This window comes from Myotis myotis, unplaced genomic scaffold, assembly GCF_014108235.1.
Source record: "Myotis myotis isolate mMyoMyo1 unplaced genomic scaffold, mMyoMyo1.p scaffold_m19_p_9, whole genome shotgun sequence".
NCBI classification, from domain to species: domain Eukaryota; kingdom Metazoa; phylum Chordata; class Mammalia; order Chiroptera; family Vespertilionidae; genus Myotis; species Myotis myotis.
The window spans coordinates 82,605,131-82,676,353 of record NW_023416401.1 but is presented as its reverse complement, the minus strand read 5'-3'; the positions used below and the strand labels follow the sequence as shown (position 1 = coordinate 82,676,353).

Sequence of the window (71,223 nt, the reverse complement as noted above, 5' to 3'; positions counted from 1 at the left end):
CTTGTAAGCATATATGCATAACCCATGGACACAGACAATAGGGTGGTGGAGGCCTGGGGTAGAGGGTGGGGGTGGGTTAGAAGGGGGCAGTGGGTGGTGGTGGGGGATATAAGTAATACTTTCAACAATAAAGATTTAATTTAAAAAAGAACTCATACAACTCAATAGCAAAAAAATCAAACATGCGATAAAGAAATGGGCAGAGGATCTGAATATTCTTCCAAAAAAGACACACATGACCAACAAGCACATGAAAAGATGCTCAACATCCCTAATCTACAGAGAAATGCAAATTAAAACCACAATGAGATATCGCCTCATACCTGTTAGAATGGCTACTATCAAAAAGTCAGCAAACAACAAACACTGGTGAGGATGTGGAGAAAAGGGACCCCTCCCTGTACTGTATATTCGTGCAGCCACTATGAAAAACAGGACGGAGGTTTCTCAAAATAGGAAAAGTAGAACTATCAGATGACCCAGCAATTCCACTTCTGGGTATTCATCTGAAGAAATCCAAAACTAATTTGAAAAGAAGGATTATTCACCCGTATGTTCACTGCAGCATTATTTACAATAGCCAAGACATGGAAACAACCTAAGTGCCCACGTAGGGAAGAATGGATCAAGGAAATGAGATACACGCATGCACACACACACACACACACACACACACACACACACACACACAATGGAGTATTACTCAACCTTTAAAGAAATAAATCTTGCCCAGACAGTATGGCTCAGTGGTTGAGGGACGACCTATGAACCATGGGGTCACAGTTCAATTCCCAGTCAGGGCACATGCCTGGGTGCCCGGGTTGTGGGTTCGATTTCCAGTGGGGGTTGTATAGGAGGCAGCCAATCAATGATTCTCTCAGTATTGATGTTTCTGTCTCTCTCCCTCTCCCTTCTTCTCTGAAATCAATAAAAATATTTTTAAATTAAATTAAAATTAAAAAATGAAGTCTTGCTATTTGCAACAATTTGGATAGAGCTTGAAAGCATCATGAAATAAGTCAGACAGAGAAAGACAAATACCATATAATCTCACTTACATGTAGAATCTAAAAAAAACACACACCAAAATAACGGAGCTCATAGATATAGAGAACATATTGGTGGTCCCCAGAGGTGAGGGTTGGGGATGGGCAAAATGGGTGAAGGGGATCAAAAAGTACAATTTTTCAGTTATAAAATATGTAAGTTATGGGGGTGTAATCTACAGTGTAGTGTTTATAGTTAATAACACTGTATTACATATTGGAAAGAGTAGATCTTAAAAGTTCTCAGACGCCCTAACTGGTTTGGCTCAGTGGATAGAGCGTCGGCCTGAGGATTGGGGGGTCCTGGGTTTGATTCTGGTCAAGGGCATGTACCTTGGTTGCAGGCACATCCCCAGTGGGAGGTGTGCAGGAGGCGGCTGATCGATGTTTCTCTCTCATCAATGTTTCTGACTCTCTATCCCTCTCCCTTCCTCTCTGTATAAAGTCAATAAAATATATTTTTTTAAAAAAATAAAAAAGTTCTCAGACAAGGAAAAAATGTTTGTCACTATGTATGATGAGGGATGTTAATATGACTGTGCTGACCATGTCACAATATGTGCAAATCATTGTGCTGTACACTTGAAAATAATATGTTATATGTCAATTATACCTCAATAAAAATGAAATGAAATGAGAAGTCTTTTATAATTGGTTTGTTCCCCTGCAGAGTTCTGGTGTGACCTCTGGGATCTACCTCTGAGCATTTGCATATGCTGTTTCCTCTGCCTGCATAGCCCTTCCAGCCCTTTCGGCCAGTTAATAACCCATTCCCATTCAAATCTCAGCTCCAATGTCACCGCCTCAGGGAAGTCTTCCCTGATTTTCCAGACAAGATTTGGTGCCCTGTCACACATCCTTACATCATTCATTCATTTATTGTTTCTTTCCATCACTTAAACATTCAACCACTTATCCAACTCTGCTCTAGCCTTTGTTTCAGGCCCTGGGACACACCCTTGCCCTCGTGGAGTTCACCTTTGAGGATCATTCAATGAACAAGTAAACAGACAAAATAAATTTAGATTGGTATGAAGTAAACCACCAGGTTTAAGTGGAAAGAGAGTGACTGGTGGGAGGCGGTGGGGGGCCTCCCTGAGTAGGTGATGTTTGAATCCAGATTTACGTCATGAAGGAGCTGGCTGTGGGAAGGTCTGGGGAAAGCACACCAAAGAGAGGGACTGGAAAGTACAAAGGCCCTGAGGCAGGAACATGCCCAGCACAATTTAGAAACAGCCAGGAGGCCACTGTGTCTGGAGCATGGTGGGAAGAGGAGCTCAAGACAGGTAAGGTGGTGGCAGGTCGTGCAGGGCCTTTAGGCCACAACAAGGACGCTGCATTTGTCCTCTGGGAGCAGAGGACAGCCATTGGAGGGTTTTAACAAGCTCTTGTGTTTCTTCAGGGACCCAGTGTTCATCAGCACTTGTAAGCCTGCTTTTGCATGACTATGAATTAGAGTGGTGTCTGGTTTTCCACCCGATTGTGAGTTCCTAGGGGGGCAGGCATGTCCCTTCTGGCCCCTGATGTGTGTGTGTGTGTGTGTGTGTGTGTGTGTGTGTGTGTGTGAGACTTACAGAATGTGTAGGCCTCAGGTTGGATGTCCCCAAAAGCCAAACAAGGATTTAAGTCATTTGTTTGGGAGTTGGTCCCAGGAAGTAAGGGAGTGAGGACCGGAGACAGGGAAGGGAAGGCAGCCATCCAGGGTACATTATGAGCAGGTTACGGGCGCATCCCACTGGGAAATTCTGGGGCTCGTGTTGAACATGCCCCCGAGAGGCAAGGAACTGGGTTTTCATCCACCACCTCCCACCAGCCACTGGCGAGGGCTCCTGCCAGGGGATGAACTCTGGGGCACCTCCGGCTTGCCTTGCATGGGCTCAATGGGCTTTGATGGCCAGAGAGAGCCCTCAGCAAAGAGATGCAGGCACTGCCAACTGGGAGCCATTGGGTTGGCGAACAGAAGGGCGCAGTCTATACTTAAGTAAATGAATGACTGCTTACCGGTAGAGAGAAATGCCTCTGAACACGTTAGCGTGGGCGCCACTTCCTCTTGAATTTTCAGCGAATCCCCAGAATTGCTCAGGGGGGTGGCTTTTGCTCCAGTCTGCTGGTTTTTGTGTGGCCAGGATGGAAAGTTCTGGAAGCCTGCCCTGCCATCCCAGGAGGCTAGGGTTCACCACATCCTAGGAATTTGGGGAACAGAAATTTGGATTTTTCTCTAGGAAGCAGTTTCCTCAACAGTCTACAAGCCTTTATCAGCGTTCAGCCATCTCTTATTCGGGCAGGCAGCTCTGGTGGTGCGGGCCCTGCATTCCAGGAGCAAAGCCCTGCTCTCCTTCCCCCGCCTGGGAAAACTGGACCACATTCGGATGGCACCATGCCCTCCGCCCACCACCCGGAAACTGGTCTGGCTGGCCACAGGGTGGGTGGGGAGGAACGCAGAGCTGTTTGAACATGCCCCTGGCCACCTCAGGAGACGCGGGAGACGGTAGGGACTTCGCTGCAGAAACGGGATGAGATTATAGTTTCCCCTGGTGCAAATCCCTCGCCCCATGAATGGGCCTGTGTAGCCAGAGAGGGTGCGTGATATAAGACACAGTGGGGCAGAGGGACGCCTTTTAGTTGAAGAAATCAAAGAATCCTGCCCATTAGCTGGAGCCCATGAGGCCTCCCACCGCTGCTGGGCACTAGGTCAGTGGTGGGCATCGCTCCTGTAGAGCAGGTTCCTTAACCGTGGCACTGTTGATATTTGGGGCTGATTATTTAATTCTCTGCGCTGTGAGGCTGTCCTGGGCAGTGTAGGGTGTTTGACAGCATCCCTGGCCTCTACCCTCTATGTGCCAGGAGCAGGTCCCCTTCCCCAGCCATGACAATAAAAAATGTCTCCAGACATTACTTAATGTCCCGTAGGCTGCAAAATCACCCCTGATCGGGAACCACTGCATTGGACCCACAAATACTTACATAAGAGCTTACTTAGTTCCAAGCCCTGTGTTCAGTGATTTACATGCATTGAGTCTTCACAGCAAACTTATCAGGTTGGGGCTGGTGTGGCAGCTCCATATTGTCACGGCCCAGCTGCTACTGTTGTTCTCCCCTCCTTAGGGTGTTGCCTGGTCTCATGGTGCAAGATGCCGTGACCTCACATCCACATTCCAGCCAGTGGGAATAGGAAAGGGGAAAGGCTTAGCCCTTCCCTTAAGGTACAACCTGGAAGTTGTCCATATTGCTTGATCACATCCTATTGGTCAACACGTGGTCACATGGCCATACCTAACTACAAGGAAAGCTGGGAAATGTAGTCTTTATCCATAGAGCCCCATACTCAGTTATGGGTCCTTTACTATGGAATAGGGCAGGATACTAATTGACAATGCAGAGTCTCAACCACATCCTGTTTTATAGATGGGGAAACTAAGGTACAGGGTGGCTAAGTACTCCTCCGAGGACACACAGAAAATAAGGAAGTAAAGTAAGAAAATGTATATAAAGTGCTAGGCACCCCATAGGAGTGTAACGTGGTCCTTCTTGCCACACACCCTTTTAGTATCACCCATTGCAATTTATCGAGTCTCCTTTCATGGAAGATGCTGGAATTTTTCCTGCACCTCCAGAACTCACGAATCTCCTTTGGCCCCTGAAACCCATTACCTGTAGGTCATCAAAAGTCACCCAAAGTCACCCAAAGGTTTTCTGGATCATTGCTCAAGCAGAGCAAAGGACCTATGGTCCCTACTTCCATCCATGCCAAGATCCCCCTGAACTGTAAGGGAACAGGCCCAGAGAGGGGAAGGGACTTTCCCAAGGCCACACAGCAGATTCCAGGCAGAGCCAGGACTAGGACCTCAGAGGAGGAGCCCGGGAGAAACGCTGTCTTCTAGCTTCTGAAACCCAGGCCATGCATCACTCCTCCACCTTCTCATTGCTTATTACGGGCCCTTGTTTTAATCCCTTTACTGCTGCAGTTTACACTATGAAGACATTCGTTGTCTACCTGAAAGCCAGACTCTCTCGTTCTTAAAAGCAGAGCCCTGTTTTGTTTAGGAGTGGAAGGCAGTAGGGAGAGATGGGGAATGTAGGGAACTGGAGCGTCCCCTTGATTGCTGTTCAGGCAGAATATGGACTCAGCACAGTCAAATCTTCCAGTGTTTTAAGGGAGGTAGAAACCTGGGTTTTTATATAAAATCTTTTGATTTGTGAACATTGGCTCAAATTTTATTAAAATGCCATGCACGCCAAAGAAAACATATCTGCAGGCTTGTGGGCAGCCAGGAAAAACCCTCAATTGTTTACCTTCGAAAGAGGAGACTGCCATAGCTACAAGAAGGGAAACGGAGGGGAGGCTGGGCTGGGGGCATCCTTGGCAACTGCAGAGTGCTTGGGGCTAGCAATCGCAGCCAGTCCCAGGTTCAAATCTCTTCTTGTCCAGGTAACTGCTGTGTGACTGTAGGTGGGTTAGATTGCTTCTCTGTTTCCCAAGCCATGTAGTGGATGTGAAGAGAGCACATGCTAATTCCTTTCCCTCACCTGGGAAGGGCTCACACTTAGAAGTTCAATTTGAATTAGACTTTCTCAAGTTCTTCCTTCTTTCCTCCTTGCTTCCTTCTCCTTCTTTTTAAATTAAACAGAGGGCCCTAACTGGTTTGGCGCAGTGGCTAGAGCATCGGCCTGCAGACTTGAAGGGTCACGGGTTCGATTCTGGTCGGGGGCATGTACCTTGGTTGTGGGCACATCCCCAGTGGGAGGTGTGCAGGAGGCGGCTGATCGATGTTTCTCTCTCATTGATGTTTCTGACTCTCTATCCCTCTTCCTTCCTCTCTGTAAAATAAATAAATAAATAAATAAATAAATAAATAAATAAATAAATAAAATATATTTAAATTAAACAGAGGGAAATTTTAGGGCAGGATTAGGAGAATTGGCACCAGGCCTTGACTCTATTCCAACTTGGAGTGAAACTTCTGGGAAGGGTCTCTTTTTCATGGGACCTCAGTTTCTCCCTCTGTGAAATGGGAAGGTCTGATTGGAGATTTAGATGCTCTTTTGAGCACCAAGGTCATGCAATTCTGTTCAGCCTTGGAGAGGGGGGATGGGGTGGGGCTAGTGGCCTTAGTGGTGATGGGAGGGGGTCACTGGGGCAGAAGGCTGAGTCAGAGGGCGCTCTTGGCTGGGAGCAAGAGAGGAGCATAGCTGCACACAGAGCCCAGTGACTAGCAAGCCACAGGAAGGCAGCAGCGGTGTCATCACTGAGCCTGTAAACACCCTCCCAGTAGAGCTAGGTCCCTGCTTGTCTTGGATCCGGCCACAGGCCCATCCCAGGGATTTGGGGTCAAGGCTTTACTAAGTCATCCTGCCCAGAGCATGGAAACCCTGAGTCCCTCCTTCCGGTTTTCTGAGATCTGACCTCTGCTCACTTCCCCCTCACCGTCCTCCCTCTTTCCAGGCCACAGTCTGGAGGTTTCTCACACATGCAGTTCTCTGCCTGCCTCCAGGCCTTTGCACAAGCTGTTCCCTCTACCTGAATGTTCTCTCCCTCTTCTCTAGGCCTCACCAAGGTAATGCTTCCTTATGGTTCAGATTTCAGCTTAAATATCACTTCCATGGAAAGGTCTGTCTGCCAGATGAACTCAGGCCCTTTTGTGGCCCTTGTCTTCTCAAAGAGCTCCAACCGCCTGTGAGCTGTGTTGATATGTGTGTGTTTGCTCAGTCTGTCTGCCTCTCTCTTGAGGGTCATATCTGTTACCAGAACCCATTCATTGAATGAATGAACAAATGAATGAAGCTCTCTGAAGGACTTCAGCTAAATTTTGCAAACCAGAGAGCTCAGTGTCCTCTCAAAGGGATATCAGATCAAGTCAAGCCATTCCTCAGTTCAGTCCTCTAGTATCTCCCCATTATACGTCAGAAAAAATCCCTAACTCCACTCTGGGCATCACAGTGTCCCCCAGGATCTAGCCAGGCCGACTTCTCTGACCTTGCCTCCGCCAGGCTGTGCATTCCAGCTCTAGCCACAGTGGCCTCCTTTCTGTTTCTTCACCACACCAGGCTTGTTCCTGCCTCATGGGGTGCACTTTCTGTTCTCCTTGCCTAGAATGCTTGCCCCAGGCCTTCCCATCATTTATGTCTCAGCCATTCTCCCTCAGGTTACCCTGTATTATTCCTTCACAGCACATGTCGTTATCTGAATTTATCTAGTTTATTTACAAATGTTTGATTGACTTTCAGCTGAGTTCATGGCTGTGCAGAATAAAGACAGCTTTTACCAGCTTCCCTTGCAGCTAGATGCGGACATGTAACCGAGTTCTGGCCAATGAGTTATAATTGGGAGTGTGTGTGGCAGTTTCTGAAGATTCAGCTGTTGCCTGCCCTTTACTCATCCTCTTTTGTTGTTTATTTTCTGCTACCTGGTAGGCAGAGGTGGAGTCTGTGCTGTGACCTCTGTCTTGGATCATGAGGAGGAGGGCTGCAGTCTAGGAATGGCAAGGTGGGAACAGGAAGGAGCTGGGGACACTGGGAGCTTTCTGGAGTCTCCAAACCAGCCCAGAACTGCCTACATCTGGACTTCATTCACAAGAGAAAATAAACTCCTCTTTTGTTTATTGCTGATTTCTTAAAATTAAGTTCACTATATTTTATTATGACTACATTTATATGCCCTAAGCAGTACAAGCTACTATAAAATATCAACTAGAATATACGCTGGGCCTTTTATTTTAAAATGTGCTAGAACCCTAGCCAGTTTGACTCAGTGGACAGAGCATCGGACTGTGGACCATAGAGTTCTGGGCTCAATTCTGGTCAAGGGCACATATCTCAGTTGCAGGATCCTCCCAGGCCTGGGCCCTGGTCGGGATGTGTGCAGGAAGCAACCAATCAATGCCTATCTTTCCCTCTAATCAATATTTCTCTCGTCTTTCCCTCTCTAAAAATCAATGAAATAATATCCACAGGTGAGGAAATATCCTATCTAATAACAGACAAACATGGTAATTAACCATACCTCCGCTACGCTTCCCATTGGCTAATCAGCAGGATATGCAAATTAACTGCTAACCAATATGGCGGCCGACAGCCACATAGCTGAAGCAAACAGGAGGCTTGCTTGCTCCAGTGATGGAGGAAGCCAGGTTCCCCGCCTGCCTCGGCCTGCTCTAAGCTACACTCTAAGCAACAAAGTTGCAATTATAGGAGCTAAACAAGCTCCAGATACCTGCTTTCAGCCAGCTTTGGCCTCAGAGCTTAGAGCAGCAGTGATGACAACAATGTTTCAATTATAGAAGCTAAACAAACCCAGATACCTGCTTTCAGCCAGCAACGGCCTCAGAGCTGGAGCCGGGCCTCAGGGCTGGAGCCAGCTCTCAGCTCCAGTGACAGCAATAGAAGGTAAATAAATCCCAGAAGAAAAAAAGAAAAAAAGAAAGAAAAAAAGGAGAGGTTGGGAGCTTCAGTCACCCGCCAGCCTGAAAACGGCCCTCAGCCCCTCACCCAGACTGGATAGGCACCACAGCAGGACCCCCACTTTGATCCGGGACACCCTTCAGGGCAAACCAGCCAGCCCCCACCCATGCACCAGACCTCTATCCTATATAGTAAAAGGGTAATATGAAAACTGACCCTAACAGCAGAAAGACTGGGAATGACTGGTCACTATGACACACACTGACCACCAGGGGGCAGACACTCAATGCAGGAGCTGCCCCCTGGTGGTCAATGCGCTCTCACAGTGGGGAGCTCTGCTCAACCACAAGCCAGGCTGATGGTTGCCAGTACAGTGGTGGTGGTGGGAGCCCCTCCTGCCTCCTCAGCAGTGCTAAGGTCTGCTCCCCGCTAGCACGTGGGCATCCCCCAAGGGCTGCCGGGCTGCCAGAGGGATGTCTGATTGCCATCTTAGACCAAATCCCCCGGGAAGCAGGCCTAAGCCAGCAAGTGGTCATCCCCCAAGGGGTCCCAGACTGCGAGAGGGCACAGGCTGGGCTGAGGGACCCCTAGCCCCGAGTGCACAAATTTTTGTGCACTGGGCCTCTAGTTTATATATAAAAGCCTAAGAGACTGTTACGACTGAATGCGCACTGACCACCAGGGGGCAGACGCTCAACAAAGGAGCTGCCCCCTGGTGGTCAGTGCGCTCCCACAGCCAACCTCCTGCAGCTGGCCAACCTCCCGTGGTCACCCTCCCTCTGTCCCCTCCCCCCTCCCCCCTTCCGCAGGCCAATCTCCTGTGGTCTCTCCCAATCAGCCCCTATCAGGACTGGGCGCAGATCGTCGGCCAGGCCGAAGAACCCCACCTGTGCACGAATTTGTGCACCGGGCTTCTAGTAAATAAATAAAATGTGCTCTATAGGCCTTTATCTATTCTGTCCAGAATTTTTATTGCAGTGACCAAAAGAGCCCTGGGCCAGAGAGGGGAGGCTACTTGCTTGAGGTCACACAGCAGAAGAGAGACAGAGCTGGAGTTTGACCCTGTAGCACCCATCCTAACCCCCAACCTTAATTTCTCCCAAGTTCCTGGCTTAAGGTGTTTGCTGACTCCTCCAGTTCAGGCAGGACAATAGGCTGTGTGATCTACAGCGATTCTGCCTTTAAAGCCGAGAAGCCCTTCTTATATCTCAGGGCCCAGAGCATGCTGTACATGTGAGAGAAGACCCCAAATGTGGAATCCAGAGGGGCCTGCATCCCGGGTCTGCCACCAGCAGGCTGTGCACCTCAGGGAAGACCTCAGCCTCCATTTCCTTGTCTAGTAAGAGCAGCAGGAGGGCAGGTGCTCTGCAGGTGGCAGGGTGCTGTGTTTAGAGTGTCTGACATCTCAGAAAGCACAGAGTGCTCCACCCCACAAAGTGGAAATTTCTGGAGCACAGGCAGTGTCATTGGTGCTAAGAGGAAATGGGCTACTTAGTGCAAACTTTGGAATCAGTTTGGATTCAAATCCTGGCCCCACACTCAGCAACTGCGTGACCCTAAGTGAGTCAATTCCCTGGCTGTTACTTTCCTTAGTGTCCTCATTGGGAAATGGGGATTCATTCATTCATTCATTCATTCATTCATTCATTCATTCCACACACATGTGCTGAGCCCCTCTCATGCCAGACTGAATGCTCCTAGGTGCTGCAGATTTGGAAGTGAAGAAATTGAACCAAGTCCTTCTTCTCATGGGGCTGACAGAGTGGGGGAGCCAGACAGCAGAGAAACAGACACACATGTAGCATGTAGGACAGTGATGGTGAACCTTTTGGGCTCAGTGTGTCAGCATTTTGAAAAACCCTAACTTAACTCTGGTGCTGTGTCACATATAGAAATTTTTGATATTTGCAACCATAGTAAAACAAAGATTTATATTTTTGATATTTATTTTATATATTTAAATGCCATTTAACAAAGAAAAATTAACCAAAAAAAATGAGTTCGCGTGTCACCTCTGACACATGTGTCATAGGTTTGCCATCACTGATGTAGGATAAGGATGAGACCCACAAAGCCAACTAAAGCCGCGGAAGGACGGGAAATGGGAGGAGCTCTCTGAGACAGGGTGGTCAGGGAGGCCTTCCTGAGGAGGTGACATAAGGAGAGAGTCTTGGATGGTGTGAGAAGTGAGGTTCTGGGTCAGCTAAGCCTGGTTGCTCTCCCATTACCCTATAACTATTTCTGGGCCTCCTCCAGCTGAAATCTTTCTCAGAGCAGGAACACATGATGGCCAGCTCTATGTCCTGGGCATCAGACACCCTGGCTATCTTCTCCCCCTCCCCCCAGTGTCCAGGCCAGCAGCAAGGCTGCCTGTTCTGGCTCCGAAAGCTCTCTTGAATCCATTATTTCTCTCCATCCACCCCCAGTTCCTGCCTGGACTATTACAGTAGCTCTGTCTAGTCCCCTGTTCCTGCCTCACTCTGCTACCGCCTTTCTTTCCCACAGCATCTGCATTAGTTCACTCTGGCTGCTGTAACAAATTATGACAAACTTAGCAGCTTAAAATAACAAATTTATGTTCTTTTTAAAAATACATTTTTATTGCTTTCCGAGAAGAAGGGAGAGGGAGAGAGAGATTGAAACATCAATGATGAGAGAGAATCAATAATCAGCCTCCTACACATCCCCTATTGAGGATCAAGCCTGCAACCTGGGCATGTGCCCTGGCCAGGAATCAAACTGGAACCTCCTAGTTCATAGGTCAACTCTCAACCACTGACCCAAATGGGTCGGGCATACATTTATTTTATTATTAGAGTCCCTGTGCATGAAATTCGTGCACTTGGCGGGGGAGGGGGGGGGAAAGGAAGAGGGGAGAGGGAGGAAGGGAGGGGGGGAGGTGGTCTCTCAGCCAGGCCTGTGCCCTCTCACAGTCTGGGAGCCCTCGGGGGATGTTGGACTGATGGCTTAGGCCCGCTCCCCAGCAGTCAGACATCCTTAGTGCTGCCGTGGAGGCAGGAGAGGCTCCCACCACCACCGCTGCACTGCCCGGCTTCTGTCTGAGCGGAGCTCCCCCTGTGCGAGCACACTGACCACCAGGGGGCAGCTCCTGCATTGAGCATCTGTCCCCTGGTGGTCAGTGGGCATCATAGCGACCGATCATTCTGTGGTTCAGTCAATTTGCATATTAGCCTTTTATTATATAGGACTAGAGGCCCGGTGCACAAAAATTTGTGCACTCGGGGGGGAAGGGGGGTCCCTCAGCCCGGCCTGTGTCCTCTCGCAGTCTGGGACCCCTCGGGAGATAACGACCTGCTGGCTTAGGCCCGCTCCCAGGTGGCAGAGGGCAGGCCCAATCCCTAGGTGCAGCCCCTGGTCAGGTTCAGAGCAGGGCCGATTGGGGAGTTGGGGCACCACCCCCTGTCATGCACAGAGCAGGGTGGATCAGGAGGTTGCGATGCCAGCCTCAGTCACGCTCAGGGTAGGGCCCATTGGGGGGTTGGGGCACCGCCCCCTGTCATACTCAAGGCAGGGTCGATGGGGAGGTGGCGGTGCCACCCCCTGTCATGCACAGAGCAGGGCCAATCAGGGGGTTGGGGCGCTGCCCCGTCACTCACAGAGCAGGGCCCATCAGGGGGCTGGGGAGCTCCCCCCTGTCACGCACAGAGCAGGGTGGATCAGGGGGTTGGGGCACAGCCACTCTCATACTCAGGGCAGGGCCAATGGGGAGGTTATGGCTCTACCCCGTCACACACAGAGCAGGGCCCGTGGGGGTGGGGGGGTTGGGGCGCCGCACCCTGTCACACACAGAGCAGGGCCAATCAGGGGGCTGGGGCGCCACACCCTGTCATACACAGAGCTGCAGGGTGATCAGGGGGTTGGGGTGCCTTCTCCTGTCACGAACAGAGCAGGGCGGATAGGGAGGTTGTGGCCCCGCCCTCTGTCACACACAGAGCCACAGGGCGATCAAGGGGTTTGGGCACTGCCCCCTGTCACACTGATCCCTGTGCCGGGAGGCCTCTCAGCTTCGCTGATCCCAGTGCTGGGAGGCATATTACCCTTTTACTATATAGGATAGGGGCCTGGTGCACGGGTGGGGGCCGGCTGGTTTGCCCTGAAGAGTGTCCTGGATCAGGGTGGGGGTCCCCACTGGGGTGCCTGGCCAGCCTGGGTCAGGGGATGATGGCTGTTTGCAGCTGGTCACACACCCTTCAGGGTGGGGGTCCCCACTGGGGTGCCTGGCCAGCCTGGGTGAGGGGATGATGGCTGTTTGCAGCTGGTCACACACCCTTCAGGGTGGGGGTCCCCACTGGGGTGCCTGGCCAGTCTGGGTGAGGGGCTGAGGGCTGTTTTCAGGCTGGGACTGAAGCTCCCAACTGCTTCTTTTTTTCTTTTCTTTTTTTTTATTCTGGGCCAGCTTTAGCTCTGGCTCCAGCTCTGAGGCCTCTGCTGCTGAAAGCAGGTATCTGGTTTGTTTGGGTTCTATAATCGAAACAATGTATAACTCCAGCTCTGAGATCCCAGCCGGCCGGTGAAAGCAGGTTTCTGGGGTTTTGTTTAGCTTCTATATTTGTAACAATGTTTCAAACTGCAAGCTCAGAGACCGGCAAGGCAGGCAGGGAACGTTGGTTTCCTCCGTCACTGAAGCAAGCAAGCCTCATGTTAGTTTCAAGCTGCCTGGCTTCCGGCAGCCATCTTGGCTGGCAGTTAATTTGCATATTGCCCTGATTAGCCAATGGGAAGGGTAGCGGTTGTACGCTAATTACCATGTTTCTCTTTTATTAGATAGGATAGTTCTGGAAGTCAGAAGTCTGATTCTCAAAATCAGTCTCACTTGGTTAAAGTCAAGGTGTTGCCCTTTTCAGCTTCCAGGGCTCCCCTGCATTCCTTGGCTTGTGGCCCCTTCCTCGATCCCTCTGGTCTGTTTCTGTCTGTCTCTTTCTTGTCTCTGCCTTCCCTTTTTTTGTAATCAACTCTCCCTCTGCCAGCATCTTAGTAGGACTCACGTGATTACATTGAGCCCACTCAGAGAACCCAAGATAATTTTCCCACCTCAAGATCCTTAAGTAAAGTCACAGGTGCAGAGTTCCGTCTGCCATCTAAAGTAACACCGATAGGTTTGGGGAGTAAGATGTGGACATTTTGGGGGGGCATTATTCAACTGACCATAATATCCAAAGAGACCCTGTTTGAATCTAAGTCAGATCCTGTGCCTCTTGTGCTCAAAATCCTCCCATGATTCCCACTTTCCTCAGAGTACATGCAAAACCCTTGCAGTGGCCACACGGCCCTGCACATTGGTGAGTTATTACTTCTCCAATCTCCTTTCCTTCTCCTCTCCTCCTCCCTCACTTTACTCCAGCCACAGACCTTCTTGCTGTACCTCAACACTGCATGGAAGCTCCTGCCTCAGGGCCTTTGCACACACTGTTCCCTCTGCCTTGAATCTTTCACCCTGCCTCTTCCCAGGGCTGGTTCTTTCAGGTCTCCCCTCCTCAGAAAGGCCCTCTTGGACACCACCCTCTCTGTAATGGCCCTCCCCTCTCTCTACAGTCACATTTAGCACACTCTGAAATTATCTCGATCTTCTATTTGTTTTCTTGTGTATTGTCCACAGTTCAAAGGCTGTCATTACTAACGTTCCAGCAGGTCTTTGATGTATCTCCTGCACCAAGGACAGGGCCTGGCACATAGTAGGTACTTAATGAATTCATGTATGGCCAATTTCAAATGTCCCTCAATACTGCTTTGAACAAAACACAAATTCTTTAAAGGCATTCTGATCTTCCTAGTGACTCTTTTGCCTGATCTATTTTCTCAGTTAATGATTAAAACACTATCTTCATATGTGAAAAGGTGTTGAGGCGTCATTTATACCAGGCAAACAAGGACTTAGAAGGGCCTGGAATAGAGTTAGTGTCTCCTAAGAACTGAAACCATCAGAAGTCACAGTGGGGTCTTCTGGTGAAGAACAGGGGCAATGAGTGGGCCACTGGGGGAGTGGTTCTCTCTCTCTCTCTCTCTCTCTCTCTCTCTCTCTCTCTCTCTCTCTCTCTCTCCCTCTCCCTCTCCAAAGCTTCTGGCTCAAGCTTGGCATTAGGCAGCTGCTCAGAAAGTGGGAGCTGCTATCTGGTTAAGAGGGTGGCCAGGTTAGGGTCCTGGCTCTGCCACCTGTTAGCAGGTGGCCTTGGGCAAGTGACTGCAGCTCTCTGAGCCTCAGTTTCTTCATCTGTAAAATGGAATAATAATAATGCTCATTCTCTTGGGGGTGTCAGGAGGATTGAGACCATGCCCTGTACACACTAAGTGCTCAATAAATGGGAACTTGGAAGTTGAGGATGATGAAGACTCCTGGAAGAAAGTGGGAGCAAAAGAAAGGATGCTTTGCAAGTGCTACCTGGCGTCTCCAGAATGTGTGTCCCTGCATTAATGGGGGACACGCTGGCACAACTGTCCACACCCGAAGGGCAGCTGGCTCAGCCCCTCAGTCCTGAGGGGTCATTTAATAATTAAGCTGGATAAGGGATGATGAGGTTGGAAGGCCCGCAGTGACCAGGACCTGGCCTTGTTTGGCTTTGGTGACGCGATGGCCCTGGGATCACGGCCTTCTTAAGCCCATAAACTGGGGGTTGGGCCCTGAGACAGGCAAGGCCAGGCCAAGGTCTGTGCTGGTGACCTCATGCTGAGTCCTGCAGGGGCGGCTGCATGAAAGAGAGTGGAATGAGGGCTGTTTTGCACAGTCACTGCCCACTTGCACCGTTTCTTTCCTTCCCTACCCAACACCCTCTTGTGTTCACTTCCAGTTTACTGAGCACTTACTATGTGAAGGCTCTGCGAAAGCTCAGCATATAGATCAACTCCAACCAACCCATTATGAAGGGGGTGCTCTGTCTTCTCCCCACGTGAGTGAGGCTGCCATTGCCCAGGTAAGGAGTCGAAGGACCTGAGCGTGAGTCACCAGACCGTGAGGGCAGAGCCACGTCCCGGCCCAGGCCTGGGGTCTCCCAAGCTTGCACCTAATCCCCTGCCCCACCCATGGTCTTGCCGCCTCTCCCTTTGTTGTTCCTCCTCTCTCTCTCCTCTCTGGCTTTGTCTCTCCTCCTAGTTTTCTCTGAACAACTTTTTATTTGTCTTCTCTATCTCTGTGTCTCTCAATTTCTGCCTCAATTTCTCTTTTTCACTGTTTCATCCCCTCTTCCTAGTTTTCTGTTTCCTTGTCTGTTTCTGTATTTCTCTTTTTTGCCTCTCTCTCTCTCTCTCTCTCTCTCTCTCTCTCTCTCTCTCTCTCTCTCTCTCTGTTTTCCTCTCCTCTCCTCCCCCCTTGCCCGTCTCCCTCTGGCCGCCCCGCCTCGCGGCCCTGTCTCCCTGCAGCCAGCCCTGTCCTGACGCCAGCACATTATGTCCCTGGTCAGACCCTGACGTCAGGCAGGGCCTGGCAGGCGGCCACGGGCAGCTGCCGGGCAGGCGGAGGGAGGGCACGCCTTCCCGGTCCCCATTGTGGTGGCCGCCTGCCCAGCCTCGCAGCTCACAGCTCAGGCTTCAATCCCCCAGGCCTGGCCTCAGCTGGCTGGAGCGTGGTGGTGACTTGGTGGCTGCCTGGCCTGTGAGCCTAGGGCTGCAGGTCACTCACCTCTCCCTCCCACCATCCTGATCCCACAAGAGAGCTCCTAGTTGGTCCCAGAGCGGGAACAGTACAGAGAGGGGACAAGGCCTGGAGCCAAGTTCTGGCTGTGTGACCGTGGGCAAGTCATCCAGCCTCTCTGAGCCTCATCTCTCCATAAAACGAGGCCATCGAGGCACCTGCCTCTCAGGTCCACAGGGAGGGACCCTAGCAGGGGTGGCCAGCCCACAGCGGAGCTCAGTGTCCTCGCAGGGGCCCATGCAGCAGCCCGCATGGGGAAGGCTCAGAGAGGTGCGCGAGTCCGGGTGACGCACGACTGGGGGCCACAGCTGGTGTGGAGAGGGCAAGAACGTGCCATGCGGAGGGGCAAGAACAATAAAAGAGCGCCTCACCCAAAATGCAAACAGCGTCCCCGCCAGGAAACCCTCCCCAAGCCCAGTTGGTCTCAGGCCCCATGAGGGCTTGAAGAAGTGGTTAAAAAAATGTAATATTTCTTGTTTGGTCTGTTTGCTTTTCTCCCCCCCACCCCACCCCCCACCATTTTCAAAGCAATGCAATTTTCTTGAAAGCCATTTTGAAGGGCACCTGAGCATCCTGGTTTAAAGACAGGCTGTGGGGCTACAAACCTGGGTCAAATGCAGCTGTGTGACCTCGGGCCAGTGGCTTCACCTGCTGAGCCTCGGTTTCCTCATCTGTCAAAGGGGATAATGAACATATCTGTCATCTGTCTTAGAGGATTAAGCAAAACAATGTCTGTAAAGCACAGTAGCCTTTTTCTCATATTTTTTATTCTTCTAATTTATGTATGTATGTATGTATGTATGTTGTTAGTTCTCACTCGAGGATATTTTTCCATTGATTTTTAGAGAGAGGGAAAGACAGAGAAAAACATCGATGTGAGAGAAACACATCGATTGGTTGCCTCCTGCATGAACCCTGACCAGGGCCCCCAGCCGGGGAGGAGCCTGCATCCAAGTTGCGTGCCCTTGACCGGAATTGAACCCAGGACCCTTTGGTTTGCAGGCCGACACTCTATCCACTGAGCCAAACCAGCTAGGGCTGTTCTTCTAACTTTAAATACAGGAGATACAGAAAAATACAAAGAAGAAAACAAGGTCACCCAGAGAGAAGCATCCTAACATTTTCGTGGAAATTCGGCTCAGTTAATGTATTTAGATTGCGATCCTCCCATTGCCTGCTTTTTCATTTTTCATAGAAATAAAACCCAACTTGAAGTTTCATTAAAAAAATACCTTTGCTAATTTTATTTTTATTGTTTTTTGAATGCACACACGTCGGAAAGGTTCGAAGGGTGTCCAGTGAGAAGAGAAGCTCTTTCCCTCCCCAGCCTCTGGCTCCTCTGCCCGGAAGCCAACACAGTGAGCAGTTTCTTGCGTGTCTTTCCTTTCTTTCCTGGCGTTAAATCATCTTTGGACACATGATTTCCAACCCCTCTATTCATTGTGGGTTTGTTTGTGTTTTTAATTCACTCAATTATGAAGCATGACATTCAAAAAAAAAAAAAAGAAAAGAAAAGAGAAATTAGAACGGACAGACAAGCAAAAGAAAAGGAAACAGGCAGAATCACCTGCAATGCTACTACCCCTTTAACATTGTGGAGTAAATCCTCGCGGCCTATTTCCATAGCTTCGTGTAGGTGCGCATTCTTGAAGCACAAGTATCTTTTCTTCTCAGTGTTGATCAAAGTCTGTGATGATGTTTGTGCACTGATCTCTGATCATTATCTGTCTTCCCCGTTGTGCTCGGAGTTCCAGGAGGCTGGGGCGGTCCTGCGAGCGTCCCTACCCCCAGCAGTGTCAGCACACAGTAGGCCTGTAAGGAATGAATGAATGAGTGAATTGCCAAAAGGGATCGCACAATATGTCACACTGTCCCGTGACCTATTTTTTTTCAGTCAACGTATCGGCAACACCCCTCCACACTTCTAGCTCGACAGCCAATCCTCATTTTCCATGTCTGCACGGAGGCACCACAATAAACGTCTTTTTGATGCTGGCCAGAAGCTTCTGCCCCTAACTGGGAAATTCGTTTTCAAACCAGATCTGTTAACAAATTCCACATGATCTGCCCGTGCCCCAGCCCTTTGGCCATTTGCTTTCAGCCCGACACTTCACTGGTTTCGTGGGCCCATTGTTTTCTGGGACAAGTCAAGATTTACTGCCCGTCCCTGACATCATGTTTTTCCAGAGAAGCTTGAGAGTGAAGAACTCATCCCACCCCCACCCCCACCCCCGTTTCCGCCTGTTAAGGGTTCTGTATATTTGCTGAAGTTGGGAAACTTGGTGTAACCCTTGCCTCCCTGGCTGCCTTGTCACAAATAGCTCACACCAAGCTCATTCCTACCTCAGGGCCTTTGCACTGGTTGCCTCCTGTGCCTGGAATATACTTCTCTCGTGCATTCTTCAGGCCTCTGCTCAAATGTCACCCCCTCAGAGAGGACTTGGTCAACCATTTTTCTGCATTAGCATCTCGAAGTCACTTATCCAGTTTTACATTTCTTCATAAAACATTTCTCAGCACCTGGTTTCGTATCCTATTACCTTGTGTTATGTTAGTATATTGGGGTTTTCTTATTTATTGTCCATCTCGCCCACTATGAGGGCATGAACTTGGTTTGTTTTCTCCCCACAGTATCCTCAGCACCTAACCCAGGGCCTGGGGTATTGCAGCTGCTCAGAAACTCTTGGTTGAATCCATCCATGTTAGTTCCAGGGCTCTAAGGTTCCTCCTTCATTTGTCTATTGGCCCGGCCAGCACATTGAGCACCTACTGTGTGCCAGGGCCCATCTGAAGGATGTGGTCAGTGGTCCAGGAAACACATCTACACCAGATAACGGCATCCGATGACTTGCTGGCTGCAGGCGGCCCGGAGAGAACAGGGCTTAGGGCCTGAGGGACATGGGTTCCCAGCTCTAACTCAGCATTTGCCTAGCTGGGTAACTGCAAGGGAGACACACATGCAGATGATTGCCTTGCCGTCTGTACTTCTCCCTGCTATTCTTTCACCATAAGTGGAAGAGAAATAAAAAAGTGAGGCCAGAAACCTTTTTGGATTTCTCCCACAAGCCCAGCGTCTTTACTTGGGCACTAAGCTTTGCCCTACTTTCTGGCTGCTCCATACCTTGCATACCTCCTTCAGGGAAGCTCCTACCTTAGTAGCTATACCTTCCAAGGAAGATGCCAGAAAACTCGCTTTCCCAGCCTCCCTTGCAGGTTGGTGCAAGCGTGGGATTTGGGCTTCATCGACTAGACATGCTGCCAGAGATGTGCAATCAGACAAGAAGCACAGGACAAGAGCTGGGGAAGAGCGTGGGCCCGGCCCTGGACGGTGCAGTGGGGGGGGGCCCTCTGGGAAATGGCAGGCTCGCGGGGGCCGCTCGCCCATAAATCCTGGGTCTCATGCTAAGAACCACCCCATAACCTTGGAAACTAGCCAAGTGGTGGCTTCTACTGCTTGCAACTCAGACCCCCCTGACTGACAGTAGATCATTCTAGGTTCTTCAGCTTCATGGCCAATTATTTCTTATCATTCTCTTTTATTCAAGAACTATTAGAAAATGACTATCCATGATTCCACCTTGGTGACTGGAGGCAAAGGTTTTGAATGTTAGAATTGTTACCCTGGCTCCACCATGGAGCCCCACTTCCCCTGCTTTGGGGAAGGGGGGCATGCATGTCACTTTGGAAAGCAGTTAGGTCACAAGCATGAACGGGTATTAGGGATGCTCATGTTCTTTGACCTCCAAATCCCTTTTCTGGAATTCTGTAGTGAGGAAATAATCAGAAATAATGAAAATGCACAAAGATGTTCACAACAGAGTTATTTATAGTGAGGAGTCAGAAGCGACCTAAATGCCCACTGACCAAGGAATGGTTTCGTTAATTAAGTGATAATCCCCAAAGAATGTGTGTGACGATTCCCCTGGCAAAGTATCAGTGCAATGCTCAGGATTAGGGTCATCTTGGAGTGACTGTGAAATCAAAGTAACAGGAGCTGAAATAAAATAGAAGTTGGCTTTTCTCTTAGGTAAAGGAAACGTGGAGGCGGCACTCCAGGCTAGTGGATGACTTCGTAAACTACTCAGGGATTCAGGTTCCTTTTCTCTTGTTGCTCCACCATAGCCCAAAATAGCCTCTTAGGTTCTGGCCATTACCTCTGCATTCCAGCCAGCAAGGAGGGTGGGAAGAAGAGCAGGTATCCTCTCCCTGAGGACACTACTTAGAAGTTACTTATATTCCACTGGCCAGAATTTAGTCACATGAACACACCTAACTGCAAGGGAGTGTGGGAAATGTAGTTTTGGGTGTGTTTTTTTTTCAGGGTGAGCACATGCTTAACCAAATGGGCATGGGATTTCTGTTACTAAAGAAGAGGGAAAGATGAGAGAGTTGGGGAGAAGCAGGGGTCTCTACCACAATAGGCAACAATTAAAAATAATGTCGAAGAGGATTTTGTAGTAACATGAAAATATGATCCTGTATAGTTTGGGAAAAGTGGGATTTGAAATTGTATATGAAGTGTAATTGCAACTGTGTAACAAAATTTCAAAGCAGAGAAAGCTACTCAGAGGACAAAACTGCTAGCAAGTTGGCCTTAGTGGGCAGTCCAGTAACAAATTTCATTTTTTTTCTCTTTCTTCTATATTTTCCAAATTGTCGATAGTTGAGCAAACTTAACTCCCCAAAAGAAAGTCTCTGTGCAGATCACAGAATCTACTGGAGCTATAATTTGTGCCATGCAAGTTCTGTCCTCAATTGTGCCAAGGCAGCCAGATGGGGATAGACAAAATGAAATTATCTCTAGTCTCAGGCATGATTGTGAATGAAGTCCAAGGAACCCACAGAAAGCGACTAGAAAAAGAGAGATCTGGGTTATTACAAGTTCGAGTCTCGGCTTTGCTGAAATGCCAGCAACGTGACCTTGGTCAGACCACTAACGTCCCTGTCCCTGCATCTGCAGAGTGGAAGGACGGACAGCATCCATCTCCAGGTGTGAGGAGGCTGGGAGGAGGTGGTGAGGGTAAGACGCGTACACAGATCCAGCGCAAAACCGGAGGTTCTCAGCTGGGAGTGGTTTTGTCCCCCAGGGGACATTTGGCAATGTCTAGAGACATTTTTGGTTGTCAACTAAGGGCGGGGGTTTGGGGGTGCTACTGGCATCTAGTGGATGAGGCCATGGATGCTGCTAAACACTCTACAGTGCAGGCCAGACAACCCCACCTCCCAAACACGCACAAAGCAAAGAATTATCTGGTCTCAAATTTCAATGCGTCTGAGTTGAGAAAACCTGCTCTAAATACACATCGGTTGTTACCACGATCAGGCTTGCTTCCTGGCTTTTGCACAGTAGCGGTCACCTGGCCACACATCTGTGGACACGTGTACTCATGTAAGATGTATTTCCAGAGTCGCATTAGCACCCCTACTCTGCACTCAGATGCTGTGGCTCTTGAATGCCCCCAGAGGTCTTCTCCAGCTTGTCTCAAGTTCTTAACTAGGAGGCTGACATGCTTGTACCCAGGGGAGCTGTGAGAAGGAGCAGGACGGCCATCAGCCCCTAGCCCAGTGGCAATGCTGCTGCTGCCAGCACACTTGCAGGATGGCCCCCAGTGCTTACGGCGCTACAGGCACTCTACTTAGATCACTCCATGCTCTGGAACCCCCCAGGGCAGGCGCTGCCATCACCCCCGTGTCACATGGGGAAACAGGCTGCGAGGCAGTACTGGAGCCTGCACGCCCCAAACCAGACGTTCTCCCCACACCTCACTGCTCTGGTGGAGGCTGCACGTCAGAATCACAGGGGGAGCACCGAAGAAGCCAGAGTCCCAGGTGCTTCACTGGCCCAGTAAGGCAGCCTTGGTTCTGGAATCAAACAGATCTTGGCTTGAATCTTGGCTCCTCCACCTCCTGGCTGTGTGACTTGGGGCCAGTGACGTTATCTCTCTGAGCCTCAGGTTTGTCCTCTGAAAAAAGAGCAGCATTAGTTACTATCTCAGGCGGTGGCCAGGAGGATTTAGTGAATGCCCTGCATTGCAGGCTGAGCATGGGGCCTGGTGTACAGTAAGCACACGTGTGTGTGTGCGCTCTTAAATTGATTCTGATGTGCCCAGCTAGTTGTCCATCCATCCACCCATTCATCCATCCATCCATCCATCCATCCATCCATCCATCCATCTATCCAATCATCCAACCATTCACATTCATCATCAATCCACCTACCCTCTCACCCCTCCACCATTTATTCATCTAACAAACACCTGCCAAGTATTTCCTTTTCGGAAACCCTATGCTGGACTCAGAGGCACTTGAAACAAATAAGACGTGGTCCTTGACACCAGAGAGTTCCCTGAACAGTGGGGGAGGCAAACATGATGGAGGGCAGGGACTCATTCATTCATTTCTTCCGCACATATTCCCTGCTGCCGCCGATGTGTCAAGCTGTGTTAGGCCCCGGGGAGCAAAGATGAAGGCGCAAGGTCCTCGGGCTCCCATTCTAATGAGACAGAAGTAAATACGAACCAGCCAGGAAGTGCGTGTTCCGTCATCATCTCACTCATTCAGCACCTCTGCTGATGCCTCCCACCGCCTGGGCTCTGGGGACCCCGAGATGGAGGGGACTTGGCCTTACCCACCGGGAGCACAGTCCAGTGGAGGAGCAAGCCCCGTGGGGAGTTTCAGCAGGATGTGATATGAGCTGCAATTAGCGAGAGGGCGGGGGTCCATAGAAGCAAGGAAGGTGGCCAAGGGAGCTTTCTGGAGGAGGCGGGGCCTGGTCAGAGCCTGAAGGTGGACCTCACAACTGGTTTGCATCCCTTCCCTTCCCCAAAGTGAAGGTCAGACTCAGGGGCCTCCATGACACTCCCCACCCCCCAGCCAGCCCTTGTGAGGATAGAACTCCAACCCTGTCTCAGGGCAAGGCCCTGGGCAGCCGGCCGGGTGAACCTTGGAGACCATCCCACAGTGACCAAGGTCCACTGGTGACATTGAGGTTGTTTGTACAAATGTGCTCCGCTGTTCCAGGCAGTCTTGTTCACAGAAAACAACAACCCCCTGGCACACTTATGGTGGGGTGCAGAGGGGGGCCGAGAGTGTCTACCGTGCCCAGTACCCCGGGCGTGAGGACACTGGTGCCCATGGGAGGGGATGGAGATAAAGGCAGAGCCTGGCCTGGAGATGGGGGCAGGGCCCCATCAGGTAGGCCCTCCTGGGCTTTGGGAAGAACTAGGGTTTGATTCAAATGGAGAGCATTTGAGTTGGGTTCAAAGGGATTAAAACACAAGATTCCAAACCGCCAGATAGCTTATGCATTCATTCAACCAGTATCTGAGCACCTACTCTGTTCCAGGCACCATTCCAGGCACCTGGGAAGCTGGGGTAAACATAACAGACATAGACTCTTCCTTCCTCTGAGCAGCGGGGACACAGACCCTAAATCAATGACTCACACAAGGAAACAGACAGCTATAAGCACGATCAGGGAAGGTTTCTTTAAGGTGCTATGTAAACAGCTGGTTTAGTATTTCATCCAGCCAGTATTTATTGAGCACCATGTCAGGTACTGTGCTGGGTTCGGGGATGAGCAATACAGACCCCACCCCTGCCCTCAAGGAGCTGGCATTCCAGTGGAGAAGACAAACCTATAAATAATCAGCAACCGCACAGTGGGGTAGGCGGAGGGGCTGTGGAAGCAGGGAAGGCTTCCTGGAGGGAGCGGGCGAGCAGGAGCTAGGTGAGAAATTGTGCAGGTGAGGACAGGTGGGGTATCTCCGCTTGGTTATCTGCTGGGCCGAGGAAGGAGTGGGGGGAGGAGGTGGTGCAGCCGGGAGAGAAGGTCAAGACCCATTGGAAGGAGACCCAGGAGTGGACACTGCCCTCGGAGGAGCCTTGGAGGGCATCTGCAGGGCTCCCGCGGTCTCGCCCTCTCTGCCTGGCTGCTTCCTCTTTCGGTCTCTCCCTGTGTCTTTGTCAGAGTCTGAGTCTCAGAGTCCCTCACTGTCTCTCAGCCTCTCAGTTCCTCTTGGACTCTCTCTCGGCTCCAGTCCTCCTCGCGGGATGCCAGTAAGAGACAAGGATACTAGGAAAAATCCCGGGCGGGTGGGCAGGAAGCGAGGTCAGGGGCACAAGGACAGCTGAGCACAGGGACAGGCGGTGACTAAATGTTCTGTTTTGGAAAGACAGCTCTGGTCAGGGGCGAAGGTGGCTGACCACGAAACCTGATAACCTGGCCAAACTCTGCTCTCGCCAGCCCTCTCGCCAGCAGCCCCATGACCCCTGGATGCTGCACAGAATTTTTCCACAGGGAGGGGGACTGGGGTAAAATGGCCCAGGGATGGCTTCTCCTCTAGCCAACGGGCCCAACAGGAAGGGACGGAAATAAAGAACAGTGAATTCTCAAGCGATCCCTCCGTGTGATTTAGAATAGGAAAGCCCTGCTTATCTCTACATGCTTTTCAGAGGTTTAACAATTTATTAAGCACCGTCTGTGAGCCAGGCACTGTGCTGGTACTCACTGCTGAGTCTCTCAAGTAGAGCATTGTGGTTTGAGACCATGGACTCTGGAGCCAGGCAGCCTGAGTCTGAACCCTGGTTTTGTAAACTACTAGCTCTGTGACCCTGTATAACTTACTAAACCGCTTTCTTCATGCATAAATTGGGAAGAAAATAGCGCCTGTCTCATACATTTGAGATCCAGATTAGTGTTAGCTCATACAGGTCAAGTGCCTGGACTGGTGCATGGCACAAAATAAGTACTCAACAAAACTCAAGCTATTATCATGTGAGCCCTGTGATGGAAGAACCAATGCTAAGGAGGCAGAGGAAGCCAGGAAATCCCTGCTTCGTCGCCTCCTAGCTCCGTGGCCTTGATCAAGTCTCACAATCTCTCTGAGCATCAACTTCTTACAGTGAAGATGGTCTTGGTGCTCACCTCACCACGCGGTTGAGAGGTTCTGTGTACATGTCGGTGGAAAGCATTGAGGTCACAGGTGCAGAAAATAAGGCCCAAAGATGGTCCTTAGGTTCATTTCATGTGTCCAGCAGGCTCGGGGTCCCCAGAACACCTATGCTGTGCGGGGTCCTGTGCTCTTTCTGTCCTGAAAGACAGTAGCGAACAGTTGAAGAAGAAGGGAACCCCCTTGGCACCCAGCTTTGGTTATCACAGGCATTATCAACCCATTTCACAGAGGTGGAAACTGAGGTTTGGGGAGGGAAAGAGGCTGATCAAGGTAAAAGGTTCACGAGCACCTTATCCCCTGAGCTGCTCTTGATCTGAACTCTGATGACAACGTCACCACTTCCTCTGCCGTCAGAGGCAACTAGAGGCTCCTTCTCTCTCACACACTCAGCTGCATGCCCCTGCCTCAGTGTCCCCAGCACCAGCCCTGGGGCTGGCCTCAGAAATGTTGGCACTGGACAGAATTCCCAAGCCCAAAGAGCTGTGCTGTTCCTGAATGACCTCTCTCCAGCCTCAGCCTCAGCCTCAGCCTGTTTCCTTATCCTCTGTCAGCCAGTTGGAGAACTCATCTTGGCCCTCAAAGCCCTGAGCACCCCCCTCGCTACTAAGGCAAGAAGCAGGTGACAAGCACAGGCAGCGTGGAGGGAGGGGCAGAATGAGGTCTGGAGCCCCAGAACCCTGGGTCCTCACGCGTGGCTGTGTGACTTTGGGCGTGGGCACGTCTCTCTGAGCCTCAGTTTCCTCATGTGTAGAATGGGTGCAGTCATCATAACACCCACCCCTTCAGTTGGTGTGCAGAGTGGAAAGAGCAGGGTGCAGCCCTAGCCATGGGCGGATGCTCAGAAAGTGACAACTGCCTCTACTATGCGAGCCCTCTCCCTCTTCCCCAATCCCTTAAGGCCAGTTTGGCTCCTCACGGTCAATGGCGAGCTTCTCAGGAGACAGTAGAGTGGTTAAGAGCATGACTGTCTGAGGTCAAATCCTGTCTTTGCCACGTATGATCCAGACAAGTGACTTAACCTCTCTGGGCCTTAGTTTTTCCATTCATGAGACAGATGTAATAATAGTTCCCATATTTCAAATTGTTGTGATGACCAAATGAGTGCACAAATGCAAAGGCTAGAATCTTGCCAGGCACATGGTGAGGGCTACAGAATGTCTGCTGCTCTTCAGGGATTGGGGAGAGAAGACCTGGTGGCTTCTTACAATTTACAAGGGACTCGGGGCCAAGGATGAAACGGGAGACCTGCGGAAAAACCCCGATCTGAACCAGGAGGGATTTCAGAAAGCAAGGTCCGTCTTATTGGGGAAGGTCTTTGCGCAGGTCCCACGTGGCTCCGGGGCGGGGGGGGGAGGGGGCGCTGCTCTACATCCGTCCTCCGTGGGAGCCGGCATCGTGCCCGGGCATCTCGAGCACGGAGGTGCTCAGCCTGGAACCGGAGTCATCGTGATTTTTTATTTTTATCACACGTGGTCCAGCAGTGTGTCCTGTCAGCTCCACCTCCAAAACACATCCAGAAGGTAGGGTCATAGCCTTCTCCCCACCTTCCCAGCCACCCCTGGGGCCCAGTCACCATCATCCTTTGCCTGGACCATTGCAGTCACCTCATCTCTGGTTGTCCCCTTCCCTCTTTGCCCCTGGCAGCCCATTTCCCCCACAGAGTCGGATGTTCTTTCAGAACCGAGATGACCATGCTCTCCTCCGCTCAGGACCTTCCATGGCTCCCATCTACCCCAGAGAAAAGCCCAGGTCCTTCCAGTGATGCCCAAGATGCTGCACGATCTGCCCCCTGGTCTCTACCCTCACTTCCTCCCAGGTGACCCTCCCTCAGGCTGCCCAGCCATCACACATCATCACACATGCCAGGCAGAATCCAGCCTCGGGGCCTTTGCACTTGCTGTTCCTCTGCCAGGAATGCTCTTCCTCCAATTACCCCCATTGCTCAATCCCTCATGTCTTTCAAGTCTGTCCTCAAATATTTGCTTGACAAGGTCTCCCCTGGCTCCCGCGTTTAGATCTGTTCCTCTCCAACTCTCTCCTGGTTTATTCGTTTATTTTTTAAAAATATGTTTTTATTGATTTCTAGAGCGAGAGGAAGGGAGAGGGACAGAGAGAGAGAAACATCAATAGAGAAACATTATCAATTAGCTGCCTCTTGCATGCCCCGATCGAGCCCACAACCTGAGCATGTGCCCTGACCAGGAATTGAACCAGTGACCTTTGGGTCAACATGTGCCCTGACTGGGAATCGAACCAGTGACCTCTGGGTCAACATGTGCCTTGACCGGGAATCTAACCTGGGTCGATGCTCAACCACTGAGCCCCAGCAGCTGGGCCTGGTTTATTTTTCTCCTTAGTACTTAACTGCCATCTGAAATACAATATATTTAATTTACCTATTAATGTTTACCTACCTCTCCGCCCCCAACTCCAAACATGTCAGCTTCATGAGGACTTCCGTTGGGAAGCCAGAGCGAGGAGCAGGTTTTGGATGCGTCCAGTGGGAGTTGCTCTGAGAGCTGGCTACGGCTGGCACAATTCCAGGGACTCGGGGCCCAGCAGAGTGACACACGGAGCTCCGACTTCTTAACATTCTTAATTCAAATGCCAGGACTGCCACGAATTCACCAGGGAACTTTATACTTGTGAGTGGCAGCACTCCCCAGCCTCAGTTTCCCCACATGTAAATGGAATGATGATCCCTCCCTCCCAAGGCTCAGTGAGCTAATGCCTCTGAAGCGCCTGGCACCCAGTAGGCACTCAATCAGAGCCTGTTCCTCCCGTGGCCAACCCCTCCTCCCGCCATGCTAGCTGTCCCCCAGGGGACGGTGCTGCGAGCCTTATTTTTAACTGTGGCTCCAGCGGGCTGGACAGCGGCTCTGAAGGCCGTAGGAAGACCACCAGGTGAGCAACACCCCCCAGTCAAAACCCCATCTGACCACGGCGTGAAAACACCAGGGGAGGCCGCCCCGCATCCATGCTCTGCCCGGTAACCCTCTGTGCCCAATCGTGTCATGTCACCCGACGCTGTTTATAAACTTAGCGCTGACCTTTCCCGAGCAGGCCAGTGGGGGTGGGGCTCAGCCCAGTCTCCTCAGCCCCACCAGGAACTGTTGGTGGCCCACATTCACACAAAGTCGGGGGTCTGGCCTCTAGCCAGACTTTGCCCACTCGTTTCAACACCTCCGAGTGCTTGCAGCTGACCAGCCCTGGGGTATTTTTAAACCCTGGCCTTGGCCAACCTCTTTGTTACATTCCGGTCGGTCAGGGATTGGATTGAGTGCACGCGGCAGTTAGGGTAGCCGGGCAGTTCCACAACAACCATTTAAGCCAATTCCAGAGCCTGTGGGCCTACTGTGTGCCCGACCCTATAGAAAGCACGGAGCCCCAGGGGGCTTAATTCACAGAGCCTGTCCTCAAGATGGCCTCAATCTGGTGGGGACACCATGGCAAGAGTTAGAATGGAGGCTAAGATGGCAATGACAACTCAAATCTCTGCAGGGCCCAGCGGTAAATGAATGAAGAGAGTCTGGTGTGAGGCAGCAGGGAGGGGTGGGGACTGTGGTGAACTGGGCCAGCTCACGCCCTGCCTGAAGGGGGTGACTGCCGCTCAGCCTGACCTCTGTCATTTGAGAGAATCGGGCCCAGTGTGCCCAGAGCTTCTGACTGTTCAAGAGAGGCTGCAAATCTAGGTTTATGTGGGATTTCATGCAAAAATCCCTTGACTTTTAAATTTTGGCAACACATTTTTTTTTTAAATGTTAAAAACATTCCGAGAGCCAAATGAAACCCATTTGTGGGCTGGACTCAGCCCACAGAGCCAAGGTGATGGAGGCGAACAGTTTGTGCTTTCTGAGGCAAACAGATGCATTACAACATGTTCAACAAATACCGGCTGAGCACCTACTGTGGGCTCCTCCTCCTAGTCTAGGGGAACAGCAGGGAACGAGATGGACAATCCTTCTGTCTCCGTGTTGCCTACATCCAGTGGTGTGCTGGAGCTGGCTCACACTGGCTCACGGATTCTGCAAACTGCCTGTTTTACACGGCCATCATTTAGAAATTAAATTGTACAAACTTACAAGTGAATAATTATAATAAAAATGAAGGTGACAACTACTCAAAACTCATCACTTTCTATTTTACTATTGTCTATATTCTAGAGGTTATTGACATCCACTATATCATATTGTATCACAGGCCACATTACAAGGTGAAAATAGTACAGAACTGTGTGCCGCTGCCCATCTCTTCCCAATCTCACGTTCAGTGAGTCATGTTGGCGGCTTGAAATCGGCCTTGGTGGGAGTGTTTACACCACGAAATTGGCAAATGTAAACATCAGAACTCCCCCTTGCCGAGAGCCAGTGGTTAAACATTTAGCAGCAAATTTTAGCATAAAACAAATGTACTGATAAGATGTAATAGTCAGATAGAAATGATTGCAATGAAGGAAAATAAAGTCAGTCGAGGGTAGGGTGATGGAGGGAAGCATTTTAGATGGGCAGGTCATGGATATCTTCTCTGAGCAGATGATAGTTGAGCAGAGACCTGAATGAAGTGAGAGAGTGAGCCAGAAAGATATCCGACAGAAGGAGGTTCGGGCGAAGGGAACAGCAAGTTTCTGCCTAGGGACAGGAGCAAGCTTGCTGATTCAGGAACAGGGAGGAGGCAAGTGTGACAAGAGCAGAGTGGGTGAGGGCAGGAGGTGGTCAAAGGTCAGATCATACAAGGTCTTATAGGCCACATTTGAGGAGGAGGGATTTTATTCTACTATGAATGGGGAGTCCTAGAGGGTTTTGAGCAGGAGTATGATATGGCTTTCTAACTTTTAAATTTTTTTTCTCTGACCATGATGAGTGGAGTGGAGCAAAGCCAGAAGCCAAGAGACTAGGGCACAGTCCAGGCAGATGAAGATGGTGGCCACCTGCACTGAAATGGTAGTTGGAAGGGAGGATGGTCAAGGGAATATTCTGGAACCTTTGGTTTCTGGGTATCCATCACATGGAAGGGCCAGGAGGTCACTTCCCAGGACTAAGGGATGAGCACGTTGAACACGCATGGTGGGGATTTGGGTGTGTGTGGTGAATGAGTAACCATCCTCTAGGGAGAGGCTTGGAGGACATGGGGTCTGGCCCTGAGACTTGGGCCAGCCCAGTTCCCTCTGACAGTCTGAGGTCAAAGGCATGTTGTTCTACCATCTACTTGCAATATGATCTTGGGCAAATCCTGTATCTTTCTGAGCCTCAATTTCCTTGTCTGTACAAAGGGATAATATTGACACTTATACCAGTGTCACTCGCTGCCTCCTGGAATTGTTGGGACAAAAGGAGATAAAACAAATCAGTAATTTAGCCCAGTGTCTGGTTCATGCTATACTCCTAATAAATGCCAGCTGTCAATCATTAGTTACAAAGTTATTAATTATGGAGCCCTTACTGTATGCCAGACTTTATGCTGCATGCACTATCTCATTTAAGCTTCATGCCTTCCCTGTGAGTGAGGGCTAGCATTACCAGCTCCATTTCACAGACAGGGACTAGCCTCTAAGAGTTGGCCCGGCTTGCCCAAGGTAAAATTGCTAGTAGGGGACACAGCTGGGTCTGACCTCAAAACCTGTTCTAGCATTCATTCTGGATTCTGCTTCCTGTGCATTGAATCAGCTCCAGAATTTTGGGAAACAGCAGTCCACATGACCCCCAGCATCTGTCCACACCAGTGGGGGCCCCTGCCTTTCCCAGAGCCAGTCAAATCAGGGTACACCCTTGGTCTAGGGTGTTGACAGGACACAGATGGTGGCTGCCTCAGGGCAGCAAAGGGTCTGGAGAAGCAGAGCATCCTAGGCCAGCCTTGGGCCTTCCTCTTGAATCAGGAGTCCAGCAGGCACTCATGTCCCATCAGTAAACGAGCCCCAAAATAGCTCTTTGGGCCCGTCCGGGGCAACAGGACCAGGACGTCCTGTTCCCACTGGCTCTGGCCAGAGAGTAACCATGTACTTGGCCTTCCCAGTGCAGTCTGCTAGGAGGGTGGGCAGAGCTCCTCCTGCCTGAGGACTCATGGGAACGAACTAGGTCCCCAGGCACCAATGCCTGGCCTGGAACAGTGAAGCTTCCTGAATATGCTGCTGGTGCAGATGACTGTAGGTGGAACTGGGCCAACCCCTTTTATCTTAGTAGACAGCCCCCCCTCCTCTCCTCCCCCCCCCCCCCCCGGGGAGGTTAAGAACTTGGGCGCTGGAGTCTGACAGATGTGGGTTCAAATTCCAGCTTGGCCGTTTCCTAGCTGCGTGACTTTGGATAAGTCACTTCCCAGCTGAGCCTTGGTTTTCTCACCTGGAAAATGCGGGTAAATATCTCAAAGGGTTGCTGACTCAGTGAGTTTATGTAGACAAAGAACAGTTTGTAGACTTTGCAGATTTATGCCTCTGCAGTGTGAGCCCCACCAGGGCAGGGACCTTTGTCTGTGTTTACTGATGAACTCTAAGGCACAACTATTTGTTGAGTAAATGGATGGATGGATGGATGGATGGATGGATGGATGGATGGATGGAAATGCCAGGCACATAGCAAGTGCATATCTCATTGTCTTCATGGGCATTTGAAAAAGAGAAACCTGGGCATCAGATGTGACTCACAAACAGAGGAGAAAGTTAGAGTGAGTCAAGGGAAAGAAAACCAAATGCCACACACAAAGCACAGGGGCAACCTGCAAGGGAGCTGAGGCCGCCCAAAGCTGGGCATCGTGGGGACGGGAGAGGCTGGAGGCACCTGCCTCTGAGCACCGTATCCTGGCGGGCAGCAGCTCTTCACCTGCGGCCAACTGGGTTGTCCCCATGAGCAGGGATGTGGGGACTCCCGGGCTTCTACCTCTAAGGAGCTGATTGGAAGGGGAAGAAGTTGGGTGACTCAAAGCTGCATATGTGTAATAATCAGCAGCAATGAGGATTCACCCTCCTAAGCCCTTGCCCATGCCCATCACCGGCCTTTGCATGCGCTAACGCCCTGAATTCCCAACACAACCCTAGGAGACGGGTACTCTCATTATTCCCACTTTACAGATAACAACACCAAGTCCAGAAAGAGGGTGTGGGCTGCCCAAGGTCACAGGTACAGTGGTCAAGCCCCTGCCCCAGCACTCCACACAGGTGACCACATCCAGCTCTCCAGGCCACAGGCTCCTGTTGCCCGGGGCCTTCCCGAGCTGTCCCTCCCTCGGAGCATCTGCCCTGTCTTGTTATTTTGCCAACATCAGCACTTCCTCCGGCCCCTCCTTGCACACCCTCCTCAGGGAGCTTCCCCTGCCTCCCCACACCTCCAGCTCCTGCTGTCTTTCCTGGGCTCTGACAGTTGTACACTGGTCTGTCCTCAGGATCTTGGGGGCAGGGGAGAGATCTGCATTTCCTCTGGAACCCAGAGCCCAGCACAGAGTGGGTTGTGTCAGAAATTGTTTATGGAGCAAGCACACCCATGGGTACCGCTGTGTACCAGGAGCCAGGACCCTCAGAGCCTCACATCCAGAATCGCACCTGGGACCGGCGATGGGTGGAGGGGATGCTATGATCACCAAGTCTCAGGCCACACTCTGGGCCCTCAGTGCTGCTCTCTGCTCTGTTCCCAGAGGCCAGGCAGCGGGGAAGGGCAGACCTGGAAAAGAACCTGGACCCATTCTCTCAGCCCTCCCCCCCCCCCCCCCCCCCGCTCCCCGCCCCCACCTTGCCCTCTGGCTGTTCGGCAGCCCCCAGGGAAGCTCCCGGAGCCACTGGCCAGGCTTCCTTGGGAGTAACATGGAGGGAAGTCCTCTGTGCTAATCTTTGTCTAGAATTTACCTCTTCCCAACGTCAAACAGGCCCCGGTTTCTGGCCTTGTGGCCTGCATGGCCCTTGGCTCATGCAGAGATTTCAAACAGCTGCCCTTTGTCATCTCCTTGGACTTGAGGTCTGGGCATTTTTCGGTCTCTGCCTGAGGCTGTCCTGAGACTCCCCAAGCCATTGACAATAACAGCGTCCAATTATCAGACCTACCATGTGCCAGGCCCTTGGTGGGCACCAGCTCATTTAACCCTTAACAATCCCTCGAGGCGGATGCCAGGGCAGATTCAGATTTAGATCGACTGAGGTCTCTTGCCCAAAGTCACACCACCGTGAACCGGCGGCTTCAAAGCCACGCTGTGAACCCTGCGCCATGTGGGTTCTCTCCGTCAGTGGCTGGGTGGGGAGGTATTTCTGTTCTTCATGAGAAACTTCACCTCCTTCCGCCAGTTCACGGCCAGGGCACATGCCCGAGACCTACACTTCCCATAGTTCCCAGTCTGCGGGCTCCTTCCTGGGATAGGGGCTGAGTTATTAATGGGCCAGAGCCCCTTCTCTCAGTCCTTGTGTGGGGTTCCAGGTGGGGACATCTTCCCGTCTTTCTCCCCCTCAAGTCTCCGAGGAAAAGGCCAGACGCGGTCTAAGATGGACGTTTCGGGCCGAGTTCAGGCTTTGGGGTCTGAGATTCCACACGCCCAGGGAAAGGGTGGAGTTGCCCAACTCGAATTTGGCTGGTTCTTATCAGCTTCAGAGGCAGGCAGTGAAATCAAAGGAGGACAGGGCTGTTTATTGACTTTTTTCCTCCTTTTTGGCAAAAGGAATCAAAACAAAGCCTCTGCCCTGCCCACATCCTCTCCTTTTCTCTCTCTTTTCCTCTTCTTCCTCAGGAGCCTGGCAACCCCAAACCCTAAAGTTGAGAGGGCGGGTTTTGTTACCACCACACTATTGCCACCATTTCCCTGGGGTGACTGCACTGAGGCCTGGGCCGTGCGTGCCGTGGGAACAGCGGCACAGATTCCGGCGAGTGATGAACGGCAGCTCCTATTCTCTCCCTTGACAGAGGAAGAAACTGAGGCACTGAGAGGGGAGCTCACGCTTCAGAGACCATTCAAGGTTCCTTGACTCCCAAGGCCATACTCTTAACCATTCCTCAAGCTACGTCCCTCCTCCGGAATTGTATCTCCACCGAGAAAAATAAAAGAGTGCAAAGGCGACTAACCTCAGAACTTCAGCTTCAAATGTTCCCTGAGCTCAGCGGCTTCAAACTCCAATGACTTCAGTGCCCAGGCAAGACACAGGAATGACAGAAGGCAGTCAGGTGGGAGGCAGTAGGGAGTGGTGGGGACTGTGGTGAATTGGAATGCCCCTGAGTTTCGAACCACCACCACCAGCCCATGGTTGCCTTGGGAAATGAGGGCCCAGTGCCGCCAGGGTTTTCAGGCAAGCTAAAAATACAGATGTTTTCTGTGATAGCCCTGGATTTTTTTTTTTTATGTGGTGGAAGATAGGAGTCTATTTTTATGTTAGTGATAAATAAAATAAATGGACAGTGTGCTAGGGTGGTCTCCTAGATTAAATATTCCATTTTCCCAGTGAGTTGAAATGCCACTTTTATCATAATCCTCCCTACTGTTCTTCTATTTCATAAGATGATCTTATCCAATTAAAAAAATCCCGCAGGTCACTACCTGAAATTATATTACTTTTATATATGTTGGCAGAATTGGCCTTTTAAGGATGTAAAGTTTTCCCATGTATTTACTCTCATCTTATGTTCATGCCCTTAAGGGACATATTTTCTCTTTCTTCCAAAGTCTATTGATTTTTAAATGATGGTGAAATTCCAAACTATGGGGACTGCGGGGGCCAAGTAACACCTCTTATGGGCGGCGCTTGGCCTCAGGGCTCTCCCGTGTCCCCTGAGATTCAGGTGGCCTCACCCTGAGGTGGAGATGGAACACGCTGACATTCGTAGAAAACTAACTCTGTCCCAGGCGGGGAGATCTCCAGAGTGAGAGAAGCCAGGACAGGCTGGGCTGAGGAACTGCGGGTGGAGGCACGGTCTTCCTACAGAGGCTCCAGCCGGCTCATTCCTGACCAGCGCTTTAAAGCAACAATTGAAACTAATCCATTTGTTTCTGTGGTTTTCTTTTAAAGCAAATTTAAAATAAATAATAAGAAAACACAGTCAGTTGTCAAGTTATATCTATCGAGGCCTCCTAGTGCCAGGAGCTGCTCAAGGAGTCATGGGCAGGGCAGGGCACACGGGACGGGTGCCTGCTTCCCGGTCTCCTGCTCTAGTGGAGAACATGGGCGAGAAGCCCAGAAACAGATGGGAAACCAAGGTACATCCTGGTGATGATCGGCCAATGACAAGATGAATAGGAGATGGGATAAAGAGGGGCCAGAGGACCCCTGTAGCCAGGGGCTTGGAGAGACCCTCTTGGCAGAGCTGACATTTTGCTAAGACCCGAACGATGGGAAACTGACAGCCGTGGGACCCCTGTCTAGTGGCAACCGCGACACCCAGCAACAGCACGGTGACATTTGGGCGTGTATCCTACCAAACTCGATTGCCCACTTACATGTTTATATTTACATGTCTGCTCATTTAATTCCTATTTTACGTGCTTGCATTTTCTAAAATACAAAAGTGGCCACATGGAGTTTCGTAACCACCTTCTTTTCCTACTCGAAGCCTCAGTTACCCCATCTGTAAACTGGAGATGATCCTCGTAGCTGCTCCAGAGGGTAAAGATGATCCCCAAGTAGGTGGCCGATGGGACATGATTGATCCAGAGGTTAGCCATGATTAGCATGCTCATTGAATCACTTTTCAATGGCAGCCCTGAGAGGCGGTGGTTACCGTTTCCGTTTTGCGGGGAGACTTTAAGGCTGAGACTGAGCCAGCTCCGAGAGGGCAGCGTTATTCCCCGGCCCCAGGCTCTGCACCCTGAAACCTCAAGCACATCGCGCTAGCACTCCTTCCTCCTGGGAGAGGAAACCGAGGCTGAAAGCAGGGGCTTCTTTGGGGTTGTTGTTTTTCCCTCTCTGTGATGCTGTTCATTATTGTGAACATCGCACTTATCTGATGTCACAGGTTTTAGGAACCCAAACCACAGACACAAATACACTGTGTTATTCTTTGAAGGATTGTGCAGTGAGATAAGAAAGCTTGGTGCTGGGGGATATGGCGTGCGAGGACACAGGGCTTGTTTTTGCAAAATTAGGAGCGTCAGGGTTTGTTCTTGGGTTCAAAGTCGTCAGCATCTCTGGTGGGAGCGCAGTCACCGTCACCCAGGCCACACTGTGTGCATGGGGCCCTCACACCTTCCACATGCTGTCCGGAACAGCAGGCGGCGAGCACAGCGGGAAGCGGACCCAGCACCAGCGCACAGCTCCCCATGTCCTGAGGATGCTGCAGAAACGCTGGGCTGCTGGGCTGCCTGGGAGCGGAGCATGCTGGTACTGCCCAACTTCTGCTAGATTCTGAGGGAACCCTCAAATCCTGTTTGGTTTTCCTGTGGCCTTTTGAGAATGTCATCTGAGCACCTGAATCCCCGCTCTGACCTAAGTGTCATGAAGCCTGTGAAAGCCCGCTTCCTGCTTCTGTCCTGGCCCCATCCAGACTGTTATCCACACGCTGCCAGAGGGATCCTGTGAAAACCTAGGTAATGTCACCTCCCTCCTCTGCTCAAATCCTTCCTTGGCTCCCACTTTCTTCAGGGTCAAAGCCAAGTCCTGACTGTGTGGCCTATCAGGCCTCTGCCTTCCCAGTTCTTTCCCTCTCCTCCTGCACCCACCTCCTTCATCTCTCCCACTCAGTGCACTGGCCTCCACCAAGACGCTTTTGTCTCAGGGCCTTTGCTCTCGCTGCTCCGGTATGTCCTTCACTTGCAATGTCTAAATATCAGAGAAGCTATCCCTGACCCCACAAAATGGTGTCTCTTTCCCAAAATAACTCTCCCCTTGCCCTGCTTTATTTTTCTCCATTGCTCTTTGTCACCACCTGACATGTTTCCAGACACCAGAGAAACACAGAAGTCCTCAGGAACCTAGGTCCAATGACAATAAACAAAAGAATACAAGGTTTGGGGTGTTTTGTTACACAGCACTATTGCCACCACAGCTGACTGATGCATGTAGTGAGAATGGAGATGAGATTACAGTGAGCTCCGGAGAGAAGAGAATGGAATAAAAAAGTCCTGGTTAATAGGGGTGTGGCAGACACTGTCGATGGCCCAACCACAGACATTATCAACTGTTCTTTTATTTAGGGGCATCAGTCTATATGCTCAAAGAAGGGTCTCCCTCCCTAGCCTGAGGAGGTAAGACAGGTCTCAGGACTGAAGCCCACACACTGGTGATGGTAGAGTAGAAAAGGAGAAAAGCACATGTCCTCGATGATGTCTCTGAGCCACACGTATTAACCCCCCTTGAACTACTTGTGGAAGACACTGCTCGGTGCCTACTCAACGCCCACTATCCCTTGTTTACTTGTTTACAGAACCCTGATTTTATTTGGAATGGCAATGGGCCAGCTAAAAGCACTCACTCTCAAGACTCCCTGACAGCTAGGAGTAGCCATGTGATCCAGGTAGAATCAATGAAAATTAAACCAAACTTGCCCAGCAGAAATCTCAGGAAAGCTTTTTGAAAACAGATAAACATGGCGGGCACACTGCTCACCCCATATCCCTTTTTCCTGCTCATAATGTGGACAGGAACTGGTGGTGAAGTGGCCATCTTGCAACCATGACCAACCATGAGAACAAAAACCACATGTTCTTGATGGCTGAGCAAAAAGTGGGAAAGAACCTGGGCCCCTGGTGGCATCACTGAGCCATCATCCTATTGGCTCTTGATGCCTGGATTTCTAGGAGCAGGAGACAACATAAACCTGCCAATGGTCAGGTTTTGTTACTTGCAGCTGAATGCATGCCTGATGGGCCCGCCACATGGTCTCTGCATTTTTGAACATATTAGAAGATGCATTTCCTTAATGATTAAGCCATTTTGCGTTGGGTTTTCCTGTGCTCGCCCTTGAAAGCAGCCTAATGAATATCTGTGCTTTGTAGGGAGTTGACTTCTGATGAGCTGAGTTTTGCAGTGAGTTGACTTCTGATAAACCTGATCTTGGACTTGAGTGAAATGGGGGACAGAGGGTCATTCTTGCTCTTCTTGGAAAATCAGAGGGTGAAAGAGAAGCAGTCTGATTCCCTGAGCATGTTTTTGCCAAGACCAAAAGGACCAAGAACTCAGGCTCTACTTCCACTTTAAATATGTCTGAAGAGTCCTGGCTAACCTGCTTGTTTGTTTGTTTGTTTGTTTGTTTGTTTGTTTGTTTTTGAAGGAGAAATCTAAGGTTTAAGGAGGCAAACTTACCACGTAAGGCACTCAGCCAGAGTCAGGTCTGCCTGAGTCTGGGACCATCTTTTTTTTCCTCTCCTTTCTGGGTCCCTGTCTTCTCATCAGTAGAATGAGATTATTCAAGATCAAAGCTTTTCAAACATTTTGCTTCAAAGTAGGCAAAACCCCTTTTCAGCTGAACCTTTACTTGCTGTCCAACCTATAAAAAAAAAGATAAAAGAGAAACTGCTCAGAGTGGAGGGTCAAGAGGCCTGCCGTTTCCTCCCGCAGGCACTGTCTTGCAATCCTGGGCTTGAGGGCAGGCTTTTAGGAAACACCAGCTTAGATTCTCCCGAGGCTTTTGGAGAGAGCTCTGAAACCAAGAGGGGAGTCTCTGATCTTTCCAACATTATTAAAACGTTCCTCAGAGGACAGAACCGAAACAAAACCAAACAAAAGCTTCCAACCGCGCAAAAGAACAAGGACAGGGCAGTTACTTCCCTTCCATCTCCCACTTGCTCTTCCCACCCTTCACCCTCCACCCAACAGCCCCATTGCCCCCAGGGCCTTGTGTCTCCCCCAGAGATGGTCTGTGTGTCACACACACACACACACACACACACACACACACACACACACACTCACACACTCACACACACTCACACTCACTCTCACACACACACACTCACACACACACACTCACACTCACTCACACACACACTCACACACACACACACTCACACACACACTCATACACACACTCACACACACTCACACACACACTCACATATAAACGCACTCTCTCACACACTCACACACACTCACACACACACACACACACACACACACACACACACACTGTAGCATTCCATAATCACTGCTTCGCATCTTGTTTTTCTCGGTTAACATTACATCCTAGAGGTTTTCCCATGTCCAGTACTCAGAAATCTGCTTCTTTCGCTTCAGGGGCTGTGTGACATTGGAATACTACTTGATTTATTTGGTGAAAAAGGTCCCTATTCTTGGATACTCAAGTTGCTTCCAGTCTTTTGCTAAAAAAAAACCCTGCAATGAAGGTCCTTATGTATGTATCTTGGTGCACATGTGTTCTTTCAGATGGTTGGTTTTCCCCCCCCACCCCCCACCCCCTACCCCTTCTCTCTCTGCTTTTTGGCCTATTTTTTTTTTTTTTTGCCTATTTGCATTTTCAAATTTTTATTCCATGAGCATGTCCCACTTGTGTAATAATTAAAAGGATATGTTTACAGGCCCAGGCCTCCAACTTCAGCCAAGTTAGATAAACAGCCCCACGCATAAGCACAATTCAGAAAGAAAAAAACCGGCCTCTGCTGCCGAGGCCTGTCTGGCTGGGAGGCTGCATTTCTGCAGAGTCATGTGCCAAGGCCCAGCCAGCCTGCTGGGACACGTCCTGAGAGCAGGGTCTGGGTTCCAGTCCAGGCGGTGCATCAACTTGCCAGATGACTCCAGGTAAATCACAGAGCCTGGCTGGACTGTCAGGAGAGCGTTTCCCCGGCTAGGCTCTGAGAGAAGTAGGATAGGGTGGCTGGGGAGGCCGTGTTAGACGAGGGGAAAATGACCCGGGGTGATGAAGCACTTGCCAGCCTCCTCACGTCCATCCAGCCCAGGAGTCAGTCCTGGTTCCTCCCACCTCCCCTGCAAATGTCAGTTCACCCACAGGTACAATGGACTCAACCTTCCAAGCACAGTTGACCCTTGCCCTGGCTGATGTGGCTCGGTGGTTTGAGCATCAGCCTGCACACCAAAGGGTCGGGGGTTCGATTACTGGTCAAGGGCACATACCTGGGTTGCAGGTTTGATCACTGGCCCTGGTCGGCGTGCATTAAAGAGGCAACCAGTCAATGTCTCTGTCTCTCTCTGTCTCTCTCTGTCTCTCTCTCTCTCTCTCCCTCTTCCCCTCCCTCCTTTCCACTCTCTCTAAAAATATCAATGGAAAATATCCTTGGGTGAGGATTAACAAACAAACAAAACACAGTTGACCCTTGAACAATGCAGGAGTTAGGGGTGCCTACCCTCTGCGCAGTAAAAAATCCAATTATAACTTTTGACTCCCTGAAAATTTAATGACTAAACACCTACTGATAACATAAAGTCGATTAACACATATTTTGTACGTCATGTGTGTCATAGACTGTATTCTTACAATAAAGTAAGCGAGAGAAAAGAAATGGCATTAAGGAAATCATAAGGAAAGGAAAATACATGGACAGTACTGTACATATTTATTGAAAAAGTCCAAGTGGACCTACTCCATTCAAACCCATGTTCTCCAAGGGTCGGTTGTATATCTCTGTCTCTCACCAAATTCTCGCCATGGCCCAGCCTTCAAGACCCTCTGTGATTGGCAGTCCCCACCTCTCCCACATCATCTCCCCTCCCCATCCCTCCTGGCACTCTGTGCCCCATCGCACCAGGCTCACTCCCAACCTCAGGGCCTTTGCACGTGCCCTGCTCCTGCACTTGGATTCTTTTCCTTCCCAGCAGGTCCAGGACCAGGCTGAGGCAAATGAGATGCCCAGGATGAAAACTGTAAGAAGACACGCACTCTCAAGGGCCAGTCTACACTGGAACAAGGCTGAGACCAAGAACCCCCTCACATTTTGTACCTGGGTCACTGGCTTCCTCGCCCTTATCCTGCTCTGTTTCCCAGAATTGGATCTTATCATTTGGGTCTTGCTTAATCAATCCCCTCCTCAGAGAGACCTCCCTGATCATCTTAGCTCAGGGTGTCTCTGTCACTATATAGCCCATCACTTTAATTTATTTTCATTATTCTTCTTAAAAAATTATTTGTTTTGTGCCCATCTCTGCCCACTGGGCTATAAGTTCTATGAGAATAGGGACTGTATCTGCCTTGTTCTCAGATATTCCCCCAGCACCCAGCAGAGTGCCACATTCAGGAGACAGTAAATATCCCTGGGATGGGTGGATGGATGGATGGATGGATGGATGGATGGATGGATGGGTGGATGGATGGATGGATGAATGAATGAATCAGCTAGTTAGTGGCAAAGCCAGGATTTGAACCCAGGTTTGCCTGTCTGAAGTCAGCCCTCCTATTCCTGACTGAGAACTGAAAGGTTTAGATGCAATCAGCGGGGAACCCTGGAGGGTGGCTTGTGTCACAGCCTGTCCTGATGGGAACCCTGCGTCCCAAGGACAGACTCCTGAGGAAACTTCTGGGAGGAGGTGGAGCTTGGCCACAACCACAGGGGCTGCTCTCAGCCTCCGGCCTTCCTGGGCCAGCTGTGCCCGCCCCCCTCATTCTAGTTTTTATTTTTAGCGGCGAGTTTTTGGGCACAGCGGACTCTCCTTAGGAAAAGTCCAACAAGAGGATGAGAGGCGGTTTTGAAATCCGGTGGGAAAGTAGGTCAGGCTGGGCTGCTGGCTGGAGTCCAGGCGATAAGCTTAATAACGTGAGTAGCCGTATCCATGACACAATTCATAACTGAGAGGAAACAGCAATTAAGGGGCAATTGTGCAACGTGGGACAAGCCTCCTTCTCAGCTCATAAAAGCAGGAGGAGGAAGAGGCGACGCTGTCATTCTGGGGCCACTGGGGCCCAGGCAGGCAGCCTGCGAGGATTGGGGGCTAACTCTCTACATGGAGGGGCTTTGCCCCCGTCTCTCCCCCCCTCAGGCCTCAGGGAACTGGGAGGATGTGTAAGGCAGAGACTCCCCTCCTCAAACACCTACTAAGTACCCAGCTGGACTCAGGAGGAGCTAGGAGCCGTAAAGCTGGCTTTTGCTGCGGTTGGGAGATTTGGTCGCAGCTGCATTGTTTTGATGCTGCCTTGTCAAAATGGAAAACCACTTTGATCACCGGGTGAATTGTACAACAGACACGCCTGGTCCTCAGTCCACCTCCCCGCCCCCTTCCAGTTACTATGGATTTTCAGTTTCTCCTTTATTCATTCTCTATGATTTGATCTTTCCATCAGCACCCTTTGCTTTATAATCAGTTAACACACACACACACACACACACACACACACACACACACACACATGTACACACACGCACTCACGCACGCACATGCCATTAAATCCACATTGGCACCTCTTCTCTTCCTTGAACAAGCCAGGCATGCACTGGCCCCAAGGCCTTAACAGTTGCTGTGCCCTCTGCCTAGAATGCTCTCCCCCTCGGTATCCACATGGTGCACCCTTCACTCCTGCAGGTCTTCACTCAGCTGTCGCCTTCCCAGTGAAGTCTGAGCTGACCCACCTTTTAAACATGGCAAACCCATCTGGGGCCCTCGCCCTACCTCTCCTGCTGTATTTTTATCTACAGCCCTTACACCAAGTGATCCTCTCCATCTGCTTCTCACTTATTTCACTGTCTGCTCGGCCCCACCAGCGTGTTAACACCACCAGCAAAGCGGGTTTCGTCCATCTTGTTCTCCGCTGCATCTCCAGTGCCGGGAACTGTGCCTGGAACATTGTAGGCGCTCGGGAAAAAATGGTGAATGGATGAATGGGTGCATGAATAAGTGTTTACTAGTACTACCAGCTGATAAAAAGGCTGGCTGCTTGCTGGATTGGTTTGAGGGCTGCCTCAGAATGTCCACGGGTCAAGACCTTCTTAGACGCTGGTGGGATCATTGGAAGTTGGGGTAACAAGACCTGGTTTATTGGCCCAAGTATTGCAGCTGGCCCCTGTCCTGATTGGTCAGTGCTCAGTCTGGACAGCATATCTCCTCCTCCCTGGGAGTTCCTGGACACCTCAGTTAAGATTTTAAATGCACTGACTGAACCCACCCATGAACATTCCCATGCAAGGGAGCAAAGCTCTGCATGCAAAAGGGGTTCCTTGTGGGACCTTTCACGTAGTGCGCATACACACACACACTCGCACGCTCGCATGCTCATACTTACACTCAGTCAGACCTGACCTCGAGATTCAGACCCAGGGGCACACTCACACACTCATGCAATTAAACTTACACACTCATTTTGTCATTTACGCACCCAGACACACACATGCTCAAACTGGTTTATACACTCAGTGATGACGCTGCCCCCCTGCCCGGGCACCGGACACACACAGATGCCTGCTTACTCACACCCATACACAAACATGTCCGCGTGCGCACACTCACTTGCCTTCTGAAAGCCCTGCTTTCACTCACTCATCCTTAGGCATGCAGTCCCCCCATACACACGGACACAGTGGACACCCCCCCACACCCCAGCCACACCTCCTGGGACACATCACCTGCCCTTCATGCAAGCTGAGCCCCAGGGAACCAGCCCTCAGCTGTGTTCTGAGGAGTAGGGACAGAATGTTTGCCCTGACCCCGGTCCACCCTAAATCTCAACCCTGACCTCGGGCAGCCTCAAAGCCGCCTGATGTGGGCAAACTGGGGAGGGCCTGCTCCGTCAGCTGCGGGTGCATGATGCTCACATCAGCCCTGACTGTGCCGCCTCGGGGCACGTCTGCCTGGCTCATCAGTGCCCAGGGCACCCGCCCACTTCCTCCCCATCAGAGGGCAGGCCAGCGCTGGCACCCAGGACAGAGGCAGGAAACAAGCTGTCCCAGCTGCGTGACCAACTGAGGAGCCCAGGACTTGCCGGTGGCTCTGTGACCCAGGTCCACTGGGGCTGGGCTGCCTGTCCCCAAACCCACAGGGGCACTGTGACGTGGACTGGTTCCCAGACCCAGAAATGACCGTAACAGTGACTAATATTTACTGAGCGCCTACTGTGTGCCAAGCACGGCTCTAACTCATCATGACTATTCTTTAATCTTCAAACCAACTCTACGGGTGGGTGCCACCCCATCCTAGGTGTATAAATAAAGACACACAGAAAGGTTAGGGGACTGGCTCAAGGAGCAGGATTTGACCCGGTGACCTGGCTGCAGACCCCTACTCTCAGTCACCCCCTCTCCAGCTTGTTTGTTTGTTGCTTGTTTTGGTGAGTCTCTGATGGTCTTGACTTCTGCACCTCTCACCTCTCTGAATCCTGGCAACAATCTCATGAGCAGGGTGCCAGTATTAGCCCCGTTTAACAGATGAGGAAACTGAGGTTTACATGACTGGCCTGAGACGGACAGCAAGAAAGAGGCAGAGCTGTTTGGACCTGAGTCCCAGGGCTCTTTCTGCAATGCCTGGTCATCTCCCTCCTGTGCCAGAGGTTTTGGCAGGACCAGAGATGGGCAAAAGGGAGCCGGTGGGCCTTTGGTGGCCACAGAGCAGTCAGAAAAATAATCAGACATTATGCCAATAACACAACAAACATTGTACTTCTTAAAACAAGTGGGAAATAGTGAACATACAATAGAATACGCAGCCTCACAACAACCTTGCAAAGCAGATGCTGGTTAATTCCATTTTACAGATGAAGAAACGGAGTCCTTAAGTGCCATCCCCATGCTCAAAATTTCTAACGCACATCGCCTGCCAGGAGTCTCACCTGAACTCAGGGTTGAATATCCAGCTGTGGCTCCACATGCCTAATGGGCAACTCAAGAGCTCCAGGTAAGAAACTGAACTTCCTCTCCGCCCTGCGTGACCCCGCCCCTCCTGCAGCTTCATTGCGGAACACACCACCTCTGTCTTCCCAGGGCCGCAGGCCAAAAGCCTTCCAGTCCTCACTGACTCCTCTCTTTCTCACCCATGGGCTGCAGAAGGATCCTATCACTTCACTCCCTCTCCCCGCTCCAAAGCCCCACCCTGGTGTGAGTCACCAAACGCTTGCCTGGATGATTGCCGTGTCTTTCAAACCGTGTCCCCCATCCTGCCATCCCTCCCTACCCGGAGGAAGCCAGGTCGTGTTTTTCCCCTGCTTCACACCCTCCTGTGGCTCCGGGTCACCCAGAGTAAAAGATGAGGTCCTGGCAGTGGTCCACAGGCCCCGTGTGGCCGCCCCATCTTCACCCCCTGACCTCTCCCCTCCATCCACACTGGCATGCTCCCCAATCCTGGAACACACCAGCCACACAACAGCCCCAGAGCCTTTGCACTTGCTGTTCCCTCTGCCTGGAACTCTCTTCCCAGAGATAGCAAAGGGGCTCCTCTTCACCAGCCTCAGGTCTTGGTTCAGATATGAATGCACCCAGGGGCTTCCATGGCCAGCCTGTTTAAATGAATAAACTGCTTCATGAGCACTCTTTGCCCCACTTCTCTCCATGGCAGCATCACCACTGTGCCCACAGGGCAGGACTGTTTCTGGGGTGTCCATGGCAGCATCTTCAACATCTTCATGTCCTGCTCAGAGTGCTTGCTCAATAAATGTTTGTTGAATGCATGAGTGGGGATCTGCAAGGGGTTAGCTGACTTCCCCAGGCTGCCAGGTTAGGACATGGTGGAGCCAGGATTTGAACCCACAGGTCTGAGTCCCAAGCTGTGTCCTTAACCTCCTAGGCTAGGGCCTGGTTCCAGGTCAGCACCCCAGAGATGGTGGCTGTCACTGTCAGTGAGTTTTAGGGTGACATATCCATCCTTCCCCCCTGAAAGGGAAGGCTGGGGAGGGGGGACAGAAGGGAGAAGGCAGGCCTGCTGTGGCCTCCAGCCAGTAGGAGGTGATTCATCAACCAGGTGACATTCCATCCCCTTCCCCTGAGGACTTTGGCCCAAGATAAAGGGAAGGCCCTGCTTCTGGGAACAAGAAGACAAACCAGCAGAAAGGTGTCCAGGCCAGTGCCTGGGGGGTTGCATGTTTGGGCTGGAGAGCCACAGGGTCCAGTCAGGAAGTGGGGCAACCCAGTTTGGGCGGCCAGATTGGCCCCTGAGTCTCCCTGCTGGGGCCAGAGGCCCATCCCGAGTCCTGTTATCGGGAGAACGAGCAGTGAGCCCCTCCATCTTCCCCGCGTGCTTTTCTGTGGGTCAGAACGTGCGCCCATCGGCAAACGCCTCTGGAAAAGGGACATCAAGGGGCCGTGCACTCTGACCAGATGAGCTATATTTGATTTCTATTTTAATTTTTAAAAATTCCAACTATACAAATAATACTCGAATAGAGTTCTGCTGCAGAAGGCTCAAGCGACACACTGCCTACTGTTAGTTTATTGCATCTCTATGGTTGCGTTTGGCTGCAAGTAACAAGTAACTGACTTGGGTGGCTTTGCCAGCTGGCAGCTCTATTTTTCCTGTACAGAAAGGCATCCAGCTTCCCGGTCCCTTTGGTGTGTGACGTTCAAACTCACTGCTATAGGTGGCCTCACTGCCTGGCATTGTATGCTCAGCCCAGACAGGAGGGCAGCGAACCGGCCAGCCGCGGACCCTCTTAGATCAAGGACATGTGGCTTTCCCAGAGCTCCACGGGTATTCTTCTATTTACATCTTATTGACCAGAATCAGGTCACGTGGCCACCCCATTGGAACTATGTGCCCGCAAGTGGGGCTGGGGAGGCAGCTATTTTATTTGGGCCCATTGGCATCCCATTCAAAATCAGAATCCTGTTAGTGAGGGAAAAAGGCGATGGGTGATGGGCAAATACTTACGGATCTGCCTCCGATTTGTTTTTGTAAATGCGGTGTTGGCCTTGCTTTTGTTATTCACCTGATAATGTGCATTTAGAGATTCCCTTTGTCATTTTGACCCTCTGCATGGTATTCCATGGGACTGCTGTACCACATTTTACTTACCTAATCCCCTGCTCGTGGACATTTAGCTGCCACTATGCCAAACAAGGCCTCAGGGAACGTCTCACGCAGCTGCTAAGCCCACGTGCACTGCGACAGAACTGGAACTGCGGGTAGACGTGCACGTCTATTTGAATTGCTGGCAAGTGTTCCCAAATCAACACTAGGGCTTGGCCAGTGTACACTTCCTCCCTCTGTGTATGGGAGGACCTGCTCCCTCCACACTCATGGGCTAGGGTATTATTGCCACTTAAATTTTGCTGGGGGGGAGGGGGAGTGGAATTGTGATGGGGGAAAATCATTATTTTTGTTATAGTTTGCATTTCCTTGATTAGAATGGGGGAGAAGCCATTTATCATTTATGTATTGGCTATGGGTATTTTCTGATGTTAATTTACCTTTTTATTTTATTTTTTAATATATCCTTATTGATTTCAGAGAGGAAGGGAGAGAAAGATAGAAACATCAATGATGAGAGAGAATCATTGATTGGCTGCCTCCTGCACGTCCCCCACCGGGGATCGAGCCGGCAATCCAGGCATGTGCCCTTGACTGGAATTGAACCTGGGACCCTTTAGTCTGCAAGCTGACATTCTATCCACTGAGCCAAACCAGCTAGGGCCGTGGCCAGCAAACTGCGGCTCGCGAGCCACATGCGGTTCTTTGGCCCCTTGAGTGTGGCTCTTCCACAAAATACCACGTGTGGGTGCACATGTACAGTGCGATTGAAACTTCGTGGCCCATGCGCAGAAGTCGGTATTTTGTGGAAGAGCCACACTCAAGGGGCCAAAGAGCCGCATGTGGCTCACGAGCCAGGGTTTGCCGAGCCGCAGTTTGCCAACCATGGAGCTAGGGATAATTTACCTTTTTAAATGATCCAGCCATTATTTTCTACTGAGTTGCTTTATCCTTTCTGATTGGCATGAGTCCTTTTCTATTCAGGATATCAATCCTTTTTTAAAAAAAATCAATTTTATTCAGGTCTAATTTATGCACAATAAACTGCATGTGCCTACAGAGGGCTCCTCAGTCTTGGTACCAGTGGCATCTGGGGTGGATAACTCTTCCTCTGGGGGCCGTGTGTGCATCACAGGGTGTTTAGCAGCATCCTGGCCCCCACCCAGGTGCTGTAGCCCCTCCCCTCCCAGTCACAACCACCACAGGTGACTCAGGGCACTGGTGACTGTCTCCTGGGGGCAAATCACCCCCAGTTTTGAGCCTCTGATTTAAAGTACACAGCTGTTGAACTTTGAGAGATGTGTGCACCCAAACCTACTACTACCTTCAAGACCTTTGTATTTAGGTGGCAAATATTTCCCCAGTCTGAGGCTTGGCTTCAAATCCAAGACCTGCCCCTTCTTATGGGAGTGACCTTAGTAGGGTCACTTCATTACTCTGTGACATGAGGATCATTCTGACCAGGCAGTGAGGTTGTGAGGCTGGAAGGGAATCGCGAACGTGGCTGGCACGTAGTAGGTGTTCAGTAATGCTAGCTCCCCATCCTTCCTCCTATGCACATATTCACTTAGTCAATAAATACTTACTGAGCACCTACCATGTGCCAGGCCCTGTGCTCGGCTCTGGATGCCATGAAGGACAAGACAGACAGGGCCCAGTGCTCAATTGGAGGACACGGAGAGTAAATGAGTAAACAAATGAATGAACAAAAATAACATCTTATAAGGATGCTGATCAGTGCTGAGCCGTCAATCAGAGGCTGCAGTGTGGTAGACACCTGGGGTGGCTCGTTGGGGAGAGTAAGGAGGTGACATCTAGGTGCAGCAGCAGGGAAGGGAGATTCAGGCAGAGGGAACAGAAAGCAGAAAGGTAGCGAACACCTTTGCAGAACAGCAGGAAGTGCGGATGGCTGGGACAGAGCAATGGGGGCAGAGGCAAGACCCAAGGTCAGGGAGGATAAAGAGGTCGGAGCAGACCATGCAGGGCCTTGGCCACCAGGATAGTTCTATTCTAACATGCATTGGATAGGTATGTATTTTTTAATATGTTTTAATTGATTTCAGAGAGGGGAAGAGAGAGGGAGAGATAGAAACATCAATGATGAAAGAGAATCATTGGTCGGCTGCCTCCTGCATGCCCCCTACTAGAGATCAAGCCTGCAACCCAGGCATGTGCCCTGACCCAGAATCAAACCATGACCTCCTGGTTCGTTGGGTCAATGCTCAACCACTGAGCCACACCAGCCAGGCAACTGGACAGTTCTTAGCTGGAGAGAGACAGCTCTTCATTCACTAAGTTCTGTGGCCTCACTCCTCACCTAACTCTGGAGAAGACACACTGGACTGTGGTCTGCCCCGCTCTCCTGGCCTGTGCCTGGCAGTCCCCTGTCAATGACACTAATAACCAACTATTCTCTATGGGACTTAAGGCCTCAAAGCCTCTTCACATTCATTTTCCTACTTGAGTCTCATACCAACCCTGAGAAGCCAACCTGGGCTGTGGGCACCCATTTCACAGACAGGGAAGCTGAGGTGAAGACACAGAGCTGGAAATTGTGAAGCTGGGACTTGAACCTAGGGCTCTCTCAGCTAAGCCTGCTTCTCCTGGATCCCAGGTCACAGCCCTCAGGATAGAGAGTGAGAGGAGCATTTTCTCTCCCTGCTTAAGACACCCTTGACTCTGGGACTCAAGTCTGCAGTGCTCCTATCAGGCCTTCCCACAGCGAGCTCCTGGCTGCCCACAGGGGAGACCAGCCTCACCCTACCCCCCTCAGGAGAGTAGCTAAGGGCCCAGGAGGCCTAGCTCTGGGCCCAAAGCCAGATAAAATGGGGGGGGGGGGCAGGAAGTGCCGTGGGCCCAGAGCCAGGTGGGCCCGGGATTCCAGACCTGCCCCACCAGTGGGCCTTCCTTCTGGCTGTGGACTCTGCCCCGGGACTCCTCAGCTCTCCCACCAGGCAAGATCTTGCAGCCTTAGCCCCAGTGTCTCTTGGGATTTTGCTGGGCGGGGCCAGGCCAGCCTCACCGCCCCCATCACCTGGACCAGGCTGTGAACCCCAGGATTTTATGTGTAATAGGAACTCAGAAAATGTGTGGGGAACAGAACTGGGGCCTGCCTCGGTTTCTCCAGCTTACACGCTGGCCTCTGCCATCCATTCTCACTCACTCTGTGCCAGGCGGGCCGCTAGATGCTGGGGATGCGACAATGACTACCAAACATCCGTCGGGAGCTCACAGTCCGGCTGGGCTGATGGGCGGTAACCAGAGGACACTGTGCTCAATGCACAGTGAGTGTGGCAGGGACTGCCAGTGTCCACCAGCCTCCACAGCAGTGGTTCCCAACCTTCCCAATGCCGGGGCCCTTTAATACAGGTCCTCATGCTGTGGTGACCCCCAATGTCATTGTGACAAATGGAACATGATTAAAGCACAGTGATTCATCACAAAACAATATGCAATTATACATGTGTTTTCCGATGGTCTTAGGCGGCCCCTGTGAAGGGTCGTGCGACCCCCAGGCGGGGAACCGCTGCCCCACACCTTTTTCCTTGCAATGCGAGAATGTTGGAGTGCTCGCAGGACACATGCGGCCCGGCTAGTGATACATTTCCCAGCTTCCTTTGCTGTTAGGTGTGATCACATGACTAAGTTCTAGCCGATGGGATCAGTGGAAGTGATGTGAAACCACCCATGCCCTTACAAAGAACGACCCTTTCTCTCTTCCTGCGGACTGGCAAGTCAATGTGATGGAGGGGCTTGAGTAGCCATGATGGACTTCCCTGGAAGCTGTGAAGTGAGGATGACAGAGCAACTAAATAGAAGGAACTGGGATTTCTAGAATAACCCTGCGGAACTAAACCACCAGTCAGCCTTGAGCCTTCCGTGCTGGAAATAAAATTCTGTCCCATTGAACCACTGTGGGTCTCTGTTACAGCAGCTCAGATGGTGGCCTGACTTGTGTGGGGGAGTAAACACATGTTAGGAGAGCCCAGAGGTGTTTAGCCTGGCCTGGTGGGGGTAAGTGTGGAGGGCTCCCCAGAGGAGGCAACTTGGAAATGGAGGCTTGACCATGAGAAGGGGGACTTTTCTAGACAGTTTCTAGGCAGAGGCATATCTAGAGGCAAGTGAGAACATGGGCTTTTGCGGCACCTCAAGAAGCTAAGGATGGCTGCAGTGTGGAGAGTAATGGGGTGCAGGAGAAGACGGGCTAGATGGTGGCAGCATCCACCTCCAAAGACCCGGCAAAGCCATGTTAAACCCTCTAGAGTTTGCACTGACGGTAAAGGGCAGTCCTGGGAGGCTGAAGCAGGAGGGTGAGGTGATCAGAGCTGCTTCTTAGAAAGACCTTTCTGGCTACAGGATGGAGAAGGAATTTTTAAATTTATTTTTTTAGAAGTTGAGGCTCTGCTCTGTGCCAGGTGCTGAGGATTATCAGTGAACAAAACAGACTTAGTCCCTATCCTTACCGAGTTTGCAGCCTGATGGGGTGAGGCTTGAGTCAAATAAGCACACAAATAAATAGAGAGTGTGATAAGGGTGATACAAGGCTGTGATAAGGGAAGGCATGCAGGCCGGGAGGGGCTGTAAAGTGGGGGTTGACCTGGGGGGGAATGAGAGAGGCTTCCCTGAGAAAGGTGAGGGGGGAACAGCAGTGGGAAGAGTTCCGGGCACAGAGAACAGCACAGACGTAGGAGCCCAGGTAACGTCAGGGAGAACCAGGAGGTTCGGGTGGAAGAGGATGGTAGAGATGGAGAAACACAGGCATACATGGTGAAGGGGAGCAGGGAACCTCGGGGTCCAGCAGGCTTCTGACTTGAGCAAGGTGAGCCACGACAGAGGAGGCCGAGGATGGGGAGATAATTTGAACAGAAGACCCTGAGTACAAACATGGTGTGTTGGATTTCAGCTCCCCTGAGCCATCCAAACGGAGACAGTGAGCCGGTGGTTTGATATAGAGGTCTGGCATGCAGAGGGACCCCCTGGCCAATCGTAGTTGTCCTACCATGCATGGACTCCCAGACCAGAGCGCTCCAAATGCTGGCCTCTGGGGGACCTAAGGCATGCCAGGAACTATGCCGATGGTGGATGCAGTGGCTGCTCAGTCACATCTTTGTTAGCAGGGTCCAGCTTTGTTGGGTGTGCATCTACCTCAGGTGTCCACTCCCCACTCTGTCCTCAGAGTGAGTTGTAATGCCGTCTAAGCCAATTGTGGTCATTCTCGTTTCCCTGGCCGGTGGTTGGCTTGGAATTAGGCATGTGATGTAATTGTGGCCAATGGGAAGTCCTCAAGGGGGCTTCTGGGGACCACATTCTCCCTCCTAAAAGGAGGTACGTGGGAGGAGCTATGTCTCCTGTCTTTACTTGATACCCTCTGTGTGTGAGGGCTGGCGCTGCAGCAGCCACCTTGAAATCACGAGGACAGGCATCCATAAATTGCTGAGAAAGGCAGAGCAGGAAAATGGAAAGAATGTGAGTTTTTGTTTACCTCTTCATGCCTTCGAATTAAACAGCCTTATTAGATTAAATTACGAATTCCCCTTCCTTTTCTTCTCTTTTCCTTTTTACTTGTCTGAAGGTGACTGTGATGGCTGAATTAGTCATGCTGCAAATTTATCTCCAAAGGTTTGTTTAGCACATCAGAAGTATCTTTCCGCTCGACATAAAGAAAAAAGACAATGAAATGTGCACTGCCCCCCACCCTTTTTGCCACCTTTAGTCAGTGGTTCTATTCTTGTGGGTGAGCACATTCTGAGAAAAGCCTTCATTTGCATGGTCTCACTTAATGCTCTCACTAACCCTCTGAGATGCATATTATCATTACAGCCATTTTTTGCAAATGACGAAATGGAGGCCCAGGTCCGGTAAGTGAATTTCCCAAGATCACAGAGATAGTAAGTTACCGATCTGGCATTTGAGTCAAGGTTGGTCTGATTGGCGAGTGCATCAGACCTGAAGCCACAATCTCCTTTTAAAAGTCTTTCCCTTAACACGTTTTTAGTAGGAAACCATAGCCCTGTTCTTATTTTTCCCTGGAAACCGTTATTATGGTTGGTGGGAGACTCAGAGTGGGCTGCGTTTCTTTGTGCACAGTTAATGGCTTTGATTATATGTTTCTGGCTTCTTCTCTCTGAGAAAGGCTGCCATTGGTTATACAATATAATCAAATCATTTCTTATGTAAACAGCCGCCTGGCCCAGAGTCAACGGTGGTTCCATCAGCGGGAAGGTGAAAATGAAACTGTGCTCCCAGCTCCGGAAAGCACTCTGCAATTCAGCAGGAAGAGATCAAGGGTTAATGACATGGAGTTGGGCAGAGGCTGCCGCTGTGGCTCTGAGCATTATCAGGAGGCGGGAAACAAAGAATGGTTGTTAAATCGGTTTGTTACAAAAGTTATTTCCTAATGTAATTCATGAAACACTTGCCAGAACATTAGGCACATCCTTCGAAAGCACAAGGGAACTTAAAAAAGAAAGAAAGAAAAAGACGAAAAGAAAGAAAAAGTGGCTTCTAAAGTCAACGATGGAACTCTTAGAAAGGGTTATTGCCCTTCATATACAAAGAGCCCTTGCAAAACAATAGGAAAAGGTACTCACCTTATTATAAATTGGCTATTCAGAAGTGAAGAAGTACAAAAGGCAGGCAAACATGAAGACAAGATCCACCTTGTAAGCATGATTACAAGATCCAGTAATCAAGGAAATGCAAATAAAAGCTACAATGACATATCATTTCCCAACTATCAGATTGGCAGAGAATGGTGGTGTGCGCCATGATGTTCAATGGGCAGAAATTTTAAAGCAACTCAGAAATTTAACCTTGGGGCATTTCTCCTAAGGATATAGCAGGCCAAGCAGTCTCTATGGACAACCGTGTTCACCGAAGTGTTGTTTATAATAGTAAAACACCGGGAGGGGGAAACCCAAGGGCTAAGCTACAGAGGATTCATTAAATAAACAATGGCAAGCTTCCATAATAAAATACTATATTAAAAATAGATTGTATTAAATAAATATAAAACCTTTTATCAACTTGTATTCAGAAAACTAATTAAAAATGGCAATATAGAGAGATGTCACGACACACAAAAACATTTTCATGAGTATGATCCAGTTTGCACTATGTTGGGTGCACACATGCGTGTATATTATACTAAAGGATGTGTACCCCGATGTCAGCAGTGTTTATTTCTGGGTGGCGGAATTTTCAGTAATTTTTACTTTCCTGTAAGTCAGTTTCTCAAACTGGGCACTCCTGACATTTTGTGCCAGGTAATTTTTTTTCTCTCGGGGGACTGTCATAGTCACTGTTGGATATTTAGCAGCATCCCTGGCCTCTGCCCACCAGATGCCAGCAGCATCCCTGCCCCTCTGCCAGTCACAACAACTCAAAACCGCTCCAGACTTCGCCATGTCTCCTGGGGACGAAACCACCCTCCGTGGAGAACCACTGCTTTAAACATTTTTCTGCATTACTTAAATATTTTAACAACAAGCCTGTATTGTTATCATAATCAGAAAAAACAAACACATTAAAAAATATTCAGCGAAGCCATTAGTGGCTTCATGTATTGGCCGTGGGTTCTGAATGGAATGCAATCAGAGAGCAGGAAAATCTGTTCTCTTCTTGCCTTCGACACAAGGTTCTGGAGAATTATCTCCGCGTCTGGCAACGTTTTTCCTGGCCTACTCTTTGCGCAAAGAACAACTTATTTTTCCCTCCGAGTCTTAATATCATTAAACTTCCAAAGTGGACGCTTTGACTCTCTTGTCCCTCTCTCTTCCCCGGGCGACTGGCTGCTCCGTACAGGGAACAGTCACCTTGCCCTCGGCAGCCCTCCTTCGAGGGGAGTGACTGGCTGTCCTCCTGGCCCCAAACCTAAGCCTATTCTCTAAATCTCACCCTCCGGCCATGGCTAGTGGCTCAAGGATGAGCAGTTCGGTAACCAGTTCGGTCCATTGAGTCTAGAGGCGACTCCACAAGTTGGGGCTTCTGGAAAAGAGGCATTTCAAGGACTCCTCAGAGGCCACTCAGACCTCTGCATCTGCACAGAGCGAGGCTGGAATTGCTGTCCCGCTTTTAACACCACGAAGAAAGCCAGCCGGAGGGGGAGATCAACACGCAGAATCCCCGCGCTGGTGAGACACCAGGGCAAGGGTGGGGCCCTGATCAAACCAAGCCTGAAGCTCACATTCTGCTGCATTTTTTGTTCATGGAGCCAATAAATCTCCTTTATAGTTCAGCCCGTTCGAGCTGAGTTTCTATGACTTGCAGCCCCAAACTAACTGATACAACTCCCTTTGATGACAGAAATCCCTCCCAAATTTCTGCTTTCATGTCATTTCAGCAAATATGTATTGGTCACTTCTTACTGATCCTGGAGGGGCAAAGATAACATAATCCCTTCCCTGACAAGCATGCAGCCTGGCTGGGGAGAGGGGGATGAGAATGGAGAGAGGACAACACATAGGCAATGGACCTCTGCTGTGATCACAGGGACACAGGGACACGGTCCAGACATGGGGATGGGAAGAGGAAATCCTGAAGGAGAGTGAGGAGAGGGAGCAGGATGTGTGGACAGATGGAGCAGCCTGGACACGAGAGATCATTATGGGCTCAGGGAAGGGAATCACCACAACGAAGAGTAGAGCTGTTGAGGGAGGCTGGTATGACCCCAGAGGACCTCAGGGGGCGCTGCATAAAGGGGATCCAGGCAGGGGTTGGGCCCCCAGAGAGAGCCCCGCAGCGTGGAGCATGAACCCTTGCCTCCCCTGTCCCTTGATGCAACCCAGCTGTTAGCAGAGAAGGTGGAGGGCTGGGGAGAGAACACTTGTTAGAGCCCAGCTTTTCCATTCCAAGGACAGAGAAACGAAGGTATAAGTACAGATGACACTTTGTGGCTAACATTCTTCAACAACCTTCATTCCGCACAAGCACTACTATAGCAGAGGGCAAAGATCAACCTGGGCTCATGGCCTGGCGGGGAGACAGATAATCACCTCATGATTCTAAAAAATATAAATACCAACCATGCTTTGGGGTCTTCGGGGAGGTCAGGGAAGGATTCCTAGAGAAGGTAGCAGTAGAGCTGAGCGCTGAAAGCTGAGAAGAAGTTCCCTTGGCAAAGGCAGGAAGAAAGGGATTTTAGGCAGAGGGAACAGTTTGTGCAAAGGCCCTGTGGCAGGAAGGCATGTGTGAAGATGAAGGATTCATATGAACAAGTCCTTTGCATTTACACTATGCTTTTCATGGGTCCTGGAAATAAGCATGTGTTCTTATCATGCTGTCAGGTCTTATTGTCACCATTTTACAGATGAGTAAACTGAGGCCTAGAGAAGCAAAGTGACCTGTTCAAGGACACACAGCCAGGAAGCAGTAAAATGGGGATTGAGAACATGTTCCTCATCCTACCCTGGCATGGCTCTCTAGGGAGTCAACCAGCAGCTTTCTGTCTGACGGCATTTTTCTTCTTTAAGAACTCAGCAGTATTCAAAGTGTGGTCCAAGCATCCCTGGGCGCCCCGCAGGCCCTTTCAAGGATGTTCACAAGATAATTTGCCTTTTTTTACTCTCATTCTCACATGAGTATAGAGTTTGAAAAGTTCATCGACAAGTATTTTAGATTCCAAATTGCAACTGAGCTTTAAGAAATTCCCACTGGCGAGTTTCGGTTTAGCATTGAAGGTTACCCACAACCGTGCCCCTTCGAGAAGCCGAGTTTCCTGCAGATACTTCAACCAAAACAGAATATCACAAGGGACTGAAGGCAGAAGCAGACATGAGCATCCATCCACAAGGCCAGCCACTGAGAAAGTTGCAAAAATAGAAAAACAGCGCCTCTGCCACTTTCCTCGCTACATTTTCTTGATTTGAAATTTAGCCATTTATTTCAAAAATATGTTAATTTTGTTACATGTACTGAATTTATTCTGATTTCTAAGTTAGTAAAATAAATATTTTATAAAATTCTTAGTATTAATTTCTCTTGGGAGCATCAATCATTTTTTTTAATGTAATGGAATACTGAGACCAAATGTCGGGGATTGCTGCAGTAAGTGGCATTTCCTCCCACTTCTCCCCTGCCCCTCGTTTTCCTCCTTTCCCCCATGCCCCTCCCCCATGTAAGGTGGCCTGGGCCAGTCTGTGCCCAGTGTCTCTGGGAAGGGATGGGACACCAAGTCCAGCAATCCCAGGAGGCCTCCTGGCTCCAGATTTTCAAAAGCCGAGGCGAGCAGGAAGAATTCCTATTTATGAAACAGCGTCTCAGAGAGAAAGGCTCCCCCATCCAGAAGCAGAGGCAGGGTTCCGGCGTGGGGGTGACAGGGGTGTCCCCAGGACTGAGCCCAAAGAGACTAGAACTGCGGGAAGGAAAGGCAGTAGCCGGGATCCTGGAAAGGCAGCCTCCAGCCAGCCCCTGGGAGTGGCTGGGAAACAGCCACAGGACCCCGGACACAGGCTACAGGAAGGGGACAGCCATGGCACCATATGGGGCAGCACAGATGGAAACCAGCCTGCCCCAGACCCTGGTCCCGGCTCTCACTCGTGTCCCTAATCCCTTGGCCTCACAAAAACTGGGAACCGTGGAGATGCAGGAAAAAGTCCGCGGAGAAATGAGAATCAGCCACCATTGGAAGTTTCCACCAGCCTGGCAGAATGACCGCACAAAATGGAAATTAAGTTCAATTTGTAGGAAAGAACAACAACAGAAAACAAAAACCCGCACAGCTCCATCTGCGACCTGGGACTCATACCCACTGCGTGTAAGTCTCACTTGTGTGGAATGTGACCCCTGGCCAGCCCTCTTTCTTGGGCACGAGAGAGGTTGAGTCAGTTGCCCGCGGCTGCACAGCGGAAGGGGCAGGCTGGGATTTGCACTCAGGCCCTGACTCCAGCCCCCTTGATCTTGATCACCAAGCTCAGCTGCTAGTGAGGTTGCTGGTCCCCAAGGCCTGGGCAGCTTCAGCCAGAGTGTTGGGCTCGGAGTCTGAGGCTGGGCCTGGCTTACAGCCCCTGGGGTTGGAGGTTTGGACTCCAGGGTCCTCAAATGGGCAGAGGGCTGGGTGGAGTGTGTAGGGTGTACAGGAGCTGAGCCAGGCCCTCCTGCCCAGGCCCTGCCCCAGGTGCCCCCTCTGCCTGCTGAGTACCCAGGAGGGGCGGGTAGGGCCGGCAAGACAGGTTCTTCCAGGTTCTCTGCCTGAGCCGGTGCTTCCCGCACCCTCATGCTCTTCCTGGAGAGGAGGACCCACAGATGCTCCAGAAACTGGCCCAGAAGAAGCCGAGAAATTGGCCCAGGGTCACACAGGGCGTGTGGGGGAGCCATGCCACACCTGAGAGAGCCTGGCGGGGAAGCGGAGGCCCAGGGGACAGAACGGGGCCCCTGCCCCTGCCCCCGTGGAGGGCCCTGCGAGGTATATGGAGCCAGGTCCAAAGGGGTCTTGACCTAGGCTATTTGGTCATTGTCCTTGATGCCTCTCCCACGCCATATCCAAACCACCATAACTATCAGTTTTATGCCCTAAGTCTCTCTTAGATCAGACCACATCTCCCCACCTCCATGGCCGTGCCCCAGGTCAGCCCCCATCTTCCACCCCCTAAACCAGGGGTGGGCAAACTTTTTGACTCGAGGGCCACAATGGGTTCTTAAACTGGACTCAGAAGAAGGAGCTGCGGCTGTGTTTCCCGACGTTGCCATGTTAACACTGCTGCTGGTGAAGGAGCGGAGGGGAGAGCAAGAGAACCCTCTGCTCTTTCGGCTCCGCGGGCCGGATAGAACAGCCGAACGGGCCGGATCCGGCCCGCGGGCCGTAGTTTGCCCACGGCTGCTAAACTGTGGCAGTAGCCTGCTCTCTACTCTACCTGTTTCCACCCTTGCCCACCAACAGGCTCTTCTCCCCATGCAGCCAGAGAGATCTTGACAAAACCCAAGTCATATCCTGTCCTTCCTCTGCCTATAACCTTCCATGGCTCTCAACTCAAGAAAAACTCAAACTCCTCACCATGGCCACCGGCCCTGCCCAGCCCTCCTGTCTTATTACCACTGGCCACCAACGCCTGCCCCCTCCGACTGTGGTTCCAGCCGGATGAGACCATCTTGCAATGTCTTAATGCCCCATGCTCTGCCCAGAGTCAGGCCTGACTCTCTTCAGTATCTCTGGCACCTGCACATTCCCCGGACGTGGGGCATGTTTATTGAGTGACTAACCAACCGTCAGGATGAGCAGGACAGAGAGGCAGAGATGGGGTGAGGCGTGTGAAACGTGCACTGAGCCTCTACTCCATGAACAGAGCAGAACTGTGCCTGGGCTGGTGGAGCTGCCTGTCCCTGGGCCGGGGTGCGGGCTGGGGGAGGGGAGGACTAGCCTGGCAATTACAAGATGGTATCAGGTCGCGATGGCAGATTAGGAGAGCACCTGGACAGCTCGGACCCCGCCCGAGGCTGGGAAGGCTCCTCATAGGTGGCGTCGAAAGGACCTGAAGTACAGATAGGAGTGAGCAGGATGAGGTTGGAGGGCCGGTAGGGGTGTTCCCGAAAAAGAACGGCGTGCACAAGCCCAGTGGTTCCCACCCGGGAGGACTCTGCTCTCCTGGGGGGAATTCAGCAATGCCCGGAGACATTTTTGCTTGTCATGAGCGAGGAGAGGTATAGTAGAGGAAGCCAGGGGTGCTGAAAATGCCCTACAGTGAACAGGACAGCTCTGCGACAGGGAATGTTCAGTCCGAGGCTGAGTGACCCTGGGCTAGCAGGAGAGCTCAGTATGAGAGGCTGGGAAGAGGCTCAGACAGCAATGGCCTCATCCAGGGCTTTGCATGGGGATTGGGGGCAGGGTTTCCAGCCAGAGAGAGGGTTGAGGCCGGGAGGACCTTGCTCAGGTCAGGGTCCAAAGAGCCACCTTTGGCCACAGTGTGGACTGCACTCTCAGGGTGCCAGGGTGGAAGGGGGGAAAGACAGGCTGTCCGTTAGCTCCAGGGGGTCAGGAAGGCCTCCCTGAGGTGGTGACATTTGAGCCACGGGTGAGGCGGTTGTGTGATCTGGGAGCGAAGAAATCTAGGCGAAGGGCACAGCAAGTGCAAAGGCCCTGAGGTGGGAACTAGCGGATGGGTCCTGGAAACGGAGGTGAGGCCTTCATGGCTGAAGTGCGGAGATCGCTGAGAGATACTGCCTGGGGCCTTGGAGACAGTGACAGGACTCTTAGGACCCTAAGAGTGAAGGGTCCACTGGAGGGTTTTCACCAGGGCAGGGACGTGGTCTGCCTCAGGTTCTAACAGGGCCCTCTGAACGGTTTATCGAGGTGGGGACAGAAGCAGGGAGACCCAGGGAGATGAGGACAGTTATTCAGGAAGAGTGGCGCGAGGTATGATGGGGGAAAGGAGAGGCATGGAGAGCTGCTTGGGAGCTCCTAGCTTTCGAACAGGCCTGGACACAGATCCCATGGTGTTTCTTTTCACATTGTGGCTCCTGCGGGTTGAGGGCTCTGCTGTCTGTGCCTCCTACCCTCCCCACGGGTGTGTGTGACCCAAACACCGCGGCCCAGGACACTTGCTGCTGGGATTCCCCCAATGCTCCCTCCCAGGGTGCACTGCTCCCTCCTATTAAAAGGGGAACCCAGCCACTTGCTCCTGCAGGTCAGAAGACGGTGTCACTGAAAACGTCCCATGTTCCAAAGGCGGGTCTCAGAAGCCTGGGTTTCTATTGTCTGACGGACCTGGGTTCGAATCCTGCCCCTGCCACAGCCCAGCGGGGTGGCCGTGGGCAGGTCCTTCATCCTCAGAGCCTCGGGCTCCTCACCTGTCAGTGGGCAGTGTGGACAGTCCCTGCGACATAGCTAGGGTGCTCAATAGTTGTCACTTAACGTTATTATGACTACATTATCATCATCATCATCATCATTATTATTCAGACACAGAAAAAAATCATTTTAGCTCCCATCCCCAGCTGGAAGGGCTGGTCTTGGCTTCAAATCACCCTTGACATGCGAGCCGCCGCAGCCACAAACAGCCCCGTGCAAAGCTCCCGGGGGACAACCCCAGGGATGCTGCCGTCACAACGCCAGCTTGGGGAAAGCTGTGCTTGCGAGGTGCTGGCATGGAGAGGGGAGGGCTCTGGAGTGAGCACTGAACTGGCTCCATCTTGAAGACTTGCCCAGGTCGCTGGGAGGTGGAATTGCCCGCCTCTGCTCTTCTCTTGAGACACGGGAGGTGACGAGCCTGCCTTCTGGGGACAGCACCCCAGCCCCTTTGAGGGACGAGGGCCTCTCGGTGCCAGGCACGTGCCACTCTCGTCTCGGATCCTCACATCAGCTCTTCCCCGTCCTCCCCATTGCAGAGGAAGACGCAGAGGCTTGGCCAGGTGCAGCCACAGTGCCAAGGCCATGCAAAGATGGGCGCCCTCCCAGACCAGGCTCCTCTCTCAGCCCCCTGGGACAGTCACCGGGTCCCCACACCCCAAACCAGGAAGTGGGGCCAGATGGTGGCAGATTCACGATGTCTGTTGCATAACTGAGCGAGGGCAAAAGACGTTGTTTGTAATTAAACGAGGGAACCAGGACAGCGGCAGCCCCCGCAACAGCTGGGACGGCTCGGGAAGGAGGGGCTGCCCTGTAGCAGCCTGCAGATTCTGGCTGGAGTGTGGGGGCAGGAAGCCTGCAGAGGTGCCAGCCCTTGTGTGCCTTCTCCACACATCCTCGTTTCCATCTGTGCCAGCTGCATGGCCTTGGGCACTTCCCCGCTTCTCTCTGTGCCTCGGTTTCCCAGCCAGCAGCAAGGGTAGGGTTTGGCCCAGTTCCATCTTGCTGGTTCCCACCTCAGGGCCTTTGCACTTGTGGGTCTCCCCGCCTGGAAGGTGCTTCCTGAGCCTAGATCTTCCCAGAGAGGCCCTTCTCCTTCAGGACACCGCTGAGATGCCTCCTCCTCCAGAGGCCTCCCATCCACCCAGGCACAGCCTGATGATCGTGTTCTATCTTCCCGTAGCACTCACCAGCGAAATCATCTTGTTCATCTCTGTGTTGACTCACGTGTTGCCCGTCCCAGTCCTGGAACGTCAGCTCCCAGAAGACAAGGGAGTCTGTCACATTCACTGCTGTGTTCACAGCGCCCAGCTCAGTGCCCAGCACACAGTAGGTGCTCAATGAGTATTTGTTAAATAAACAAAGGCCCCTGGGTCCCTTTTTATCTCTCTTTGTTCCACAGCTGTGAGGCCACTTTACAGATGAGGAAGACTGAGGCAGGTGAAAAGGGACATACCTTGCCAGGGATGGCCTCCACAGATAAAGCTCTTACTTCATGATACCGCTGAGCCTTATAGCATAATCCACAGTTCCGGGGCCCCGAGGCTGGGCTGCCTACGTTCAGATCTCAGCTCCGCCACGCCGAGGCTGGGTGACCTGAGACGAGTGACTGCACCTCCCCATGCCTCGGTTTCCTCATCTGTAAAAAGGGGATGGTTATACTTCATTCCCATGGTTATTACTGCCAGAGTCAAATAAGTTCATACACAGAGCATTGAGGCAAGGGGGGCCCAATCAAGGTCTGATAGAGTTGTCCATGAGAATTAAGGAGGTGCAATGATGGTCCCATTTCACAGATGGGGAAACAGACACAGAGAGGTGAAGCAATTAAGCAATGGAACTGGGTATCGAGCCCATGTCCAACTCTAAAGGCCGCCTTCATGCAAAGAAGGTAACACGGGGTAGGGGGAGGGGAATCTAGGCCTCAGGACTCTCGGGTAATGGAAGAACAATCACTGCTAGATGGGTGAGGGGAGGCGGGATTGGAAATGACTCCATCACGGCCTCCCTGGGGATGGCTGTGCTGGGCCAGCCCCCAGTCCCTGCTGAGGAGCCCCTCTCCACCATTCTCAGTCCATGGGGTTCGAGGAGAGCTGACTTCACCCCTAGCCTCAAGGATGGTCACATGAACCTTGTCACAGAACCCTATGGTCATAGAATCCACTGGTCACAGAACCTGGCCATGGCCCACTGGGTTTGGTTCAGAGATGGCCACACAACCTAACCTCAGCCAATGAGAACCCGTCCTGGGACTCTTATAGGAAAAGTTGAGAAAAAGCACTCACTCTTCCTGGGTTGCTAGGCTGATAGTAAATAGTAGTAGTAAAGTAATAGCTAATATTTTGGAGCATTGGGTGTGTTCAGTGCTATTTAGTGGTTCACACAGATCAATTAACTCAATCTTCCGGAGACATGGAAAACTGATGTCATTCAAGCACCTGGATCCAGCTATGCCTGAAGCAAGACACCACTGCAATTCTTTCTTCCTTTTTTTTTTTTTTTTACATGACCCAATAAATTCTCTTTTGCTTAAACCAGTTTGTTTGACTTGGGTTTCTATCCCTTGGAACTGAGAGAGCCCTGACTAATCCACCTGCCTTTGGACATTATCTGAGCTTCTATCTCTCCATCATTACTGTAGCCATCCGTGGTGGCACACCCATTAACTGTTTTATGCCTGTCACTGACTCACAGGTTTCCACTGTAGTTCTGGGTCTGTCCTGCCCATACAGAGGCCCCGGGTCAGCCCCCTTTCCCACGCGCCCCCAGCAGGAGAGTGGGTGTGCGGGGGTGTGTGCACACCCTGTTCCAGGAAGATGCTCCGCAGGGCTTGCTTTATTAACAGTGTGATGACTGTTAATAAAGTCCCAGTTCCCATGCCAGGCCAGCTGCTTTGCATAGACAGTGACCTCATCCAGTCCTCCCGACAAGGCCATGAAGCAGGCATTGTCACCGCCATTTTGAAGATGAGGAGCATGAGGCCTGGAGAAGCAAGGCCTGAGTCACAGAGGGCCTGAGCAGAGAGTCCGCACTCCCCAAGGAGCTGTGCCCCTTCCAGGACACAGCCCCTGGACCCGAGCATTAGTCCTCAAGGTCAACTTGGCTTATAATACATGTGTTGAACCTGTATGTACGGAGAATACATATATGCAGGTATTATACAGGTACGGAATCTATACATGTGTAGAATGTGCGTAATATATGGGTAGATTCTTGTATAGTTTATGTGGAACTATGTAAAGGTAGAATATATGTGTGTGTATATATAGACTCTATCTGTGTAGAATATGTGTATATGTGTTTATAATATACATGTAGGGTCTGTGTGTATGTGAAGTACATGTGTACTATATCCTATATAATAAAAGGCTAATATGCAAATTGTCCCCTCAGGAGTTCAACCAACTGGAAGTTTGACTGTGCATTATGACATGCACTGACCACCAGGGGGCGGCACGGAATGATGGAAGGCTCTGGCCAGCAGCCCGCAGCCAGGGGAAGAAAGGCCCCGATTGGCCCTGACCATTGGCCAGGCCTAGGGACCCTACCTGTGCACAAATTTCATGCACCAGGCCCCTGGTAAAATGTGTAGAATCTACATGTATGTAGAGTGTGTGTGTCTCCTATATGAATAGAATCTTCTTGATTTCACCCGTCCTGTCTCTCTAAGCAGAAAGTAGGTTGGGCAATGAGAGAAAACAGTGACCACTTTTTCCCACCACTATTACTACTGCCCTGGGCCAGCCACTAACCTCTCCACTGGCTATCTCGGTCCCCTCTTCCCTGGCTTCCCTGCTTCTACCCACAGTCCTCTCTTCTCCTTGGGCCAGAGGATCCTGTTAGAACCTAGATCGGATCAGGGCCTCCTTCACTCCAAACCCTCCAAGGCTCTCCCCTCACTCAGAGTAAAGCCCACGTCCTCATAGCAGCCACATGGCCCTGCCTGGTCTGGCCCCTCATAGTCTCCCCGACTCATCCTTCCCCTCCTTCCGCCCAGCCACAGTGGCCTCTATCATGCCAGACAATCTCCAGCCTCCGGGTCTTTATTCTGAAGTTCCTCCACCTCAGATATGACTTCACCCGAGTGTCAGCTGAAATATCACCTCCCCAGCGAGGCCTTCCCTGACCACCTTGTCAAAAACACTGCCCTGGTTCCTTCTCGTTTCTCACGCTGCCGTGGTGTCCTCAAGATCCTCCCGGCGGCCTTCTGTGCTGGGTGCATTGCCTACTGGCCCACTGCCTGTCTCTCCCGCTAGAAATTCAACTCCATGCGCAGAGACCGTGTCGCCCCCACAGCCTAGCACAGTGCCTGGCGCACAGTAGGCGCTCAGCCATGGCCGATGAGTGAAGGACTGTTAACCAGTCACAAACCCATCCAGGAGTCAGGTCAGCCTCCTCCTCTCCGCATCTCCTCAGGCCACACAGGATTTTCAGGGCCTCATCTGGCCTCTCCCCACCACTGTCTTCTCTCCACAGCCCCTCCCTGACCTCACCCCCAGCAAAAGCTCAAACTTCCTCCTGGGGCTCTCCGTGTCTCTCCTGACTCCTTGGTGCTGCCCGACTGTGGTTGTATCCCTTCGGGTCTGAGATCAGAGAGCGCCATTTCAAAGGCTCCCGGCCCCAGCCCTCCTCCTGGATCACTGCCATGGTTCTCATGCTCAGTGTCTGTCTCATCCTCACTCTGCAGAGGTGAGGCAGCGAGAAGGGAGGGGGAGGAAAGCGGCCCTACCCTGCACGCACATGCGCCAGCTTCCAGAAACTTCCCAGATGGACTCCGAAGCTGACCTGAACCACAGGCTCCTGCTCTATTTCCTTCTCGTTTGGGGCTAGAAGCGAACACACGGAACCGTCCTCTGCTTGCATTTAGTTGTTTATTTTTAAAAGGAGCAAAAAGGGAAGTGTCAGAGCAACCCCCACTCCAGGGCGGTTCACGCTGAGCCCCAGGAGGAAATTCTGCCGGTGGGGCAGTCCCTCCTGCTCTGTGGGGACAGGGTGTTCCAGGTAGCTGAGCGTCTGGATAAGGGAGGATGACCTCCTTAACCGGGGCACGGAAAAGCGTGGTCTGCGGCTGACCCTGACCAACCCAGGAGCTCTGTTAAGACAGCATGTTCTATTGTAACAGCTTTATTGAGATATAATCCACACAGCATACAATTCACCCCCTGAAAGTGCACATTCAGAGTGGTGCAACCATCACCACGGTCTATCTTACCTCCCCCAATACACCGCACCCCCTAGAAGGCACCTCCCGCTTCCCTTCACCCCTGGCAACTACTGATCTACCCCCTGTATCTATAGCTTTGCCGATTCTGGACATTAATGGAAATGGGATCCTACATTCTCTGGCCTTTCTTGTCTGGCTTTCTTCAGGGCTCATCCACGATGCAGCGTGTATGAGTACTTCGCTCCCTTTTATTGTTGAAGAGTAGCCCATTGTAGATAGACCACGTTTGGATCATCCACGCATCGGTTGATGGACGTTTGGGCTGTTTCCACTTTTCGGCTGTCATGAAGAAGGCCGCCGCGAACATCCATGTGCGAGTTCTGTGTGAACGTGTTTCTGTTTTCTTTGGTATCCACCTAGGAGTGGAATTGCTGGGTCACTTGGTGACTATGTTTAACTTTTTGGGAAACCGCCGGACTGTTTTTTCCAAAGTGGCTGCCCCACTGGACAATCCCACCAGCAGTGCAGGGTTCTAATCGCTCCACAGCCTCGCCCGCGCTTGCTACTGTCCATCTTTTTCTTTCGTAGCCATCCTCGAAGGCGGGGGGTGCTAGGCCAATGCTTCTCTTAATTAGTCAGAAACGCTGGAAAGTTGGGAATGTTGATATAAAGGTCTGGGTTTCTGGCTCCTCCTGAGGACCAGTGGCTCTGTGGCATGACTGTGGAGCATTCGCCACGGAAGCTGAGTCACGGCCACCCCGCAGGTCACTGCAGTCTATGCAGCTGCCTCCTGTTGAAAGGCCTGGGCCCCTCCACCACTTCGGTCTGTGATGCTCTCTGAGCCCAGCTGATGTTCGCAAAGGCCATGAACCTTCATCCTTTGACCTTTCTGGAATGCTCAAGCCGACCAGGAGGTGAACTGCAAATGCGTTTGGTTTTTTTGTTTGTTTTAAATATATTTTTATTGATTTCAAAGAGCAAGGGAGATGGAGAGATTGAAACATCAATGATGAGAGAACCGTTGATCAGCTGCCTCCTGCACGCCGCCTACTGGGGATCGAGCCTGAAACCTGGGCATGTGCCCTTGACCGGAATCAAACCTGGGACCAACACTCTATCCACTGAGCCAAACCAGCTAGGGCTGCAAATGCGCTTTAACTCAGTATTCCACACTGACACTCTGTATCCTCACAATGGCCCGGAACGATGCACTGCCCCTGTATCTGAATGAGGAAACTGAGGCTTCTGGAGAAGAGGGGCCTGTGCTAGGTCACATGCTGCTGAGGGCCAGGCTGAGACCTGCCACCAGAGGCCTGACCCCATAGGCCGGTGTCTCCTGGGATATCACGAGCCCCTCAAGGTCCTTTGGTCTTTCTCCTCACATCCTGACCCCCTAACTTTGCAGGGGAATGCCCTGGGTTAAAGTCTTCTCCTTGAAAAAACTGTGTTTGAGTAAAAAAGCCTGGAAAGGCCAGAGTGTTTCTGACCAAGAATCTCACACAGTTCTGCTCTGTACAGATGTGGGCATCTCAATGTCACTGGTTAAGTCCTTGGTCGACTGACTGTATTCACTGGACCCTGGGTTCCAGGGGCAAGGACCTTACCTGTTTGTTCATTTCCACGCCCCCTGTGAAAAGCACCTGCTGACACACAGTATATACTATAGAAATATCTGTTTGATGAATGAATGAACTGATAATACATTTGAAACAGAATTCCCAATTTTTCTCTTCCTAACCATTTTTTTCCCTACAAAGGTGTTTGTTATGTGTTTAACTAAACAGGACTGAATTTCTATACCAGCCTGCTTGGGTTCAAATCGTGGCTCTTCCCCTGATTAGCAAGTTACTCCGCCTCTTTGTGCCTCGTTGTCCTCATGGGAAAATGGGGGCAGCATGGCACCTGCCTTAAAGTTAGTGCAGGACACTGTCAGGGCAGTAGCTATTATCATCGTCATCATTTTTTTCTGTTTCCATCTGTGAACTGGGCCAGGGGCTTCCAGCACCAAGGTGACAGGAGGTGCCGCCTCAGGGTGACTCAGGTTCCGGGCTGCACCGCGGAGGGTTCACAGAAAGGGTCACTGTGTCCCCTGAGAAGTGACAAGGCAACGCCTGGCCAGTGAGCGTGAAGGGAAGTGAATGAATGGTGGTTAGCACGAGCTGGAAAATGCACGCTCGCTGGAGTTGCTCAATCCATCCGGTGACGGTGAAGCCCGATTTCCTGGGAGAGCCCGGCGCGGGCCCCGGGTGCCAGGAAGGTGCTCGGGGCCAGTGTGCAGGTGCCGGGGCGTCTGGCTGGGGGAGGCAGGAGGCTCAGGTCTGAATGCTGGAGGTGCTGGGGGGACTCCCATGTACCTTCCACACCCCAGCAAGGGGGCCTGGAGCCAATGACATGGGGTCTTTGGAAGGAGGAGTGAAGGAACGCCGCCTGGGCTATTTCTGGCTTAATGCGGGTGTCCCTCAGCCTCCTGCCTTCCGAGGACCCGTCTTCTTTCACTTTCACTTTCAAGGACAAAGACACTTTTCTCCCAAGATGGGGACCCTGGCACCTCCCCCACCTCCACATGTTCTCAGGATGGCATACTTCTCCTCGCAGCTCCTTCGCCTGCTTCGGCTGAGTCCTTTATTTCCACCCCAGTCTCACCCCTTGAGGCTGCCGGTCTCACTCTGCACCTGCCACCCACACTGGGTCAGCCCGAGTTCCTCTTTCCCTCCCCCCACGTAATAATAACAATGGCAATAATAGTAATAGCTCACGTTTGTTGAGCACTTACCGTGTGCCTGGCATTCTGCGCATTGTTTTATAGGAAATAACTGATTTAATCCTCAAAACAATCTGTGAAATAGGTGGCCCCACTCACACCCCGAGTTCACAAATGGGGAAACCAAGTCCCAGAGAGGCCAAGTCTGAACTTGACAGAGGAGCTGGCTGGTGGTCTCCTGGGAGTCCTCCTGCCTGAGCCCTGAGTACATCCTCAGGCTGCAGAATATGTCTGGCAGCCAGATGAGGACCCTGGCAGTGAGAGCGAGTCCCTCTCCATTGCTCAGAAGGCAGGTAGGAAATGTCAAGGGCAATTTGAAACAACAACTTATCCATGGGCTTTGGCACATTAGTCCGGTGCTCTCAGTTGTAAGGAATAAAAACCCAACCTATACAACCTATAGAGGCTTTAAATATAAGGACACAGTATCTCTCACACCATTGGAAGTAATACGGAATCAGGGATTGGTTAATTCAACAGCATAGTGACATCAACAAGGACCCAGGTGCTGGGACTTGAGCTTTGCTCTCCAACTGGCTCTCCTCCTTGGCTCAGGATGGCTGCCACCGCTCCAAACATCACGACTTCTCCCCACCAATATTAGAAAGAGAAGAGCCTGTTTCTTTTCCCCCCCTTTACTTAAGAAGTTTCATGCATCATTTTTTAAACTGTTGGTATCATTAAGAACTCTATGTAATGTTTTATAAATGTTCTTTTATATTACAGTGAGAGCATTGAGCTTGAGACATACCCTTTTGACAATTTTTAAGTGCACAATACAATACTGTTAACTATAGACACGACACAGCAGATCTGGAGGACTTCGTTCATCTTGCATAATTAAAACGTAATACCTGTCGAATAGCAACTCCCCATTTCCCATTGAGAGCCACCATTCTATTTCTTTCAGTTTCACTATTTGAAATCTGTCGTTTGTCCTTCTGTGACTGGCTTATTTCACTGGGCATAATGATCAAGCAATCCCACTTCTGGCTATTTATGCAAAAGAACTGAAATCAGAATCTCAAAGAGCTATCTGTGCTCCCGGGTTTCATTGCAGCACTATTTACAGTAGACCAGATGTGGAAACAACCTAAATGTCCACGACAGAGGAATGAAGAAAGAAAATGTGGTATTTACATACAATGCAATATTAGCCAACCTTAAAAAGAAAGGAAATCCTGTCTTGCCCTAAGAGCAATAAGCCCCTGTCTCTTTTGAAGAGCCAAGGAACAGTCCCCAGATTTCCCAGCAGGTATCATTGGCCAGAATTGAATTCCATGGGCGTGCTAAACCAATCACTGTCAGAGGGGAAGGGACCACTGTGATTGGCTAAACACAATTAGGACCCACCTCTCAGAGCTTGGCTGTTGCCCCCTTCCCTGTGTCTATGGGGTGGTGTGTGTGGCAGAGGACGGGGGTGTAGGGGAGTGTCTGACTACAATGGGGTCTGTTAAAAATAGGAAGTAGGAGGAATGGCCAAAACGAGGAACAGCTCATTACCTCATTACCGCTGTCAGCACATCTACCGCTGGGCCCTCCAAACTGCCTCCATTGCTGTGCCTTTGACCTCATTCTCCTTATAAATTCTGTAAGCTCGCCATGTTCCTCCCATAAATTCCCTCTCTGCTTCCGTCAGCCAGACCTCTCGCTGAGACACTCGAATTTCCTAAAGGATTGCCCTCAGTCCTGTTATCACCACAGTATCACTGCTGGTATTTATTGCTATGTGCTAGGCCCTGTGCAAAGCACGCACCTACAGCAGGGGACCTCAGCCAGGGCGCTCTGTCCTGCAGGGATCACTTGGTAATGTCTGATGGTATCTGTGGCTGTCGCAATCCAGGGCAGGGAGTCGACTTGCATCTAGTGGATAAAGAAGAGAGGGATGCTGCAAAGCACAGGACGGTCCAGCAACAGAGGATGACCCGGCCCCAAGGCCAGTAGTAGGGAGGGTGAGAAACTGCCTCGAGTTTGAGGGAGTCCTCCTGATTAGGGTACTTCACAGGGAAGTTCCGGTCCAGAGGGACCTTCGTGTCCGGGTTGAAAGGCCTGGCCTTAGATACTCAGAAGAGGATGGCGAGAAGCATCCTGGGTGTGTCAAGGCCCGTGCTCAGCCGCCGGGGACAGGAGGCCCAGCCTCAGCCCTCAGGAGTTGGAGCCCATTTTACTTCCTTAGGTTATTCTGTTTGCCTCCTGCCTTGTCCCCAAAGTTGCTTGAGGCAGCTAGAACCAGCGGTCATTACTCAGATTAGAAAAGAAACAAACACATCAGCTCCATGGGTAGATACTCAAAGTAGTGCCTCCCAAGGAAAGTCACACAGGGCCATGGAGGGAAGGCAGGAGGCATGTGTATTCAGGAGAAAGCTCGTGAACTGTAGGAATTCTAGCAGCTGCAAGCAATGGAAACCCAACTCAAAGAGGGTCAGAAAGGGAGGATGAGAGGAAAATGTCCCGGCTTATGTAACTAAGAATTTCAGGGCTACATCTGCTTCAGACATGGCTGGATCCAGGAGCAACAATGATGTGTTTAGGATGTGGGCCGTCTGCCTCTCTCAGCTCTGCTTCGCCCCGTGTTGGCTGTATTTACAGGCAGTCTTTGCTCCTAGTGGGACTCAGTAGCCATGGCTGCTCCTGGCTGACATCCCACTAGCTCAGCCATCTCAAGGCGAAATGTCTTTTATTCTACAGAACTGACTTCCGTTGGCATTGGGTGGATCGTGTGCCCATCCCCAGCCCATGTAG

At 51.1% G+C, this 71,223-nt stretch overlaps 2 long non-coding RNA genes across 4 annotated transcripts; one reads left to right on the top strand and one right to left on the bottom strand.

Annotated features, from left to right (window-relative positions):
* Window positions 1-17,061: 17,061 nt before the first annotated feature.
* Window positions 17,062-45,085, bottom strand: LOC118663469. 3 transcript variants are annotated; one of them, XR_004970056.1, is made up of 5 exons: window positions 44,651-45,084; window positions 38,233-38,416; window positions 25,013-25,178; window positions 18,430-22,049; window positions 17,062-17,898 (listed from the first exon to the last, which is right to left on the bottom strand). It is a non-coding gene; the product is annotated as an uncharacterized LOC118663469 (long non-coding RNA). The 3 variants fall into 3 exon arrangements; XR_004970058.1 differs by lacking the exon at window positions 25,013-25,178 and having other exon boundaries at window positions 44,651-45,085; XR_004970057.1 differs by lacking the exons at window positions 18,430-22,049; window positions 25,013-25,178 and having other exon boundaries at window positions 17,068-17,898; window positions 44,651-44,965.
* Window positions 43,572-53,800, top strand: LOC118663470. Its single transcript, XR_004970059.1, has 3 exons — window positions 43,572-44,152; window positions 44,576-44,715; window positions 52,961-53,800. It is a non-coding gene; the product is annotated as an uncharacterized LOC118663470 (long non-coding RNA).
* Window positions 53,801-71,223: the final 17,423 nt, after the last annotated feature.